General features: G+C 36.7%; 1 protein-coding gene and 2 long non-coding RNA genes across 3 annotated transcripts; 1 reads left to right on the top strand and 2 right to left on the bottom strand.

The window, feature by feature from the left end:
* Window positions 1–7,066: 7,066 nt before the first annotated feature.
* LOC120862212 lies at window positions 7,067–11,120 on the bottom strand. Its single transcript, XR_005720715.1, has 2 exons — window positions 11,010–11,120; window positions 7,067–7,298 (listed from the first exon to the last, which is right to left on the bottom strand). It is a non-coding gene; the product is annotated as an uncharacterized LOC120862212 (long non-coding RNA).
* A 1,366-nt stretch (window positions 11,121–12,486) lies between these two features.
* LOC120862232 lies at window positions 12,487–15,975 on the bottom strand. Its single transcript, XR_005720719.1, has 3 exons — window positions 15,802–15,975; window positions 13,691–13,754; window positions 12,487–12,507 (listed from the first exon to the last, which is right to left on the bottom strand). It is a non-coding gene; the product is annotated as an uncharacterized LOC120862232 (long non-coding RNA).
* Window positions 15,976–47,628: 31,653 nt separating this feature from the next.
* Window positions 47,629–55,053, top strand: CSN2 (casein beta). The gene is made up of 7 exons (XM_040237323.1): window positions 47,629–47,664; window positions 49,667–49,729; window positions 50,416–50,442; window positions 50,555–50,581; window positions 53,056–53,079; window positions 53,173–53,214; window positions 54,523–55,053. Exons 2-7 carry the CDS (start codon window positions 49,679–49,681, stop codon window positions 55,051–55,053), a joined length of 702 nt encoding a protein of 233 aa, XP_040093257.1. The 5' UTR covers window positions 47,629–47,664; window positions 49,667–49,678.
* The last annotated feature ends 17,036 nt before the right edge of the window (window positions 55,054–72,089 follow it).

The following is a 72,089-nucleotide window of genomic DNA, read 5'->3' as shown; positions in this document are numbered from 1 at the left end:
CTTGAGAGTCCCTTGGGCTGCAAGGAGATCCAACCAGTCAATTTTAAAGGAAATCAGGCCTGAATATTCATTGGAAGGACTGATTGTGAAGCTGAAACTCCAATACTTTGGGCACCTGAAGCAAAGAACTGACTCATTGGAAAAGACCCTGATGCTGGGAAAGATTGAAGATGGGAGGAGAAGGGGACAACAGAGAAGGAGATGGTTGGATGGCGTTACTGACTCAATGATATGAGTTTGAATAAACTCTGGGAGTTGGTGATGGACAGGGAGGCCTGGTGTGCTGCAGTCCATGGGGTCTCAAAGAGCTGGACACGACTGAGCAACTGAACTGAACTGAACTGAACATGTCTTAACATAGCTTCATCCTACAGGTTTCACACAAGAGGAGTAGAAATCATAACCAAAACGAAATCACATTTTAACAACATGCATTTTAAAAAATAACGTCTCACTTTATCTGTTCTTAATTGTTGCCAGCAAATTATTTTCACCTATGGAGCTACTTCATCAAATCATTTTTTCTTCCACAGTGGAGGTGATCTGACTTAAACCAACTTTGTCATTCCAACAACTACCCTTAATATCTGGAGTGGCATGGAGTTCAGTAAATTCTTAATTTTGCAGACAGAATTCATTGCATTCAGCAGCCACCCTTTGATTCTTAGTTGTAACTGCTAATTTCAAAGAGACTGGAAATCATATAACTGTGCTTTTTAATATTTTTGAATTCTAGAAAAGCTTTTATGAGTGGCCAGTTACTACTGTGAGTATCCATCTTCTTTCTTCTCCTTTTCTAAGACTTTATTTTTGTGGTTGTTTCTTTCTCTTAAATATCTTAACTTGTTTTGTTTGCACTTGTTTATTCCCTCGGTCTACAATGATCTTTGTGTGTGTGTGTGTGAGTCGTGTCTGACTCTGCGACCCCGTGGACTGTAGCTCACCAGACTCCTCTGTCCAAGGGATTCCCCAGGCAAGAGTACTGGAGTGGGTTGCCATTTCCTTTTCCAACTATGACCTTTAGTTATCACTTATTTTTCAGATACCATCTCTTCATTCTCTGCTTCCAATAAATCACACTAACCATTGCTTTTTCACAATGATGGCTAAGCTCTTGGAAAGATGTCCTATTTATGACTTCTTCTTCCAAATGTTTTTAATGCACTGCTTTTGTAAGTCAGTTCATCCTCTCTTGCATGGATAAAGATTTGTAGTTTATCTTGAATTTCTAAATTAAAATCTAGTCTTTATCTGTCAGTTTCAAAATACATTTTCTACAACAGTTTTACATTTGAAAAAAATAATAGATGTATCAGGCAACTTAACTGCCTCAATACTTTTCTCTGGCTTCTTATCCTGGGTAAGGTAATATTGACAATCCATAACATGTAATTCAAGGGCATTCAAATGTCATACAGCAGACATTTGTCATTCCATTTTTCACTACTCTTTGTCTCATTTGCAATTTTCCTGAAAGCACCATGGAGTTTCATGTGTTTTTGATTTCCATTTTTCCTCTGCTCAAGAATGTTCCTCCCTCATATTTTCACAGACAGTGCATTTAATATTCCTTATGTTTAGTTTTAGATCATGTTCGAATTTGACTATAGCTACAAAATTGCCTGCAAATATTATAAAATACAACCCTTAGAGTGTTTATGTAAATGTATTTTCCCTTTAAAAAATAAGTATAGTATATTTAACAAGTAATTATTGATTGCCTAATGTGTGTCAGGAACTCTTTTATCCAAATAGAATTGGGCCATGAAGAAAAAGAAATCTCAGTCTTCATGGAAGATACACTATACGTTAACTGGCAGGTAAGATAAAACATGATAAGTCATAAATCATTGGTCTGATGAAGAAAAGAAGAAAGTAGAATTAGAGGAATTAGAGGAAAGGGATAGGAAATTTTTCTAGAAATGAGATATTCAATGTTAATGTGCTAGGAAATGTCTTCCTGACAAGAAAGTAAAAACTTGAAGGAAGTAAATAAGTCAGTGTTATTGACAGCTATGAGAATAGTACTCTAATCTAGATCATGAGATGGAAGCATGCCTGCAATACTAAAATAATAATACTGTTAATAATGATATTAAGGCAAATAGGACAATGTTGTTTAAATTGAGATCTTTCTTGGAACTGAGAGCAGAGAAATCAAAAGAACCTGATTATGCAGGATTTTAAAGGCATTTTGAGAAGTTTAAAGGACTTCTGCTCTGGAAGTCAGCTTCTGGGGCTGATTGCATATCAGGGACTGAGTTTATCCTGCTTGTTAAATAACTCAGAAAAAAATAGCATTTATAAGAATAAAAGTATATCTACTACCCTCTAAATGGAAAAAGAACAATGTCTAATACCAAATCAAAATTATCAAGCATGGGCCAAAAAAGGAAGAAATAACTCACAATGAAGAGGAAAATCAATGAATAGAAATAAACTCAGATACAACAGAAATAATAGAATTAGAAAAAAATTATATAAATACTTAGTGAAACTATATTTTATACATTCAAGTAGAGGAAAGCATGAGCTTGCTTGAAAAATATTGTTTTGACTAGAAAAATACACTGAATGTAATTAATAACATGTTTTAGGGAAAAAAGACGAAGGAACTTGAAAGAATACTGAATATAAAAGATTAGGAATCTTGAAAATATCCAAAATAAAACTGTACAAAATCACGAGGAAAAAAATAAGAATGAAAAGAAACAGTGCTTCAGTGAGCTGGTTCAATGAGAATCTCAAAAGGAACCCATATGTTTTGTATAGTACATATATAATACATATATAATTGTGCTGAAGGTGAGGAAGGTAAGGAAGAAAAACTATTTGAATAAATCAATGAACAAATAGTGTCCAAATGTTAGGAAACTTGCAACTCATAGATCAAGAGGACAACAAATTATGACTTCAAAGCATCAGAAAGACCACATCAAACACGTTATAAGCAAATGATTTCCTAGCCATTTCTTTCTCTTGACAGCGGTACATGAATTATGGGATTTTAGTTCAGTGACAGGGATGGAACTTGTCCTCAAACCCAGCCTCAGTAGTGAAAGCATGCACCCTGGACCTCCAGGGAATTCTTCTACTAGTCTTAAAAAGAAAGTATCTAGAGAAAAAAGTATATGTGTTATACAGGGCCACAAGCACACGAATGATAACTGATTTCTCAAAATAAGCCAGGAAAGGGTGGTGGAATATTTTAAGTACTGAAAAGAAAATACCTGTCAAACAAATTCTATGAATGAAAATATAATTCTAAAATGGAGGCCCAAAAAAACCTTTTTCAGATCACAAACCTGAGCAAATTTATGATCATTATGCTAGCCTTAGAAGTAACATTTAATGAAAGTCATTCAGGCAGAAGTAAAGTAATAACCCATGGGAATCTTTAGCTCCTTAATAGAAGAACATTGAAAATGGTAAATATGGGGATGAATAGGAAATGCTTCAATTATCTATGTTTGAAAACTCTTAAAAGGTAAATATTTAAAAAATAAAAGTAATAATATATATGGTGTGTGTTTTAATAAAAGTAAGGTTAAAGTATATGACAACATCACTACAAACCACTGAAGGAGGAAAATTGAAGGCTAATACCTAAGATTCCTTATTAATACGGCTGTTAAAAAAAGAAAATAAATGTGATTGAGACTGTAGAAAAGGGAGCTCTGGGGTATTGTAGAAACGTATGTTGGTGCAACCCCTAAGGAAGATATTATGGAATTACCTCAAAAAATTAAAAATAAAGCTAACATCTGATTCAATAATCCCACTTCTCAGTAATTATCTGAAATAATTTAAATCAAGGTGTCCAAGTTAGATGTGCCCTTTCATGTTCTTCACATCATTGTTTACAATAGCCAAGACATAGAAATAATTTGAATGTGGATTGACACATGAATGGAGAGAGTAAATGTATTATGCACATGAAATAGACATTATTATATTTAAAATAAATATATCTATTTTTATAGATGTTATAAATATAGACATTATTATATTTAGAATTAAAGGGGGCTTCCCTGGTAGCTCAGCTGGTAAAGAATCTGCTTGCAATGCAGGAGACCTGGGTTTAATCCCGGGGATGGAAGGATGCCCTGGAGAGGGGCATCGCAACCCACTCAAGTTTTCTTGCCTGGAGAATCCCCATGGACAGAGGAGCCTGGAGAGCTATAGTCCATGGGTTCACGAAGAGTTGGGCACGACTGAGCCACTAAGAACAGCGGCACTAAAAAGGGACAATTAGTCATTTGAGACATTATGGATAGATCTAAAGGATACTGTGCTAACTGAAATAAGTCAGACATGGAAAGACTGATATTGTACGATCTCATTTATTGGTAAAATTTAAAATCACCACGCTTAGAGAAGCATGAGTAGAACTGTGGCTGTGTTTGCCAGGGACAGAAGGTACAAAGTTTTAGCCATGAATGATAGATTCTGAAGACCTACTATACAGCTACTAACAGTGGAAACAGTGTCAGACTTTATTTTTTGGGGCTCCAAAATCACTGCAGATGGTGACTGTAGTCATGAAATTAAAAGATGCTTACTCCTTGGAAGAAAAGTTATGACCAACCTAGATAGCATATCCAAAAGCAGAGACATTACTTTGCCGACTAAGGTCCGTCTAGTCAAGGCTATGGTTTTTCCTGTGGTCATGTATGGATGTGAAAGTTGGACTGTGGAGAAGGTTGAGCGTCAAAGAATTGCTGCTTCTGAACTGTGGTGTTGGAGAAGACTCTTGAGAGTCCCTTGGACTGCAAGGAGATCCAACCAGTCCATTCTGAAGGAGATCAGCCCTGGGATTTCTTAGGAAGGAATGATGCTAAAGCTGAAACTCCAGTACTTTGGCCACCTCATGCGAAGAGTTGACTCATTGGAAAAAACTCTGATGCTGGGAGAGATTGGGGGCAGGAGGAGAAGGGGACGACAGAGGATGAGATGACTGGATGGCATCGCTGACTTGATGGACATGAGTTTGAGTGAACTCCGGGAGTTGGTGATGGACAGGGAGGCCTGGCGTGCTGCGATTCATGGGGTGGCAAAGAGTCGGACATGACTGAGTGACTGAACTGAACTTTATAGCTTAGTGCCTATAGATAGCAGTACTGGATGTTTCAAATTCATATAGGAATCCCAGGCAACTCGGTGGTAAAGAATTCTCTTGCCAGTGTGTGAGATGCAGGAGACACAGGAGATGCAGGTTTGAGTCCTGGGTTGAGAAGAAACCCTGGAGGAGGGCATGTCAACTTGCTTCAGTACTCTTGCCTGGAAAATCCCATGGACATAGGAGCCTGTGGGTTACAGTCCATGGGGTTGCAAAGGGTAGGACACAACAGAGCTACTGAGCATAAATTTATGTATATAATCTATATATATATTAATATTAGGGTTAGAACTTACCAGATATATATTTGTCATACATAAAATGTGAAGATCAGTGGAAACAAACTCAAGGATTTTGTTATGCATTGAATCTGAACAACTAAGCAGTGAAATGAACTGAAATGGGGGAGGGGCACAACAAAAAGTTGCGTATTGGAGTTGTTAATAATCAGGCATTTTTCACACAGTAGAGTGTGTAAGTGGAGAATGAAAGGGCAGTTGAGGAGGGAGCACACACACAAATAACTCAGTATCTACTTCCTTCCCTCACGCTCTGATTCTTTCATCAGCATCTGAGCCTGAGGACTCTCCTTTTGTGTTCTGCGAATATCTTTGATCCAACACTAGGCCTCTCTGTTGTGTGCAAGCCTCTGGAAACTGACTGTTATCTCTCAGTTTGGGTGATCTCAGGAAGTGTAAACTTGTTTCCATGTATTTTAGTGAATGAAATTTACTATCACCTAAAATTATGACACAGCTTAATTTATAGAGTTTTAGCTGCTTATATTTATAAGCAACACATAGTTGACATTTTCTTCCAAGCTGCATGCTAAAATGAGTATTTCAGAAATAGATGCACAGATAGAACACAAACTTATGGTGAGGGAAAAGGAAGGGGGTGTAAAAATCAGGAAGTTGGGATTAACATAGATACTCTACTATATGTAACAGACAAACAATAAGGATTTACTCTATAGCACAGGGAATGCTACTCAATATTTTATAATAAACTGTTTGGAAAAAGAATCAGAAAAAGAATGAATAAAGAATGAATATATGACTATACATATATTCATTCAACATGTATACATAATACTGAATCACTGTGCTATACACCTGAAACTAACTGGATATTGTAAATCAATTGTACTTCAATAAAAGAAGGAATCAATTTCTTCAATAAGTACAATTAAAGTGAAAGGCAAGATATTGATTTCTATTTAGATGATTTCATGCCAACAGCATGGATTGAAATTTTTTTAATACAGAATATTTCAAAATTAAAATAACACTGCAAGGAGATCAAAGCAGTCAATCCTAAAGGAAATCAGTCCTGAATATTCATTGGAAGGACTGATGCTGAAGCTGAAACTCCAATCCTTTGGCCATCTGATGCGAAGATCTGACTCATTGGAAAAGACCCTGATGGGGGAAAGATTGAAGGTAGGAGGAGAAGGGGATAACAGAGAATGAGATGGTCGGATGGCATCACTGACTCAATGGACATGAGTTTGAACAAGGTCTAGGAGTTGGTGATGGACAGGAAGGCCTGGTGTGTTGCAGTTAGTTCATGGGGTTGCAAAGAGTCGGACACGACTGAGTGACTGAACTGAACTAGCTTCTTAACCAAACATGAATGTTGTAGTGAGAAGACAGAAACCCAGCAGTAGAAGTTGAATTTGTGAAAACAGATACATAGATTGAAGTTATACATTTACAAACTAAGAAATGCCAAGGGTGGATAATAAATGTCAGAATTAGAGAAACCACAAAGACAATTATGCTCTACATCCATCAAAACTCTCAAATATGCTGTGAAGACATAAATTGTTGTAAATTTAGCCACCAACTTTGTTACTTTGTTATTACAGTCCAAGAAAATAAATAAAATGGGATATCCAGTATTTGCTTGATAGATCAGTTTATTACTACGGTAATTTTTTAAAATTTTTTGAAATACTTTAACATAGAGAATAAAGTAGAACACAATCGATTAGTTCAGAGAATATCACTACTACTGTTTAGAAATATTAATATGATCTCAGGAGTGTGTTTTGCATGTAACGCTACTTATTTGCATCTTCTTTTTTGTTTTTTTTTTCTTTGAAAGCCAGAATATGGACACAGCAGGAGGGCAAGAACCTTCCTGAGTACAAAGCAAATACATCTTCTCACCAAGCCTGTAGATAAAGAGAAAACATTCTTTTTATTAACTTTGAACTACAGATAAAATCATGGCTAATAACAATATTCTTACTTGTTTTCAAATTATATCCATATACATTCCTTTGTGTCTGACCAAGTGTTCACAACTGCCCATTTGTTACCACTCCTTTGTGTCCTCCATATGTTACTCAGACTTCTCTCCTCCCCTGGTGCCCTGATCTCTGCTTACTCTTAGGCCTGGACAATCACTAAAAAGTGGAACGTGGTCTATAGGGTCGCACAGAGTCGGACATGACTGAAGCGACTTAGCAGCAGCAGCAGCAGCAGTAGCTCCCTTAACAGCTTATTTTGAGATTCGGCTGACCACAGTAGACACTTTTTTCTGTCAAACTCTACTAGACATTTCACCCATCGAGACCAACTTCCCTTAAGTCTCTGCTAGTCTCTGCTTAATCTTTTTTTACCCTATAAAGGGAAAACTTTTCTGATTGCTTTTGAAATCCTTGCAGAGTTCTGTGATTTGTGCATTCTCTATATAGTAGTGCTTTATTCTGAATAAAGTGTCTTCTTATTTTGGATTTGTCTTGATTTGACTTGATCAATGATTCTTGACCCCAAATGGTACCCATGTAAATTCATTTATATATAAAAGATTCAGTAAAATCATTCCAAAATGGTTCTATAATTGGACTCTAAATTAAATCACTATTGTCACTACCACTCTTTCTTAGTTCAAGCTCTTATTGCTCACAATTATTTTGATAATTTCCTAATGAACTTTATTTTCTGTCTATACTCCCTCTCAACTTGCCAAACTCCCCATATATAATATGTCTATATAAGCCATCCATTCTTATCACTCCTTTATCACATGATATTTTTGCTGATGATTATTTCTATTTATGGCCAGATTAAATCAGATCTGGGCTGGTTGAAGCACAAGCTGGATTCAAGATTGCCGGGAGAAATATCAATAACCTCAGATATGCAGATGACATCAACCTTATGGCAGAAAGTGAAGAACTAAAGAGCCTCTTGATGAAAGTGAAAGAGGAGAGTGAAAAAGTTGGCTTAAAGCTAAACATTCAGAAAACAAAGATCATGGCATCTGGGCCCATCATTTCATGGCAAATTGATGGAGGAACAGTGGAAACAGTGGCTGACTTTATTTTTCTGGGCTCCAAGATCACTGCAGATGGTGATTGCAGCCATGAAATTAAAAGACGCTTACTCCTTGGAAGAAAAGTTATGACAAACCTAGACAACATATTGAATACCAGAGACATTACTTTGCTGACTAAGGTCCATCTGGTCAAGGCTATGGTTTTTCCAGTAGTTGTGTATGGATGTGAGAGTTGGACTATAAAGAAAGTTGAGTGCTGAAGAATTGATGCTTTTGAACTGTGGTATTGGAGAAGACTCTTGAGAGTCCCTTGGACTGCAGGGAGACCCAACCAGTCCATCCTAAAAGAAATCAGTCCTGGGTGTTCATTGGAAGGACTAATGTTGAAACTGAAACTCCAGTATTTGGCCACCTGATGTAAAGAGCTGACTCATTTTAAAAGACCCCAATGCTGGGAAAGATTGAAGACAGGAGGAGAAGGGAATAACAGAGAATGAGATGGTCGGATGGCATCACTGACTCAATGGGCATGATTTTGAGTAAACTCCAGGAGTTGGTGATGGACAGGGAGGTCTTGCATGCTGCTGTCCATGGGGTTGCAAAAAGTCGGACATGACTGAACGACTGGACTGAAGCTGTCTAGTGCAGGGACTCTGGCTTAATGTGTTTTATATCCTTAGTGGCTATCTCAGTGAATGCCTATGGGTGGTCTAAAAATATCTGTTGAATGAATGAATGCAAATCTCATTTGGATCCTTTCCTAAAACAGTAACAGAGGGACAGAATTTTCAATTGTTCTTGTTCAAAAGTTAAAAGAACTCCTATATTTCCATGTCTTCAAGTCTCATTTTCTTTTTTATTTATTTATTTATTTATTTTTAATTTTTACTTTACAATTCTGTATTGGTTTTGGCATAGATTGACATGATTCAAGTCTCATTTTCACTTTCATTTTTCCTGATACTTTATCAAATGACTATTGATAAATTCAGAGAATTATTTCTATCATCTTTTTTTTCCCTGCACCTCTCACATAAGAAAAACTGTGTCAGTTTGAATTTTAGTCCTCTTGGACTTTTAATGTGAATGCTATTCTTGTTCAAATTGAACATAGCCAAAGTATCTCCTTTACCATCTCCTACATTAACAGACCAAACGTATTCATAAAGCAAAATTCCCTGGAGGAAACAGCAACAACCAAGAAACGGACAAATAACATTAGCATCATGTGTCTTTACTGAACGTCATATTTCCTGAGATTGTTTATTTGCTAATCAAATTCTGAGCACTTTCTTCCATTTCTTTTTTTCTCCTTCCCTGGCTTGGTCATCCATTCAATGCATCATGAAATCTGATTGCCATTTCTTATGGCTTCTTTATCATATTTCTTTCAAGTCTTTCTTTTCCCAACAAATTTTAGTCCCCTGCCCCTCCACTTATAAACAGAGTCCATATTTTATCCATGTTTTTTCTGTCAAATGAAATTTTCATTAATATTATATCTTTCCTTGATCAAAAATCTTCCATGATTGCTTTATACATGGGAGGGCAAGTTCAGATTGTTTGTTCTGTTATTAATGGTACTGCTGCTGCTGCTGCTGCTGTCGCTTCAGTCGTGTCCGACTCTGTGCAACCCCATAGAAGGCAGCCCACCAGGCTCCCCCGTCCCTGGGATTCTCCAGGCAAGAACACTGGAGTGGGTTGCCATTTCCTTCTCCAATGCATGAAAGTGAAAAGTGAAAGTGAAGTCGCTCAGTCGTGTCCGACTCTTCGCGACCCCATGGACTGCAGCCTACCAGGCTCCTCCATCCATGGGATTCTCTAGGCAAGAGTACTGGAGTGGGTTGCCATTGCCTTCTCCCATTAATGACTTTAGAATGAATTACTAATAAGCTCCAATCTGGTGCCTTTGCAGTTGTTCCAAAGTTTAATTGAGAAGGAAAAGTTTTAAACAATATGTTGATGCAGATTTAGTGGCAGAGCAACCTGTAGTCACATTTCTATAAAATTCTGTTCAAGGAATTTTGCATATCATCTTTTAAAAGGCTCACTAGTTCTATGAGGTAATTATTACTATGCTACTATTGAGTCTGATGCAAAAGTGAACTTTAGAAAAGATTATTTCATACGATTTTGGGGACCAGGATACAAACGCAGGTGTCCCCATACCCAGTGCTCAGTCTTTGAGCCACAGGACAGATGTTTTCTTTGGAAGCATTTGGATAAATAATTGGGCTCCCCTGGTGGCTCAGATGGTAAAAAATCCACCTGCAATGTGGGAGACCTGGGTTCAATCCCTGGGTAGGGAAAATCCTCTGGAGGAGGGCATGGCAACTCACTCCAGTATTCTTGCCTGGAGAATCCCCATGGACAGGGAGCCTGGTGGGCCATGGACAGAGGAATCAATGAGGTTGCAAACAGTCGGACACGACTGAGTGACTAAGCACAGCACAGATAAATAAGTACAGTTTAAGAGAGCTACACCAGGCTGCACTTCTTAAACTGGGGCTGCTTTTGTTTTTATGACTTGCTCTTGACTTTTGTTTTAATTGTCACCCTTCATAATTCTGGAGAATATGAAATGTCACTAGACTTGTCTTACCTTTGTGTTCATGTCCTGTGATTACTGAGCAGCTAGTACCCGACTTAATCTTGATATGGGTATGGATTCAGAGGCGGGTATAGATAATTAGGAATATATCTACCGTACTGGATTGGGTAAAATCTCTGCATACATCAAAAGGGAGGAGAAAATTGCATAGAGTTAAGATAATATAGGGCAAATAATTCATAATAATATCTATTAACAACATATCATAAATGTGGTAGTTCCTTCTATATCATCTGTTGGATTATTTTTCAAACTTTTAGTTAGAGTTTTACTTTTTGTATAAGAAAAATATTTTTTAAATAGTAAAATAATATAGGATTTTTTTTTCTTGATGTTTGTTGATGACTCTGTTGTTTTATCATACCCAGAGCCATTGATTATGGCTGACCTCCCCAAAATGATTTAAAATCTTTTTTATGATATTAGCTGTAAACTGATTTGATCACCCTTCTAGGGAGTAGGCATTTACTAATTTCAAATTGCTGGAATTGTTGCTGATCACTGTTGTATTATAATGAGCTTACTGCCTCTTAAAACCCCTAATTCTGTAATATTCACTTCTGTTAATCCAAATAGTCTTCATCCAACCTTCTGATTTTAAATCATTTTTGGGAGGTCAGCCACAATCAATGGCTCTGGGTATGATAAAACAACAGAATCATCAACAAACAGCAAGAAAAAAATCCTATATTATTTTACTATTTTAAAAATATTTTTCTTATACAAAAAGTAAAACTCTAACCAAAAGTTTGAAAAATAATCCAACAGATGATATAGAAGGAACTACCACATCCAACCTTTGATGTCATTTTAAGATCATCTACTTGTTAAGTTAGTATACATTTTTGAGACTTATAACATTGATAAAACATGTCCAAAAAGTATGAGAAATCAGGGATACATTTCATGGAGCAAAATGTTAAATGAATAAAATGATCTCTCTCATCATATGGTCAATTTAACTTTACCTTATGACTTTATCACCCACTATAAGAATCAGAAATTTGAAAGCTACCATTATAGCCTCTATGCTCCTCTGATTGTATATTATGCTCAAAAGATTATGATTCTTTAGGCAAAGTCAAATTACTCACCAGACCAACCTATCTGAGTTTTAAGAAAGTGATTGGTTACATTAGGTTAGCATTATGAGTTTCCATCTAAATGCTACTAATATTAAGGGGTTCAGGACTTTCCTTAGTATATTATCAAGAAATAAATGTATAAATAAATAAATTACAAATGCATAAACAAGGACTGCATTCACTGTATAAATATATTTCAGAGATGAATGTGGGTCTTTCTTTTACAATTAATACTAGGGAATAAAATATGTTTGTGCTATACCATTTTCTTAGGGGAATACTTACGTTATATCTAGACCCGCGTTCCTGGTAAAATAAAGAACAAATTAAAGTTTTAATACATGTTTAATTATCACCTTTTCCAGTGAATGAAAGTGCCTTACCTCTTCGGATGAATCAGCTTTCTGGGGGAAAAAAGAAAAGAAGAAAAAGTTGGCACATTTATTTTTAAACTTTTAATTTATTATGGGGTAAAGTAGTTAACATATTTTAATTTTAAAAGTCTAGATTGAGTGCAAAAATGCACTTAGCTGCCACAATTAAACAAAATAGAGGCAAAGTCTTAGATGACTGATAGAGGCAACCTGTAATTTTTTTTTTTTTTTTTGCTGTTTTCATTGTTGTTTATACTTGGTTGTTGTTTACTTACATCTTTAAAATGAATTCGCTGCCATGTTAATTTGATACATTCAAATAATTCACTGTGGTTTAAATTTCTTTTGGGTGTGAAATTGAGAAAAATCCATTACTTTGAATAGGACAGTGAATTTGAATAGTTTATTTTTGTTTTTGCTCAAGAAAAACATTTTTTATGTGGATATGTTTAAGTAACTCAAAAGCCACTGATATTCAAATATTAGTATGCTGGTAGAGCCTGATATTATATTTTTCTCTGTTCTTCTAAAAGTTTTATTTTTCCACAACTATCATTTTATAGAAAATAACATGATTTACAGTGATATCATAACCAATTTGTTTTTGAAACCCTTACTAGAATTTGTTCAATATCTTGTGGTATTGTAACTTCTTATGTAATTTCTCAGTAACTGGACATAATGAATATGAAGTGAAGGGACAATTACTTTTAACAGGAGTAAAAAATTTAAGGAAAATTGAAAAAGGAGGAAGACAATGATAGAAGGAGGAAGAGAAGGTAGAGGAGGGGGAGGAAGTGGAAAGCAATTTAGAGAAGTGAAGTTTTACCTAATGACATGTGGGAGTGAATGACAGTACAAGCTGAGAATTCATGGCATTTGTCAGAGCTACAGCTTTTAATATTTAAGTGCCTTTTACCAGCTCTCTAGTCTCCTATTATGAGATCTTTAAAAAATGTTATTTTTACATTATACTAATTATACTTAAATTCTGTGTGTGTTACGCACATGCATGTCTTTTCAAGATATATTCTAATTCCTCATGAATTTATGAAGCTTAATTCAAGGAAAATGTTCCTATAAAACATTGAAAAATTTTTAAAGCCATGTTCAGGTAAATGCACATATAGGTCAGAACACAAGAAATAGGAAATACTTTTAGGATACTTCCTAAGAGCTTAAGTTCAAAATTTCCTGGTATATCAATACTTACAATCATGGCACCCATGAGAGCCATAATAAAGGCAAAGAAAAAGATCTTCATGTCTGGTAGAGTCCTGTGAAAGCATATGTGAAAAATCAGTAACCCATCCACTGCTGTATTTAAAAATCAAACATGTATTGATCGAGCTATGCTCCACAGTCTTGTGAAACTGAGTAGAAATGCAAAGACAATTGAATCATATTGCCTGACATCACGGAATGTAGAGACAAGTAGGCATCTTGATAAGCAAAAAGAAGTACTGTGATGTTAAGTACTAAAGCACTGTAAACACACAGCAAGTGAGCGTCTTAGACCTAGAGAATGGAGATATTGAAGAAAATAAAATGGTAAGACTTGGACTTCCCCCATGGTCCAGTGGTTTAGAATCTGCCTGCCAATTCAGGGGTAATGGGCTTGACCCCTGGTCCAGGAGAATTCCACAAACTGCAGGGGAAATAAGCCCATTAGCCACAGATACTGACCTTGTGCCGTAGATTCCATGCTCTGCAACAGGAGAAGCCACTTCAAAGAGAAACAACTCCAGAATTAGAGAATAGGCCCTGCTCCCCACAACCATAGAATGCCAGGGTGCAGCAAGGGAAACCCAGCACAGCCAAAAATTTTTTAAAAAGAAAAAAAAAAATGGTAAGACTTGTGTTACCTTATATGGGGTTAATGAATAAGTAAAAACAAATCTTTGTGGCCTATACAAAGAAGAAAAAAACGAAAGAGAATGAGAATAAATAGTTCATCTTGTAATAGGACAGAAAAAGGAGTCAGGCTGACCATTTAGACTTCTGTGAAATGATAGGGAACTTACATAATGATGGTATGGATCGTAAGTAAGGTGGAATTTAAGATGCATTTAGAAGGTAGAATGACAAGCTACAGGGATTGGTTTTGAATCAGAATTAGTGAAAATGAGTCAGGTTTCTGGCTTGAAAACTGTAGATGATATAATCTTGGTATTAGAAAATTAATGATGCTGGGGAGAGAAAAATAAAATAAAAATGTTTTAGGAAAAAATTCTAGTTATTTTGAAATTGAACTAATAAAATGATTTAATCTTCAAATAACCTTATTGAACACAATTAAACTTAACTGGGAAACTTTAATATGTTTTTATAACTTTTTATCTGCAATGAACACAGTACTGTTGCTGTTGAAAAGAGTTAATGTAGATTATTTCTAAATTACTAATATTAAATTTAAAAAATTCCTTATATATAAGGTGAATAATGAGTAAATTTAAAAATAATTTTTAGTCATTAGTTTGATAGAACATCACAGCAACATCTTTAAGGAAAGAAACTATCAGGATAAATAACTATAAATCTCTCATATATAAATTAGAATTTGTAACTGATGATATTTCTATTTTCCTGTGTTTGCTGATTGTGTCTCATTTATTTAAGCCCTGAAAAGACAAACTATAAAAATTATATATTTCTTGGTTGGGTTTTTCAATCAGTGAAGTTATGACACAAAAAACATGCATTTTTAGTGCTGTTTATCCCTGAATTTTATAGAATGTAGATAATTGAGAGAAATGACAGAAACTGATCTTGAGAGATGGATAGACAGAATAATCTAAGGACTTAAAAAAAATGCTTCTTAAAATATGCAATGATAAAGTTTGTGTAGGTTCAGAAAAACAGAATATATGTTGATAATGAGAAAGCAATGGGAAAAAAGTAACCTTGAAAAAGACTACTTAAATTTAATAAATGCTTATTTTTCCAAAAATAGACTTGATGCTACTTGAGATACTTTTTCTGTAAAACAAGCTACACCGTAGGCTAACGGTAAATGTGTTAACAAAAAGATCATATATTTAGTCAAGAAGAAATAGGCTTCTAAGATGCATCAGAGACAGGGAAGATGGAGCTCTTGTCTTCCATTTTCCACCTCAATCACCTTGTGCAACAATTGCTGTCAGTTCAGAGGCACTGAAATCCTGAAATCACTTTTAGATCCCAACAGAGGGTTATCATTTCTTTAAAATTATTTCTTTATGAGAAGCTATCAACAAATAACATATAATTAATACAGTATTTCAACTCATTCTACTGAGCAAAAGGTTAGAATAAGACATCATATTAGATTATATATGAACATACCTTTCACCCAAGATGAGACTCAGGAGTCAGAGAAGCTGAAATTCTGAAGCTTGAAGAGAGGATGCCCTTCGCTGGAGAACTGTTGTATTTAAACACACTTGATATTTTCCATTTGTCATTCTAAATCATGTCAGTTGTCAAATCATATCATAGAACAGAAGATAATGCCCAAAACCTGTCTTCAGAAATATCAAGAATAAAGTTAATAGGGTGACTTTACAATAGATGATTGTGAAGCAGAAGGACCAGGAAACAAATGAATCCATCAAAAGTAAATCCTAGTACCAATCTAGGCCATATGAATAAAATAAAGGAAAAAATATGATAGAGAAAAGCAAGTTAGAAACAAAATTAAATGGTAAAAATATTTCTGTAAAACACTAACCACTCACATTATTTCAACAAATGCATTTTTGAGATGGAGAAAATCTATGCCAAAAATACTTGAAGGAAAGATATGACAAACCTAGACAGAATATTAAAAAGCAGAGACATAAGTTTGCCAACAAAGGTCCATCTAGTCAAGGCTATGGTTTTTCCAGTGGTCATGTATGGATGTGAGAGTTGGACTGTGAAGAAAGCTGAACGCTGAAGAATTGATGCTTTTGAACTGTGGTGTTGGAGAAGACTCTTGAGAGTCCCTTGGACTGCAAGGAGATCCAACCAGTCCATCCTGAAGGAGATCAGCCCTGAGTGTTCATTGGAAGGACTGATGTTGAAGCTGAAACTCCAATACTTAGGCCACCTGATGCAAAGAGCTGACTCATTTGAAAAGACCCTGATGCTGAGAAAGATTGAAGCCAGGAGGAGAAGGGGACAACAGAGAAGGAGATGGCTGGATGGCATCACTGACTCTATGGACATGGATTTGGGTGTATTCTGGGAGTTGGTGATGGACAAGGAGGACTGGCGTGCTGTGATTCATGGGGTCACAAAGAGTCAGACACAACTGAGCGGCTGAACTAGAGTTGAACTGTAAAGAAAGCTGAGTGCGGAAGAATTGATGCTTTTGAACTGTGGTGTTGGAGAAGACTCTTGAGAGTCCCTTGGACTGCAAGGAGATCTAACCAGTCTATTCAAAAAGAGATCAATCCTGGGTGTTTTTTTGAAGGAATGATGCTAAAGCTGAAACTCCAGTACTTTGGCCACCTCGTGCGAAGAGTTGACTCATTGGAAAAAACTCTAATGCTGGGAGGGATTGGGGGCAGGAGGAGAAGGGGATGACAGAGGATGAGATGGCTGGATGGCATCACCGACTCGATGGACTTGAGTTTGGGTGAACTCTGGGAGTTGGTGATGGAGAGGGAAGCCTGGTGTGCTGCAGTTCATGGGGTCACAAAGAGTCAGACACAATTGACCAACTGAACTGAACTGAACTGAAGATATGGTGCTATCATAATACATTCAAGTCATTTATTTTAAATGTTTCCTACAAATCATTAAGTTGTTCTTTTATCTTATTACATTATGTTCCAATCAAATGTTAAATATTAGAAAAATTTGATAATCCTTTGTATATTGCCTGATAAAATTATGTTTTTTGTCAAAACCATGTGATCAGAGAAACTCAGTAGTATATATTTCATATAGTGATTAGATGCATATGTTCAGAATTAAATTTACTTCCTTGAATCTTTAGGGGATCATGTTTCTCAGTGGAAGTCATGAGTTGACATGATTATACTAGGTAGAAGAAAATACTTAGATCTGCCTCAGTCCCTCAGGAAATTAATACAAAATTTACCTCTTTGCTATCTGTTGGCTAATTTAATATAGTCAGAATGGGAAATCAGAAAATCATGTAAATTTTAAATACATTTTATGTCTTATTTCACGACTACTCAGTGTATGTTATAGGAGACCATCAGAATCAGCATCTTCAGAGATATTCTTGGAAATTCAACTTCATTAGCTCTCATCAGATATCTTGAATCAGGATGTTGGAAGAGCACTAGGAATCCAATTTTCACACTGTCTCCAGGCTATTCTTTTTGTACCATGAAGTTGAAGAATCCAGGTAAGTACACTGATAAAGACATTGTTCATCTATTGAAATGACCCTACCAGTAGGTCATAGTTTTGGTGTTTGTAGGAAAAATTTGTGCTATACGTAAATAATATCATTATAAATTATTTTTATTCTCTGGACAGTGCTTTGACATTATGCACGATGTGTTAAGGCAATGAAAGAATTAAAGTCAAATTCAAGTTCCATATTGTTTACTCTTTTCCACGATCTTTTTGTCTTGCAGATACATGGTTGCTTCTCAAATGCAAAATAAATTTAATTTTGTAGGTATATTTTGAAGGGGGAAAAGATGTATAGGGTTCAGAAACCCTTCAAGTTAGCCTGATTTTTAAAAATAAGTCTTGCTTTATCCATTTTGGAGATTAAAGTGATTTTCTTCCTTCCATTCCCTATTCTTTCTCATTCTTCCTCACTGAGTTTCTTCCCTCCACATTTTTCTTTATTGATTCACTTAAGCAATGGTCCTAGACACAATTCTAGTAGATCTAAAATATTCACAGTGTAAGAGAACTAATGTTCCAGAGGCCCTCCAAAAAATCAACAGCAAGAAGCACAAACTGCCTGGAAATAATAATTGATAGATGCTCATATTCATATTTAAAATATACAGTTAAACTTAACACACCCATATTTTAGTTTGGGGCAACAAAAGGCAAACATTATTGCACTCATGATTATCTCCTTCAACATGATAGAAAGTGTGGGGATTAGATTAAAAGCAGGAAATTAGAATTGTGGACTCTAAACAAGGAGTAGATCTGTTATTATGGTTTCATCCTCTAGGAACAGTGGGTCATTGTGGAAAATTGATGGATCAGAGGATGTCTAGATATTTCAAATTAAGAGCACAGATGTTTTGTCTACACTAACCAAGCAACATACTGTTTTAAAATGTCAAGGTCATTCATTTTCAAAGGAAAAATCAACAAAGAGCTACCGCTGTACCACTGGTGTGACATTTAATTGATGACATCAGAAAGCAACCTGTGAGTGAGTATTTGTAGTGATATTGTTGCTGGAATGTCCTTATCCGTCTTTTCCTGTCTTCTAGTTTTTCTTCCTCTATCACCTCCTGCTCATCCTCCTTCATTTGCCCTTCATTGAAACCACAGGCTTCGGTTTATGACAAAATCTGTGAATTTATTAACTAAAAGAATAACTTTATTATATTCCTGTGCAAAGTACTTAAAAGAAACAATATTGCAAAGGACAATGAAGAACAACATGTAACTGACTCGGTTCAGTTCAGTTCAGTTGCTCAGTCTTGTCCGATTCTTTGTGATCCGATGAATCGCAGCACACCAGGCCTCCCTGTCCATCATGAACTCCCGGAGTTTACTCAAACTCATGTCCATTGAGTCGGTGATGCCATCCAGCCATCTCATCCTCTGTTGTCCCCTTCGCCTCCTGCCCACAATCCCTCCCAGCATCAGAGCCTTTTCCAATGAGTCAACTCTTCGCATGAGGTGGCCAATCAATGTATTGGAGTTTCAGCTTCAGCATCAGTCCTTCCAATGAACACCCAGGCCTGGTCTCCTTTAGAATGGACTGGTTAGATCTCCTTGCAGTCCAAGGGACTCTCAAGAGTCTTCTCCAACACCACAGTTCAAAAGCATCAATGCTTCAGTGCTCAGCTTTGTTCATAGTCCAACTCACACATCCATACATGACTACTGGAAAAACCATAGCCTTGACTAGACAGACTTTGTTGGCAAAGTAATGTCTCTGCTTTTGAATATGCTATCTAGGTTGGTCACAACTTTCCTTCCAAGCAGCAAGCATCTTTTAATTTCATGGTTGCAGTCACTATCTGCAGTGATTTTGGAGCCCAGAAAAATAAAGTCAGCCACTATTTCCACTGTTTCCTCATCTATCTGCCATGAAGTGATGGGACTGGATGCGATGATCTTAGTTTCCTGAATGTTGAGCTTTCAAGCCAACTTTTTCACTCTCCTCTTTCACTTTCATCAAGAGGCTTTTTAGTTCTTCACTTTCTGCCATAAGGGTGGTGTCATCTGCATATCTGAGGTTATTGATATTCTCCAAGCAATCTTGATTTCAGCTTGTGATTCATCCAGCCCAGTGTTTTTCATGATGTACTCTGCATAGAAGTTAAATAAGCAGGGTGAAAATATCCAGCCTTGACGTACTCCTTTTCATATTTGGAACCAGTCTGTTGTTCCATGTCCAGTTCTAACTGTTGCTTCCTGACCTGCACACAGATTTCTCAAGAGGCAGGTCAGGTGGTCTGGTACTCCCATCTCTTGAAGAATTTTCACAGTTGATTGTGATCCACACAGTCAAAGGCTTTGGCTCAGTCATGCTGCAGTTCAATGGTTTGTAAAGAGTAGGACAGGACCTTGTGACTGAACAACAATTACCAGGCATTTCTTTCTGATAGATCAACTTCCCTTAAACGTCTCTACTTTACTTTGCTTATTTTGTTTTACCCAATCAAAAGAAGAGTTTTCTGCTTGCTTTTGATTGAAATCCTTGCAGATTTCTCATTCCCTATATTGAAATGCTTTATTCTGATTAAAGTCTCTCCTAATCTAAGTTTGGGCTTCCCTTGGTAGCTCACGTGGTAAAGAATTTGCTTGCAATTCAGGAGACCCTGGTTTGATTCCTGAATTGGGAAGATCCACTGGAGAAGGGATAGGGTACTCACTCCAGTATTCTTGGAGAAGGGAACAGGTACTGGCCTGGAGAATCCATGGACAGAGGAGCCTGGTGGGCTGTAGTTCATGGGGTCACAAAGAGTTGGACAGAACTGAGCAACTAATACATTCACTTTATCCAAGTTTGGATTTGTCTTTATTTGACATGATAAATGATTTTTGACCAAAATACCATGCCTATTTAACTTCCTCTCTGTATAAAATGTTTAGTAAAATAATTCTAAAATAGTTATATAATGAGACTTTTGCTGCTGTCAGTACTACTCTTTCCTAGTTCAAGCTCTTATTTCTCACAATTATTTTAATAGTGTTCCAATGGACTTTATTTTCTGTCTATACTCCTCTCAGTTGACCTGGCCAAACTCTACCTTATATAATATACCTATATAAGCCATCCAATCTTATCACTCCTTTATCACATGATAGTTTAGTTGATGATTAATTGCTTTTACAGCCATATTTAAAGCCATTCACTAAGTTGTTTGGGTTTCCCTGTGGCTCAGATGATAAAGAATCTGCCTGCAGTGTGAGAGTCAGAAAGATTCCCTGAAGAAGGAAATTTTATGGACAGATAAGCCTGGTGGGGTACAGCCCATGGGTCACAAAGACTTGCTCACAACTGAGCAACTAACACCTTCACTTTCACTTTTTCACTAAGCTGTGTAGTGCAGAGACTCTGGCTTAATGTTTTTTATATCTCCATTAGCTATCTAACGTCATGCGTATGTTTGGTCAAGAAATATCTGTTGAATGAATGAATATAAGCTTCCGTTGGATCCTTCTTACCTAAAATAGTAACACTGTTCAATTGTTCTCTTCTAAAATTTAAGAGAACTTCTATATTCTCATGGCTTCAGTCTCTATAATTAGAGAAACCAATTATGGTTGAAGCTGATATTATTTTTCCTGGTACTTCACAGATTTAAAAAATATTGAAAATCATTTGGAGAATTAATTTTATCATCTTTTTTTCCCCTTGCACTTCTCACAGGAGAATCAAAGGTTCAGTTCAGTTCAGTTCAGTCACTCAGTCATGTCCGACTCTTTGCAACCTTATGAATCACAGCACGCCAGGCCTCCCTGTCCATCACCAACTCCCAGAGTTCACTCAGACTCACGTCCATCGAGTCAGTGATGCCATCCAGCCATCTTATCTTCTGTCGTCCCCTTCTCCTCCTGCCCCCAATCCCTCCCAGCATCAGAGTCTTTTCCAATGAGTCAACTCTTCGTATGAGGTGGCCAAAGTACTGTAGTTTCAGCTTTAGCATCATTCCTTCCAAAGAAATCCCCGGGCTGATCTCCTTCAGAATGGACTGGTTGGATCTCCTTGCAGTCCAAGGGACTCTCAAGAGTCTTCTCCAACACCACAGTTCAAAAGCATCAGTTGCATTTTAGCTCACTTGGACTTTCAGTGTGAATACTATTCTCTTTCAGACTGAACACAGCCAACGTGTCTCCTTTAGCATCTCCTACATAAACAGGCCAAACAAAATCATAAACCATTATTCCCTGGAAGAAACAACAACAATCAAGAAACAGATGTTAATGTTATATGTCTTTTCCAAAAGTCATAGGTCCTAGCACATTTATTTGCTAATCAAAGCCTGATAACTTTGCTCCATTTCTTTTTCCTCCTTCTGTGATTTTTTCATTCATTCAATCTATCACCAAACCTGATTGCCTTTTCTTAGGGCCTCTTTTTCAAATTTCTTTTAAGTTTTTCTCTTCCTGACAGATTTCAGTCCCCCTGACTCTCCACTTAAAAACAGGCTCTATATTTTATCCATGTTTACTTCTGTCAAGTAATATTTTAAATATATCTTTCCTTGATGAAAAACCTTCAGTGATTACCTCATGCCTCAGAAATCAAGTTCAAATTCTCTGTCCTGTTAAAGGCACCAAGAAATTCAATTTGAATAAATATTCTCCATGCTTATAAAATAATTGGAAGTGTTTTGCAATTCCAGTTTGCTTGTTAGAATAAACCAAGTGTAGAAATGAAATGAACTGATTAAAATGTTTCTGTAGAAAATCAGCTACCTTATTTCATCAAATGCATGCTTAGGATGGGTCAAGCCTATACAAAAAATGAAACCATCTTTCAAAATTTTATCATTGTCTAATTTTGAGATAACTGGCATAATAAAACGAGTTATTTATTTCAAATGTGTGATCTCTAAATTAAACTATACTTATGTTATTGATTTTAAGATATTTTGACTTAAAATATTCAAAAATTTGCAAAAGTTTGGTAATTTTTATAATATTATTGATAAAGTAACTCTTATTTTTACAGTCAAATGACCATGGAGCTTACTACTATATTTTTCATATAAAAACTGGATGAATTTGTTAAAATTTAATTTATTAATGCTTACTTTGTATATTTAGGGTCTCATGTTCCTCAGTGGAAGACATGTGTTACCATGATTTTACTAAACAAAAGAAAAATATGTATCACTAACTCTTTAGGCAGATTTGTTTAAAGATATAGCTCTTTGCATGGGTTGGATAATCAAATATGCTCAAAACTGGATTTCATAAAAACTTCTGTAATGTTTAAATTATACCAAGATGGTGCAGTGGTAAAGAATCTGCGTGCTAATACAGGAGATAAAAGAGATGGGGATTCGACCCCTGGGTTGTGAAGATCCCTTGGAGTGGATCTTTCCCCTGGGAAATGGCAACCTAGTCCAGTATTCTTGCCTAAAAAATTCTATGGACCGAGGAGCCTGGTGGGTTACAGTCCATGGTATTGCAAAGAGTCTGACATGACAGAGCAACTGAGCAGTCCTTTTTAACTCAAAGTGTGATGTATAGGACCATCAAGATGAGTATCACCTAAGAGCTTACCAGAAATACAAATTCACAGGCTCTGTTTCCAAACATGCTGAATCAGAATCTTGGACAAATAGAAGGACTCTCACTTTAACAGTATTTCCAGGGGGTTCTTTGTGTACCATAAACTCTAGGAAGCCATATAGTAGATTCATAAATCTAGGTCTTTAGGTTTGACACATAAATAGGACTTAAGATTTTATTTTGTTTCAGGTGTTTTAAGGAAATATTTACAGGTGAATCTTCTGTCCTTATCTTTGAACAGCCCCATCGGATGTTACTGCTGTTCTTGGGTAGTTCTTGGGTAGTCTACAAAACAATATAAATGCTGCAATAAGCAAATAAGAATGTAATTCAAATTTAATTTATATCTTATTCTTTTTATTGATTTCAAGCATTAGAGATTTATAATTTTTCCACAAATGCAAAGCAAAAGCAATCTTTATATATTCTCAAAAGAAAGTAGTGTTCACAAACTGTAAGAAGTCTTACTTTAAAAAAAATCCTTGCTTTATTCTTTTTGAAAATATTGCCTGATTTTCTTGCTTCATTCTTTGCTTCTTTCATTCTCCCTACCTTACTCACTTAATTCCTTCCCTCCTCCATTGCCTCATTTATTGCTCACTGATTCACTGAATTTCCATTCATAGGCACTATTTTAACAGAACTATGGCCTTCATAATCTAGTGAGCAAAATGTGAATTAATGTTCCAAAAGCCCTACAGAACAGCAAGAGCAATAAACACAAAGCATTACAGTCAAAAAAGAGGCAGGTGCTAATATATGCATTTAAACCTACAATTAAACTTAACTCACCTGGATTTCAGATTGGGATGCCAAAATGTAGCCATTATTCCACCCATAATTTTCTGCTTCAACACAATAGGAAGTTGAGGATTATGTATGACAGTAGGAAATAAGAGAAGACTAAATAAAGAATAGCCCTCTTATGTAATGATAATCATTCAGTCGTGTCTGACTCTTTGCCACTCCATGAACTGTAGCCCTTCAGGCTTCTCTGATCATGGGATTTTTCAGGCAAGAATACTGGAGAGGATTCCCTTTCCCTTCTCCGGGGATCTTCCTGACCCAGGGATCGAAACTGGGTCTTCTGCATTGCAGGCAGATTCTTTACCATCTGAGCCACCAGGGAAGTGCTTAATCCTCCAGGAACTGTAGGTAATTTTGGAAGACTCATGGACCAGATCATGTCCTGATATTTTATTATTAAGATAAACACATATTATGTGCTCTATAACCAACCACACTGCTTGAAAATGGCAGGGTATTTCATTTGAAAGGGAACAAGTCGGTAAACGATGGCTGCTGTATCACAGGTTTGACATTAAACTGGTATCATAAGAATGCCACTTGTGAATGGATATTTTATGGTGATATTATCATTAGATTTTCTTCTGCTTCTTTAGTTTTTCTTCTTCTTCATGTTTGAAATTGGATTTTCCAGCCGGATCCATTCAGATAAAGGAAGTAACAAATTGTATCTAAAATTTATAGTTGTGTAAATGCACATATATTCTGCTTTTCAGAGAAGGTATTTACAGATTAATTACTTAGAGCTAATGTTTATAGCATATATATGTAAATACTCATTTACATATGTGTATATCACCTCTGACTATACTGTTAGTGTATGCTATTACCCAAATGGGGCTTTCTTGGTGGCTCAGATGGTAAAGAATCTGCCTGCAATGAAGGAGACCCGGATTTCATCCCTGGGTTGGGAAGATTCCCTGGAGAACGGAAAGGCAACCCACTTCAGTACTCTTGCCTGGTGAATTCCAAGGACAGAGGAGCCTGGTGGGCTACAGTCCAGGGGGTTGTAAAGAGTCTGACATGACCGAGCAAGTAACACTTTTACCATATTAGTACCTGAGTAGAGTATCTAATATTTCTATTAAACTAGTAACTAAGTAATTACAAATTATCTCACTTTTGCAATATATTACAAAAAAGATTTACCATTATATATCTAACAAAAACTAGTTGCTATTTTTAACATATGTTGATGGGACATTATTAATTATTCTAATTTTTCCTAGTTTAGTTCAGTTCAGTTCAGTTCAGTTCAGTCGCTCAGTCGTGTCCGACTCTTTGCGACCCCATGAATCGCAGCACGCCAGGCCTCCCTGTCCATCACCAACTCCCGGAGTTCACTCAGACTCACGTCCATCGAGTCAGTGATGCCATCCAGCCATCTCATCCTCTGTCATCCCCTTCTCCTCCTGCCCTCAATCCCTCCCAGCATCAAAGTCTTTTCCAATGAGTCAACTATTCGCAAGAGGTGGCCAAAGTACTGTAGTTTCAGCTTTAGCATCATTCCTTCCAAAGAAATCCCAGGGTTGATCTCCTTCAGAATGGACTTGTTGAAGCATCAGAAAATTCTACAATGTCTACAATGAGAATAAATGGATCTAATTGAAATCGTGACTCATTCGAAGAATTCTGCTAGCAAAATAGTTTTCAACAAACTACAAGTGACTTCAAACATAATTTTAAAAAGATATCACTCAAAAAAGAACAATGTTATTCTTTCCCTCCAGATTGCTTCTTAATAGCCTTATAAAGATTATAGCTTTCTGCTTGACAATTCCTACTGAAATTTCTACTACTGAAATTTCTTCTACTGAAATTATCCTACAAGAAACATGATGAAGATATGTTTCTAAGCAGAGAACAAAATGGCAAATCTGGAAATCTGACATTATAAAAGGAAAACTGTCATTAGTAAAGGCAAAAATACAGTGAAGTCAGGAAATCAACGAATTAGAGATCTAGTTGGAAGTTTAAAAGACAAAGGGAGTCAAATCATCTATATTCACAGTAAGCAGATAAGTAAATTTGGAATTGGAATGAAAACTGCCCTTTTTCCAGTCCTGTGGCCACTTCTGAGCTTTCCAGATTCGCTGACATATTGATTGCAGCACTTTAGCAGAATCATCTTTAGGATCTGAAATAGCTCAGCAGGAATGTCATCATCACCACTAGATTTGTTCATAGTAATGCTTCCTAAGGCCCACTTGACTTCAAACTCCAGGATATATGGCTCTGGATGAGCAATCATACCATCGTTGTTATCCAGATTAAGACCCATTTTAATAGTTCTGTGCATTCTTGCCATCTCTTCTTAGTTTCTTCTGCTTCTGTTAAGTCTTTACTGTTTCTGTCCTTTATCGTGTCCTTCCTTGTGTGAAATGTTCCCTTGTATCTCCAATTTTCTTGAGAGATCTCTGGTCTTTCCCATTCTATTATTCTCTATTATTCTTTGCATTGCTCATTTAAAAAGGCCTTCTTATCTCTCCTTGCCATTCTCTGGAACTCTGCATTCAGTTGGGTATATCTCTCTCTCTTTTTCCTTGCCTTTTGCTTCTCTTCTTTTCTCAGCTAGCTGTAAAATCTCAGACAACTCCTTTTCCTTCTTGAATTTCTTTTTCTTTGGGATGCTTTTGGTCATTGCCTCCTGTATGATGTTATTAACTTCCATCCATAGTTCTTCACACACTCTGTCTACTAGATCTAATCCCTTGAATCTATTCATCATCTCTAGTGTATAATTATAGGGCATTTGATTTAGGTCATACCTAAATGGCTTAGTGATTTTCCTTACTTTCTTCAATTTAAGACTGAATTTTGCAATAAGGAGCTCATGATCTGAGCCACAGTCAACTCCAAGCTTTGCTTTTGCTAACTGTAGAAAGCTTCTCCATCTTTGATTGCAAAGACTATGATCCATATGATTTCAGTTATTGACCATCTGGTGATGTCCATGTTTAGAGTTGTCTCTTGGGTTGTTGGAAAAGGGTGTTTGCTATGACCTGGTGCTCTTTTGGCAAAACTCTGTTAACTTTTGCTCTGCCTCTTTTTGTACTTCAAGGCCAAACTTGCCTGTAATTTTGGATATCTGTTGACTTCCTACTTTTGCATTCTAAACCACAATGATGAAAAAAACATCATTTTGGTGTTTGTTCTAGAAGGTGCTGTAGGTCTTCATAGAACCAGTCAGCTTCAGCTTCTTTGGAATCTGTGGTTGGATTACTGTGGCATAAGGTTGGATTATTGTGGCATAGGGTTGGATTACTGTGACGTTGAATGGTTTGCCTTGGAAATGAACTGAATTCTGCCATCTTTGAGATTGCACACAAGTACTGCATTTTGGGCTATCTGTTGACTATTTGAGCTACTCTGTTTCTTCTAAGGGATTCTTGCCCACAGTAGTAGATATAATGGTTATCTGAGTTAAATTTGCCCATTGTCTATTTTAGTTCACTCATTTCTAAGATTTCGATGTCCACTCTTGCCATCTTCTGCTTAACCATCTCTAATTTACCTTGATTCATTGACCTAACATTCCAGGTTCCTATGCAATATTGTTCTTAAAAAATAAAACTTTACTTTCACCACCAAACAGTTCACAGCTGAGTGTCCTTTCTGCTTTGGCCCAGCTGCTTCATTCTTTCTGGAGCTATTAGTAATTGCCCTCTGCTTTTCTCAAGTAGCATATAGGACTCCTTACATTCTGGGGGCTCATCTTTCAGCTTCATACCTTTTTGCCTTTTCATACTGTTCATGGGGTTCTCGTGGCAAAGAATACTGGAATCATTTGCCATTCCCTTTTCCAGTGGGCCACCTTTTGTCAGAACTCTCCACTATGACCCATCCATCTTGGGTTGTCCTGCATAGCATGGCTCATAGTTAAGTTAAACTAGCCCTTTTGCACAATAAGGCTGTGACCCATAAAGGGGATCTAGTAGGAAGTTTAAATAACAAATGGAGTCAAATTATCAAAATCCACAATAAGTTAAGGGATACAGAAAACAAAACAAGAAAAAAAAAATGTAAAACAGAGTGTCAAAGACAAGAATGTGGAATAAGGTTGAAAACACAATGTGGTTAAAATGCATTTGAACATAAAAGATCATCAACTTAAAAATCATGTATATATATATATATATATATACATATATATATGCAAGTTGTTATATATAAGCATCATGATAACAGCAAACCAAAAATATATAATATATGTACCATAAAAGGAAAAAGAATACAATAGTAACACTGAAAATAGTCATTACATTATAAGGGAAGCAAGCAAAAGAAGACAAAAGGAATTTTAAAATACTACAATTATAACTCAAAAATGTTTATCAAATGGAAACAAGTACATACCTATTAATACTTCAAATACAAATAGAATAAATGCTCCCCTCAAAAGACATGGAGTTGATGAATCAATACAAAAACAAGATACACATAGAGCTATCTGCATGAGTTCCATTTCAGACTTAAATACACATTCATAATAAAAGTGAGGTGATGTAAAAGGTATCCCATGTAAATGAAATGATCAGAAACCTGAGGTCATAATATTTATATAAGACAAAATAGACTTTATAAGAAATACTCTTAACAAGAGACAAAGGAGGCCATTGAACAATGATAAAGGGATCAATCCAATAAGAATATGCTATTATGTTGTATTTCTTTATGGCAACTGCTGTTAATTAGACATCAGCGCAGTCATTTTGTAATGTATAGAAATATATATCACTATGCTGTGCAGCTGAAACTAAACCGTGATATAGTTAAACATCAGTAGGAAATTAAAAAAAAAAGGTAGACCCTGTAGGGAAATGCATCAAAATACTGATAATGTTTATTTTGGGGTGTTGGGACATATATGTGACATATATGTAGGTCATTTTACTTTATGATTTTATGTACTTCAAGTTGTTTGCAATGAGTTAATATTGATAGTAAAATTAGGGAAAACACAATACATGTAATAAAACAATTAAAACTAAAAATGGAAACACCAAAATAGCACAAAAGAAGAAAAGTAGAACTCTCAATGAAGAGAAAAATCAAGACATAGAAATAGACTCAGAAGTGAGGCAAAGGATTGAATTAGAAAACAAATACATTAAAATATTTACCTTAATTGTATTTCATATGATAAGTAGAAGAAGGCATGAGTATGCTTGAGAAATACAAGGTCCAAAATGAAACATACACTGAATGCAATTACAGCATGATTAGGAAAAGAGATGAGGGAATAGACAGACTTATGGAAACAGGGACAACAAAGATGAAAAAAGGACAGTGCAAAAAAGCAGTGCATCAAGGAGGAGGGGACAACAAATAAACAGTTTTAATGGTGAAAGAGTGAAAATTGTCCAAATATTAGGAAAACTATAAACCATAGATCAATAAGCTCAACAAATGATGGTAAGAGCATGAAAAAAAATAGTTCATTATAACCAAATTGTTTGCAAGCAGCCTTAAAGAAAACATTAAAAAGAAAGCATGAAAAAGACATTACGTATAGAGCAGCAAAGATATGAATGACAACTGACTTGATTTTGCCAAATATACTAACTAGAAGGGATTAGCAGCACTTTCTTTTACTCAAAAGAAAGTATCTGTCAAAAAATTCTATAACCAATGAATATATGTTAGTACCTCTAAAAGGAAGATAAAATAACTTTTTTTCAGATTCACAAAACTGAATAACTTAGTGACTAACTGATCTGCCTTACTGGAAATTCAAGAAAGTCCTTTGGGCAGAAGTAAACTGATATTAGGCAGAAATCTGTATCTATTCAAGGGAAGCACATTGAAAATGGTAAATAGGTAAAAATGAAATGTCTCAACTCATGTTTTAAAACTCTCCAAAAGTAAAATATTTTAAAAAACAAACCTAATATTAATACACTGTATGGTGGGGATTTCAATGTGCACCCAATTAAAATACAAGATAAGAACAACACGAAGGGCAGGAGGGCCAAAGTTTCTTGTTGTAAGATTCCCTATCATGGTGGTTATTGCTTAAAAAGAAAAAAAAAAAAAAAAGCAGAAAGCAGAAGAAGGCAAGTGCTCTTGAGGCTGTGGAGAAAAGGAAGCCCTGGTGTACTCTGGAAATGTAATTCTTGTAACCCCTGGGGAAAATACAGGGGTGTCTCAAAAAATCAAAATTAGAGCCACTGTCTAATTCATTCATCCTATATCTGGGTTTTTATCTGGAGGACAGGAATAAGTATCTCAAAGTGACACCTGTACCCTCATATTCTCTGGCATGTTTATATTAGCCAAGATGTGGAAACAACTTAAATCTGACTTCACGGAAGAATGGATAGAAAATATGAGGTGTATAGACACAGTGGAATGCATTACTCAGCTTTAAAAAGAAAGAAATCTGTCATCCACAGCGTGGATGGACCTGAAATTTTTATGCTAAGAGAAATAAGCCAGACACAGAAAGGCAAACATTTTATGGTATCCCTTATGTGTAGAATCTAAACTTGTCAAACTCACAGAAATATAGAATAAAACTATGGTGCCCTGGACTGGGGAGAAGTGGAATATAAGAATGTAATGGTCAGAAGATACAAAGTTTCAGTCCTGCAAGATAAATAAGTCCTGAATACCTACTGAATAATACCTAGAAGACAATGCTGTATTTTATCTTTAAGATTTGCTAAGAGGGATCTTTGCATGAAATATTCCCTTGGTATCTCTAATTTTCTTGAAGAAATCTCTAGTCTTTCCCACTCTATTGTTTTCCTCTATTTCTTTGCATGAATCACTCATGAAGGCTTTTTTATCTCTCCTTGCTATTCTTTGGAACTCTGCATTCAGATGCTTATATCTTTCCTTTTCTCCTTTGTTTTTTGCCTCTCTTCTTTTCACAGCTATTTGTAAGCCCTCCCCAGACAGCCATTTTGCTTTTTTGCATTTCTTTTCCATGGGGATGGTCTTGATCCCTGTCTCCTATGTCACACATTCCATAGTTCATCAGGCACTCTATCTATCAGATCTAGTCCCTTAAATCTATTTCTCACTTCCATTGTATAATCGGGATTTGATTTAGGTCATACCTGAATGGTCTAGTGGTTTTCCCTACTTTCTTGCTATGGTTTTTCCTGTGGTCATGTATGGATGTGAGAGTTGGACTGTGAAGAAGGCTGAGTGCTGAAGAATTGATGCTTTTGAACTGTGGTGTTGCAGAAGACTCTTGAGAGTCCCTTGGACTGCAAGGAGATCCAACCAGTCCATTCTGAAGGAGATCAGCCCTGGGATTTCTTTGGAAGGAATGAAGCTAAAGCTGAAACTCCAGTACTTTGGCCACTTCATGCGAAGAGTTGACTCACTGGAAAAGACTCTGATGCTGGGAGGGATTGGGGGCAGGAGGAGAAGGGGACAACAGAGGATGAGATGGCTGGATGGCATCACTGACTCGATGGACGTGAGTCTGAGTGAACTCCGGGAGTTGGTGATGGACAAGGAGGCCTGGCGTGCTGCGATTCATGGGGTCGCAAAGAGTCAGACACGACTGAGCGAATGAACTGAACTGAACTGAACTGAACTGAAGAGGGATCTATTGTGTGTTCTTACCACCCACAATCACATAAAATAATAATAATCAAATAATAATAAAGGATGTGGGTGGAAATATTTCTTGATGATGGATATGTATATGGAGTTGATGGAGGTGATGCCTTCATGGATATATACTTACCCTCAAACTCTTACTCAGTTAAGTGATTTTGGTACTTTGCTATCACAGTGCTTGGACATAATACAACAGGATACCTAGTATATGCTTGATAGATCAATTTATTAAGCATGTATGGTAGGTTTAAAAATTTTTTCAAAATATTTGAACAGAGACAAGAAAGTAGAAACCAATTATATAGTTCAGAGAATATCACTATTATGTTTTAAAATATTGATATTTGATTCCAAGTGTGTGTTTTGCAACTATTTGACTGAATTGTTTCTCTTTGTTTTATTCATTTGAAAGATGGGTTTTCAACACAACAGAAAGAGTAGGAAAAATCATGGTGAAAAATCTGTGGATAAAGAGAAAACACTATATTAAATTTGAACTACAGATAAAGTCATTAATAATACCATTATGCTTTTTTATCTTTGAGTTATATTAACGTATACTCATTTGTACCTGACCAAGTGTTCACAATTGCCCATTTGTTATCCCCTCCCTTCCTGCCTTCCAAGGTGCCCTGATGTCTGCTTGCTCCCAGCTGTGGAAAGGCACTAAATGGTGGAATATGTCCTCTTATCAAATTATCATGAGTGTCAGCTGACCAGAGTGGACACTTTTTCTGTCAGACCTGGCTGATCACTTCCTTCCGGCTACCCAATTTCCCCTAAAAGTTTCTGCCAACCTTTACATTTCTCACTTTACCCTAGAAAGAAAGTATTTTTCTGTTTTCTATCTATTCTATTCAATCCCTTTGCCCTTCTGCTTAAACATGACTTATACACCTCATCCAAAGATATCGTTCCCAAATAATATTTTTAATACATCCTTCCTTTTTCAAATGTCTTTTGTTATAATCTATACCTAGGGAGTCAAGTAAATGTCTTTGTCCTGTCATTAATGGCAAGAAGGAATTCAATCTGAGTGAAAGTCAATGGGATAGCAGCCAATGAAATGAAGCTCAGCCATAAAAAGGAACAAGTTATGTCATTTTCAGAGATACGGATGGACCTATAGACTGTTGTACAGAGTAAAGTAAGTCAGAAAGAGAAAAACAAATATCATTTATGAATGTATATATGTGGAATTTAGAAAAATGATACAGATTATATTATTTGCAAAGCATAAATAGAGGCACAGACATATAGCACATATGTATGGATAACAAGGGAGAAAGTAGGGGAAGGATGAATTGAAGGATTGGAGCTGATGGGTACCCTGCTATGTGTAGAGCTTCCCTGATGGCTGAGTAAGTAAAGAATCTGCTTGCAATGCAGGAGACACAGGAGGCATGGGTCCAATCCCTGGATCGAGAAGATCCCCTGGAGAAGGAAATGGCAACTACTCCAGTATTCTCAGAGGAACCGCCGGCTACCGTCCAATGAGTCACAAAGAGTTGGACATGATGAATGATTAAGCATAATTAATATACCATGTGTAAAATAAACAGCCAATGAGAATCTGCTGTATAACACAGGGAAGTCTACTCTGTGCCCTGTGATGATCTAAATGGGAGAGAAGTCCAAAAAAGAGTGTATGTATATATACATATGGATTATTCACTTTGCTGTAAAGCAGAAACTGACACAGCAGTGTAAAAAAGCTATACTCCCCCCAAAAAAGAATTATTATAATACCTATTTTTTCCATGGGAAAATTAAAGTTTAGAAAAGATTAGGAAAAGTTCAAGGTTGTGAAATTGTCAGGAACAGCATACAACCACAAGGTGTTCTGGTCACCATAGCCCACTTCTTTACCATCCTAGATAGATGTTTACTTTTTGAAATATTTAGATAAGTACATACAATTTAGAAGACCTACGCTAGGCAGCATTTCTCAAATGGGCTTCTTCTGGTTTGATGTCTTATGTTTTTCTTTGTTTTTAACTGTCATCATTGATACTTTTGGAGAATATTAAATGTTATTAGACCTGGCTTACCTCTCTAATCATGTCCTATAGTTACTAAGCAGCATTTTAAGGAAATGGATAAGCAGGAGGATAATTTAGTGGATATTGTTGATATGACTGGTATTGTTGAAAATATCCTCTCTGTATACAAACAAAAGGAAGGAGGAAATTATAGAGAATGAGACAATGACAGTGCAAATAATTTATAATAATTTCCATGAAAAACAGGTTATTAATGTTTGTAGGACCTTATATATTATCTATACAATTGTTTTTTCAAACTTTTAGATAGGTTTCACCTTTTTTAAAAAAGAATAACGGTTTTAAAAGTACTAAAAGAACAATAATTCATTTATATTTTTACTGTTTATCAACAATTTTGTTGTCTCATAATATACATGGATCCATTGAGTATAGCCAACCACTCACAAATGGTTTAATATTACTTATATTACTACCTTCAAATTTCTACTTTGCTCATTCTTAAATCCAGGGAGGAGGAATTTACTAGCTCCAGTTTAGGTGGACTTGCTACATCTCATTCTTTATTTATAAATGAGATACTGTCTCTTGAAACTCCTACATTCTTAATACTCACTTTTGTTAATGTATTCCATCTCTCCTTCTGCATCTTTTTTTTTTTTTGAAGCTATTTGAATTTATCTACTTACTGTATTAGTAAGAATTCTGGAGACCTATCAAACTGATATGACATGTCAAAATAATATGAGACACCAGTTATACACTTCATTAAGAAAAATGTTAAATAGATGAAATTGTCTCTCTTCTTTAACTTGTCAACTAACATACATTAAGGAATTCATTACCTTCCAAAAGAATCAGAAAATGGTAACTGACCACATAATATATGTTCTTTAGCAGCCTCTATGATCCTTTAGGTGTATATTGTACTTAGTATAATAAAAATTTCAATATTCTTCAGAGGAAAGCAATTATTTACTAAACAGAAATAACTTTTCTTAGAAAATAACTGGCTTTATCAGGGTGGCATTATAGGTTTCTATGTAAACAGTAATAATACACAAGTCTTTTGGGTCTTTACCTAGTGTATCATAAAAAGATAATTCAATGTATACTTAAGCTAATCATTGTATAGATATATTTCAGAGATAAGTATGTATTCTCTTATAGAATAAATACTCCTAGTAGAAAATATTCTATGCTATACCACATTATCAGAGGAATACATACATGATGTTTTTTCCATTTCCAATGACATTTCTGTTAAGGTAAAGAACAGATTAACATTTAAATACATGTTTTATTTTCAAATATTCCAGTGAAGGAAAGTGTCTTACCTCTTCAGATGAATCAGCTCTCTGGGAAAAAAGAAAAGAAGGAAATAGTTAACATTTTAATTTCTCAGTTATAAATTGAGTGTAAACATATATTTAGCTGCCACAATTCTGATTAAACAAAGACGTAAAGTTTTGGATAATTGATACACTAAAAAAATTTTTTTTGTTAGTTGAACAACATCTTTAATATGAGAAGAAATATGAAGAGAAAACTTTTACTACTATTAATTTGCTACATTCAAGTAGCGATTCACTCTGGAACAATTTCTTTTTTGTTGAAAGAGACAAATGTATCACTGTGAATTGGAGAATAAAAATAAAAATTAAGGTTTAGATTTGCTCAAGTCAAATGTTTTTTATGCAGATATGTTCAAGTAGCTTAAAAGCTACTTACATTGTATATTAGTTATGCTAATAGGGTCTGATATAAAGTTTTTTTCTGTTTCCTTCTTACTTTAAAATTTTTTCTACTTCTATTATTTTATAAAAAATAATCTGTTACTGTGCTATAAATAACCAATTTGTTTTTGAAAGATCCATGACAACTTATTGGCTTAACAGAAGTCCTCTTTTTTCTTGAAGAGTATCATAGTAACTAGACATAAAGAATATCAAAGTGAAAGTTACCACTGCTTTCACAGAAGGAGAAACAAATTTAGAGGAAGATGAGAGCAATTCAGAGAGGTCAGTTTTGCCTAGTGACCCAAAGCAGTTAATAACACTACAGGGAAGCCCTGACATTTCGTAGATTTCGAGTTTTCAGTATTTAAATGTCTTTATTAGCACCTCAGACTCACATTTTTATGAGGTTATTTAAAAAAATTAATTTTCACCCTAAGATTATTACACTTTTATGTCTCTGTGTGTTTAGTGTTTGTGTATGGAAGTGACACTATACATGTGTATATTAAAGATATATTCTAAATCCTTAATGAATTTATGTAGTACAATTCAAGGAAAATATTCATTTAAAAACATTAAAATTTCTAAAGCATTGTTCAGGTAAGTGCACGTGCATGCATCCTAGGTCACTTCAGTCATTTCTGACTCTTTGTGACCCTATGGACTGTAACCTGCCAGGCTCCTCCATCCGTGGGATTCTCTAGGCAAGAATACTGAAGTGTGTTGTCATGCCCTCTTCCAGGGGATCTTCCTGACTCAGGGATTGAACCCATGTCTCTGATGTCTCCTGAACTGGCACATATAGATAGACCAAAACACATGAAACAAGACACTGGCTAATTTTGAAAACATATTTTTCAAAATTCCCAGTATACTTACAATCATGGTTAGGATGAGAGCCATAATAAAGACAAGATAAAGATCTTCATATTTGGTGGAGTCCTGTGAAAGCATATGTGAAAAATCAGTAGCACATTCACTCTTTCATTTACACACCAAACATTTCATTTACACATCACACTATGTTCCAAAGCCTAGTGAAACAGACTAGAAATGCAAGGACAATTGAAACACATAAACACATTTCTTGACATCATGGAACTTAGAAACCAGTAGAGATCTTGATAAATAAAGGTAAGTGTTTTGATTTGGAAATACTAAAGTGCTATGAGGGCTTCCCTGGTGGCTCAGAAGGTAAAGCGTCTGGCTACAATGCGGGAGACCCAGGTTCGATCCCTGGGTCAGGAAGATCCTCTGGAGAAGGAAATGGCAACCCACTCCAGTATTCTTGCCTAGAAAATCCCATGGATGGAGGAGCCTGGTAGGCTACAGTCCATGGGGTCGCAGAGAGTCAGACACGACTGAGAGACTTCACTTAAAGTGCTATAAACACACAGAAAATGAACATCTTAAATAGACCAAGAGAATGGAGATATTTAAGAAAGTAAAAGCATAAGTTGTGTTACATAATATACAGCAAGTGGGTAAGTGAAGTGTGGGTGATCTGCAGAGAAACAAAAATGAGAGAGCATGAAAGTGAATAGTTCAGTCTGCAAGAAGGACAAAAAAAGTGTCAGGCTGACCATTTAGATTGCTGTTATATATATATAATTATAAGAGAGGTTTAGGAGGTAGAATGACAAGCACCAATCTACCTCCTAAACCTCTCTTAAACTCTGCCTTAATTATGATCCCAAATATCATTTACTGAAATTGTTTCTATTTGCAAAATTATCAATAAATAGCACACAGTTTATATATGGTTTCCAATTAATTTTAGCAATCAAAAAATTGCAAATGACATTATACTATATTATACATGAGTATGTTAACTTTTTCCCAAAAATGAGACTCACCAGTCATGAAAGCTGAGATTCTGATGCTTCAGGAGATGTTCTTTGCTAGAAAACTGCTGTGTTTAAATACCTTGAAATCCTTCATTTGTTTTTATAATTACATCAGTGATGAGATCTTATTATAGAACTGAAAATACTTCCTAAAGTCTGTCCCCATAGACACTAAAAATAAACTTAACAGGGTGATTTTACAAAAGAAATTTGTGAAGCGAGTGGCCAGGAAACCAGTGGACCCATTAAATGTTAATCCCCGTTAGTCTAGACAAGTGTGAATAAGACAAAGGCAAAGTGTGTTAGCATAAGTCAAGTGTAGAAATAAATGGAATGGCAAAAATGTTTCTGTAAAACACCATCTAGCCTATTTCAACAGATGTGTGCCCAAGTTGAAATAAGTATATACCAAAAATAAAATCATCTAATTAAAACTTTATGTGCTTTCTAATAAATGGTGATAATGATATGGAGTTAAGTGTGTTTCCTACAAATTACTAAATTGTACTTTTTTTCTATTGACTTAGAATATTTTGTCAAGTCAAATACTTGTAAAAATTGGTAATCCTATGGGGTATTGTTTGATAAAATTATTAATTTTAAAGTCAAATGACCATAAAGCTCAGTACTTTCTATCTCTCATAGTAAGTAGATGCATATATCTTCAATGAATTTACTTCCTTTGAGTCTTAGGGGTGCATTTATCCTTAGTGGAAAATAAGCATATTAATTAATATCCTCATGTTTTTTTTTTTAGTTGCTCAGCCATGTCCAACTCTTTGGGACCCCATGGACTGTAGCCTGCCAGGTTCCTCTGTTCATGGAATTCTCCAGGCAAGAATACTGAAGTGGGTTGCCATTCCCTTCTCTAAGGGATCTACATGACTTGGGGATTGAACCTGGGTCTCCAGCATTGCAGGCAAATTGTTTACCACGTAAGCCACCATACTGTTATCCAAAATGTGGCACGTGGGATGATCAGAATCAGCATTACCAGAGAGTTTGTTGGAAATGCGAATTCATTAGTTTTCTTTACAGAAATATTGAAACAGAATCTTGGAGATGTTTTGGAAATATCATTTTAACAATATCTCCAGGTGATTGTGTATCTTAAAGTTTGAGAAACCACATAATAGACTAATGTATGTCTGTCTCTTCTCTGGACCCTTTAAGGTTTAGCTTTATGTCAGGAATTGAGGTTTATAACAGGAATTAAGATTTAGCTCTATATCACAGGAAATATTTATTACGTGAGTTTTCTATGTTATATTTGATCATCCCCACTAGACATTAGTGTTATATTCTAGGTAACATATAAGGTGGGCCTCCCTGGTGGTTCAGTAGTAAAGAATCTGCCTGCAGCTCAGGAGACCTGGCTTTGATCCCTGGGTCAGGAAGATCCCCTGGAGGAGGACATGGCAACCTACTCCAGTACTCATGCCTAGAGAATCCCATAGTTAGAGGAGCCTGGCAGAGGGCAGTCTTGCACAGAGTCAGACATGACTGAAGTGATTCAGCAGCAGCAGTAACAGCATATAAAATGATACAAATCCTTTTGTAAGGTAAATAAAGCATTAAAATCCAATTCAATTTGAACAATTCTCTCTCTATTTCATTGTTTTCTATTCCTCAGGTATATATGAGGTCTCTTCTCAAATGCAAAAAAACAAATCCAGTCTCTAGTATATTCTCAATAGAAAAAAGATATATAGGTTAGGAATCACTGATAAGTCTGATCTTTAAAATAAGTCCTTCTTTATTCATTTTGGATTGTCAAGTGACTTTCTTTTTATCTTCCTTTATTCGTTCTCTCTCCTTCCCTTACTGCTTACTCCCCACTTCTCCATTTATGTCTTTTTTATTCTTTTAATTTATGTTCCTCCTGGAGAATCCCAGGGACGGGGGAGCCTGGTGGGCTGCTGTCTACGGGGTCACACAGAGTAGGACACGACTGAAGTGACTTAGCAGCAGCAGCAGCAGCAGCAGGCACTATTCTAGTTGAATTATGACACTCATAGCCTAGAGAACAAAAAGTAAACTAATATTCTAAAGGCCCTACCAAACAACAACAGCAACAAACACAGACTTCAGTTTATAAAAATTGATAGATGGCAAAACACATTTAAAGTTTACAATTAAATTTGACTCATCTGCCTGGTGCCAGCATGAGGAACTCTGCCCATGGCAAAGGTCATGAGGAAGGAGGCTTCGGCATATGCAAAGGCGGGATCAAGCCTCAGGAAACCCCCTGTTCCCAAGCATCTACCCCCCAAACCAGAGTCTGCCTACTTTACTGTTTTATGCTCTCACCTACACCTCTGACTTTACGGAGGGCTCTCCCCCATCACCTCTCTTGGAGAAGGAGTTAACCTACAGCTCCAGTTAATAAAAATTCCTGGGCGTGACAAGAGTATTTCAACTTACCCACTCCTCTGAAGGTTATCTAGCCTGCCTGTACAGGTTCATCCGGCCACATGTGATTGTTTACAGCCTCCCAACTGTGAGAGGCATGAGATGTTTTAGACTTACTAAAGGCAGATTCTTTTAGGAAGTTAGAAATTATTAGTATAGTGGGTTGATTAGGAATTATATTGATGAAGGGTTTTTCATTTTTTGAGCCAATATTTGCTGCTAAATCTCCATATTCCCTGCCCTTATAATGAATATAACTAGCATATGGGAGAAATAAGTATTAACCTTTGATATTAATCATGTTAAACCTTAGGCTAAGTAAATTCCTTTTCTTGATTATAACCCCCTACACCCTCACCCTATAGGAATGCAACTTTATCTGGTACCTTCGGAGGGTGGTGCTTGGTTTAAGAAAAAATCACCCCTGGAAAAAATAAGTTTTCTGGTTGACTGACCGTTATCAGAAAGGGTCATAACATGTCAGCAGGCCTCATGGCCAGAAGATGATGTAAAACCCCTAAGACCTTTGTATACTTTTATATGAAGCACCTGATTTTGATAAAGGTCAAGTCTGCTGACCCCATGTGACTCTGTATTCATCCCTATGTATAACAAAAAGTATATAAGCAAACCTAAAAATAAAGAAATCGGATCAGTTTCCGGAAAGATTGATTCCCCAGTGTTGTTCTTTCTTGTTCTCCATTTTTCTGACTGAATTCCCATCTGGAGCATGGGTGCTCGCCAAGCGTGCTAATTTTGCCCTGGCTTTTAAGTTCCATGTGAGAGGGAGCCCAAGGCGGGGCACCCTCCGATATTCAAGTGGGCGCTGGTGGCCTGTGTAGGTGGTGCAAGCTTCTTGTCTCAAAGCTTTATTGGTATCCCACATAAACCAAGTTATTCAGCCTCTTTTTCTCCACTAATTTTCCTACTACACTATTTCTTTCTAATCTCCCTCTATATCTTTAATTAAGCAATTAATTCCTAGGTCCACCGGGGCTGGACCCTGGCACTCATCCATATTTTAGTTTGTGACACCAAAATGGAGGCTTTATTCCACTCATCATTTTCTGCTTTGATATGGTAGGAAGTGTGGGCCATGTGTATGACAGTAGGAGCTCAGAATACTGGACTCTAAACCCAGGAATAGCCCTCATGTGTTACTTATGGCTTCAACCTCCAGGAATGGTAGGCTATTTCAGAAGATTGAGGAACCAGAATATGCCTGGATACTTTATAAGTGAGAGAGACAGACATATATTCTCTATAACCAACCACCATATTGTTTGAAAATGCCAAGGTCTTTTATTTACAGGAAAAAAATTGAGTAAGAGATGCTGCTGTATCACAGGTGTGACATTAAATTAGGGGCATAAGAATGTGACCTGTGAATGGGTATTTATGGTGATATTTATGCTGAAATTCCCTCTCCTTCTCTTACTTCTCCTTTTGTTCTTATTCTTTCCCCTCTTCCTCCTCCTTCATTCTCCTCCTATTTCTATATTTCTCCTACACTAAAGCATGGCCTAGAGAAGGCAATGGCACCCCACTCCAGTACTCTTGCCTGGAAAATCCCATGGACAGAGGAGCCTGGTAGGCTGCAGTCCATGGGGTCTCGAAGAGTCAGACACGACTGAGTGACTTCACTTTCACTTTTCACTTTCCTGCATTGGAGAAGGAAATGGCAACCCACTCCAGTGTTCTTGCCTGGAGAATCCCAGGGATGGCGGAGCCTGGTGGGCTGCCGTCTACGGGGTCACATAGAGTCGGACACGACTGAAGTGACTTAGCAGCAGCAGCAGCACAGTTTGTTACAATTTTTTAAAAACAGTTTATTTAGCTAAAAAATAAACTAAAAAAAATTTGTGTGTATATTCCTGTGTGGATTGTTGAAATGAAAAGTACTGCAGCTGACAAATACAGAACAACATATGATGACCTACCAGGTAACACAAACCTTCTGGGTATTGGAAATATACAAAGAAATAATCTCCTATTCTTGCCTTTAAGCAGGTTACCTTATGTTTTTGACTGAGTGTTTGTGTTGCTCTAAATTCATATGTTGAAACCTTACCCTGCAATCTGTTCTATTTGGAGTTGAGCATTCTGAGAGGTACTGAGATTTGCATACTAATTTGCTTCAGCGGTGTCCAACCCTTTGCATCCCTATAGACTGTAGCAATGCCAGGCTCCTCTGTCCATGGGATTCTCTAGGCAAGAATATTGGAATGGGTTGCCATTCCCTTCTCCAAGGGATCTTCCCAACCCAGGGATCGAACCAGCGTCTTTATGTCTTTTGCTTTGGCAGTCAGGTCCCTGACCACTAGCGCTACCACTGAGGTTTAGGTGAGGTCATAGTGTGGAAAACCTATAATGGATTAATGCCCATATTAGAAGAAGTAGAGACTCCAGGGCTTTTTCTCTCCACCATCTGAAGATACAGGAGGAAGACATCTGTCTGCAAGCCAGTAAGAAGGCCTGTACAATAGAATCCAACTATGCTGTCCCCTGGTTTTGGACTTCCCAGCATCTAGAACACAATAAATAAATGTCTGTTGGGTAACACATTCTATAGTTCAATTATCCCTCTATAACGTCAGGTGATTGGTTCTAGGGTAACATGGCCAGGAAAAACCTCACAGAAAAAGTAAGTAGAGACATAAGTGTAGAGTGGGGAAAGAATCTCAGACTAAGGAACAACCAATGGGAAGCTCTCAGATGTCATCTCATCTGTTCTCCTCAGTGAATAGCAAGAGGCCAGCGGACAGAGGAGGAGTCAGAGGGAGAATATATAGAACAAAGAAACACCTGGTGGTGTAAGGTATTTAGGTCATTTCAATGAGTTTTGGATTTTAATCTGAGAGTAAGAGGAAATCAATGGAAGGCATAAGTAGAGGTGCTGTTGCTTTGAATGTTAAGTAACAGTCTAAGAAAGTTGGGATGGATATGTAAGGTGACTGCTGAACTTCATTTTATAGTGAGAATAATTGTCATGTTGAGTATTATTTTTCTCAGCTACATTCACAGAGGCAGAAGGTAGAATTTGGATTAATCTGTGATATGATCTAGGTAAGACAGTATAGTAAACTCAGAGACAAGTAGGGGATTTGGGTATATGTATAAAAAGTGAACTAGTGATTTCCTTGAAATTTAAGGTGGAAAAGAGGGATATACAGACATTTGAATTTAAAGGCATTGAAGAACTGACTGGGTCCTAGATTCTGATGATATCAAATAATGTTTTGCTTCAGATATAAAAAGGGGTTATTAAGTAGATAAGAAATGGTATGGAGAGTAGGAAGGATGAGATTATGGAGTGGGGAAATTACTTTCATGACAAAGTATAGTTATATGTCCTTTCACATTTATTATCTGATTACAAGCAGGAATCAAAACATCTACACATTTTTTCATTGTGTGACCTTTCAAGTCTTCTAGCACAGTCATTATAAATGTGAGATGAGTCTGCAACCCCCTGCCTCAGGTAACATTGGGAAATTTCTTGAGACATTTTTGATTCTAAAAGCTGTGCAGTTGGTGCTACTACCATCTTCGTGGTAGAGGCCAGGGATGCTGCTAAACATCCTACAACACATTAAGAAAACCCCCACAACAAAGAATTCTTCTGCCCAAAATATCAATAATATGACGGTTGAAAAATACTGGTCTAGCATGTAGTATGTGCTCAATAGCAAGGAGAGATAAGAAAGCCTTTCTCAGTGATTAATACAAAGAAATAGAGGAAAACAGTAGAATGGGAAAGACTAGAGAGCTCAAATTAGAGCTATCAAGGGAACATTTCATGCAAAGATGGGCACAATAAAGGACAGAAATTATACGGAGGAGTTGGTGATGGACAGGGAGGCCTGGCGTGCTGCAATTCATGGGGTCGCAAAGAGTTGGACATGACTGAGCGACTGAATTGACTAAACTGAACTGAACAAAGCAGAAGATATTAAGAAGAGGTGGTAAGAATATACAGAAGAACAATATAAAAAAGATCTTCTGACCCAGATAACCATGATGATGTGATCACTCACCTAGAGCCAGACACCCTGGAATGCAAAGTCAAGTGGGCCTTAGAAAGCATCACTATGAACAAAGCTAGTGGAGGTGATGGAATTCCAGTTGAGCTATTTCAAATCTTAAAAGATGATGCTGTGAAAGTGCTGCACTCAATATGCCAGCAAATTTGGAAAACTCAGCAGTAGCCACAGGACTGGAAAAGGTCAGTTTTCATTCCAATTCCAAAGAAAGGCAATGACAAAGAATGTTCAAACGCCCACATGATTGCACTCATCTCACATGCTAGCAAAATAACTCTCAAAATTCTCCAAGCCAGGCTTCAACAGTACATGGACCATGAACTTCCAGATGTTCAAGCTGGATTTAGAAAGGCAGAAGAACCAGAGATCAAATTGCCAACATCCATTGGATCATCAAAAAAGCACGAGAGTTCCAGAAAAACATCTGCTTTATTGACTACACTAAAGCCTTTGATTGTGTGGATCACAGCAAACTGTGGAAAATTCTTCAAGAGATGGGAATACCAGACCACTTTACCTGCCTCCTGAGAAATCTGTATGCAGGTCCAGAAGCAGCTGTTAGAACTGGACATGGAACAACAGACTGGTTCCAAATTGGGAAAGGAGTACATCAAGGAATATTCATTAGAAGGATTGATGCTGAAGCTGAAACTCCTATACTTTGGCCACCTAATGTGAAGATCTGACTCATTGAAAAAGACCCCAATGCTGGGAAAGATAGAAGGCAGGAGAAGGGGATGACAGAGGATGAGATGGTTGGATGGAATCACCGACTCAATGGACATGAGTTTGAGTAAGCTCCAGGGGTTGGTCGTGGACAGGAAAGCCTGGCGTGCTGCAGTCCACGAGGTCACAAAGATTCGGACATGACTGAGTGACTGAACTGATACTGGTGTGCTCAACAAATGTATCTTGAACTTGTGTGAAGTTCTATGGTCATATGTAAAGGAAGAATAATCAGGATTAGCTGTGTGTCCTATGAATCAGGGTTCTGGGTTTTATGCGTTCATAGTATCTGCTGGTTCATAGAACATTTTTCTTATTCTCTGGTTCTTGATTTAATTTATAAACTAATCTTAATAGTTATACTTCACATAGATAGGAAATTATTATATTTGGATAATCTCATGGAAAGGATTAAATACTCCATCTATATGAGTAATGCTGAACTATCTACTCCTACCTAATAATTTGTCAGAATTCACTAATTCTATGTTATAGTGTTTCTAAATCTGAATCATTATATGAATCCTCAGTATTTTATTTTCCTCCCTCTATATTTTGGAATTTATTAAACAGTGCTTCAAATAATTTTTAGGAAACTGAAGTTTTTAGTAATAGCTCTATCTCTAAATAGCTTTAGTATCTTGAAAAAGTAATACAAATTCTCAAATCCTTAATTTCCTCTTCTCTAAAATATCTTTAAAATATTCTATGAATGATATCTCTTAATATTTATTTTTTTGGCCATCCAACACAGCTTATGGGATCTTAGTTCCCCAGTGAGGGATTATACCCATGCCAACTGCAGTGAAAGTACAAAATCCTAAACTGGACTCACCAGGGATTTCCCAAATCTCCTCTAGTTCTTATTTCTGAATATTTTTGGTCCCTTTATTGTACTCTTCATCCAGCTTTTCTATTGATTTCTTTCTTGAGGATATTATTTACATGGTTTCAGCTAGAATATATCCAAATCTCAGGACTGCATATTTCAGATTCATTGGCCAATATGGGAAAAAAACCTTTGGCTGAACAAATCATGCTTATAAAAAATAGTACTAGAGCATGTTACTTTTTGACTATATCTTGCTCCTCATCCAGGGTTATCTAATAAAATTTCCCCATATGAAATTCTTTTGCTTTATAAAAATGGAAACTCTTAGGTAACATTGCAAAGATTCGAGTTGCCCATATGGCACTTTGCTTCTTACTGGTCATTGTGTTCTGAGGCTTACCTGGACAGTGGTACCTGAGGTCATCTTAAATTGCTGGCTTTTTAATTTTCCCTTGGACAAGCTTCTTTCTTTAGTATATTGTTAAGGACTTCCTTGATCAAGATTTTACCTACTTTTCTGGTCCAATCGAATCCATAACTCTATCAATTAATATAATTCAAAATTGGTGAGAGACAGTCATAAGGAAATGCTGTGTTTATTGCATAATATGTAAAGCATCTTCCTGAGAAAATAAAAGGGAAATGTTGAATGGGAAGGATATGCTTTCTTTTGTATTCCTTTTCTCAGAAATCACACTTTTTTGCCTGTGGCCTTGGCCACCAAAAGCTAACAAATAAAGGCATATGAAGTAGCCAAGGCCTTTTCTAGTTATATCTATAACACTGAGTTCATTTCATCATTTATTTTCCTGACTTCCTCCTGGGTCCATATGAGCAGTCTTAGAATGAATATTAGCTGAATAATCCAAATACATAGTAGATGTTGATTTGGGTTTTCTAAGCAATACAAGACTTGTATGACAGTAAGATGTATTACCATCTAACACACATCTCAGCATGATATAAATGCAAGGTATATTGTGAAGAAAAATTATTAATTATGTCAAAGTGCTTACTTTAGAAGATCATCTATCTGTCCCAAAGTCGTGAATATATATATTGAAGGTAATGAATAGATGAAACAAACCTTGTAAAAATGAGTAGTGTGAAATACAACTACATTTATGAACATCTATCACTAAAGAGGCAAAGAAACTTGAAGATTGCTTTTGTAAATGGGCTCCTATTAATAAAACGTACTTGAGGTCTGGCTCAGACTCTATTGTAGTACTTAGGGTAAGACCCTCCTCCTGTCTGGGCTTTCATTTTCTTTCTTCCTTCCCTCATTTGCCCTTCCATGAATACTAGCTGATAAACATTGACTATAAAAGATATGAGGCCAAACTTGAGCTGTCCCATTTTAATAAATTTGTATAAATAATATTTGTTCTACAGAAGTATTCTCTAAATAAATGTTACTTTCTGTCTTAAAATCCCTCAACAAATCCCCCCTATCTAGAGAATAAGATTGACATTCCCTGGAGTCACAGCATGCTTTGTCTGCCATTATCTGACCCCTTTCTCTTTCTCTCTTCTCACCTCCATCTACTCCTTTTTCCTTGCAAATCATGACCCAGATTCACTGTTTGATTTGGTTTGCATGTGTGTGTGCTGAGTTGTGTCTGACTCTTGTCAACCCCATGAATGATAGTTCATCAGGCTCTACTGTCCATGAAATTTTCCAGTCAAGAATACTGGAGTGGATTGCATTTCCTACTCCATTTGATTAATTTAGTGACTTAAAAAATTTTTTTTTCCCCATATTCGGGAGCCTATTCTTTCCTTTTAGTCTATGCTCTCTTCGCTCTTCAAGTCTAAGCTATCATCATGTGCTTGTTAGCTTGTTACTTTCTCCATTATAGCATAAACACTAACAACTATTCAGGTTAGCATGAAATTGTGTTCTTTGTGTGGCCTGTATATTTCTGTTGTGTATTAGAATTTACCCCAAAATCTCAAAGACCCACTGAATACTAAAGAGACCTCATTGTGGTTACAATAATTTGGGGACTGGGCCAAAACTTCTGTGCGTCCCAGCCAAGATCTGTAGCTACTGGACAATTTCATTTCCTTTATCAGATTGTGAATTATTCCCTTTAAAATGCTCCCCAGAATTTCTGGGGGCAGAAAAATAGGAAGAATTCATTTTCTAATCATGCAGATTTCTAGGAATTCAAATCCACTATTGGTTTTATTTCAAACCACAAAATTAGCATGCCATTAAATACTATATATAAACAGCCACAAAATCAGATCATTATCCATTCAGCTTCTCCTTCACTTCTTCTCCTCTACTTTGGAAGAAAGGTAAGAATCTCAGATATAATTTCAGTGTATCTGCTACTCATCTTTATTTCAGAGTAGGTTAAAATGTAGAAAGAACATAATTGCTTAAAATAGATCTTAAAAATAAGGGTGTTTAAGATAAGGTTTACAATATTTTCAGCAAATATGTTAAAAAATAGAAGTGACTATAAAGATTTGATAAAAATTATAGTGACTGCAAATGTTTTAGGAATATAATAAGATGTAGTAACAGTGGTTGCTATTTTCTTTAGCACAAGACTAGTTAACAGGCTGTATTAAAAGATCTTTTCTTGAATTAAATATTTTCTATTTGATTAAACTTACCTCAACCATAAAGGCAAGCATATTTAATTTATATATGGGGATTTGAATAATTATTACTGAAGAAGCTCTACCAATAAAAAGTTTATAGAGCTAGCATATTTAGTCAAGAGATAAAGAGGGTTGTTAGGATACATATGCTATTTGAAAGGTATTCATAAAAGAAGAGTATATTTATCAAAATTGCTCAGAACATCCAAATTTCAAGTTTATCATTTATTTTACAATATTTCAAAAATATTAAAATAGATACATGAAATACAGAAGTAAATTAAAGAGAAAGTATTTTACTTGGTAAAAAAAATTCTAGGTTGGACAGAGAGTACCAGGAAACAAAAACAATGAAAAATGTGAACTGACAGACATTATAGCTCAAAGTATAGTAGTCAGTAATGAAATGGCTTAAAAATTGGTATATAAAATGCTAGTTATAAAATAAACAAAATGCAATAGTATCCTTCCTACATGTAATGAACTCTGAGTATTATACTCTCTTTTGAAGTCTTGACAATAAAAATTTATTTAGAAGTTTATAGACATCTTGAATAAAGTAAAACAAATTAAGAATTAGCATCCATGAGAAAAATATAGAAAAATTTTCTTAATTTAGTTTGAAAATCTGGGATTGAAGATGTGTGTCAAGAGATGTTGGTGGCAAGAACTTTTTTTTTTCAAGAACTTATAAAAATGCAACAAAACAAACCATTTAATACATTTTGGTCAAAAACAATAATGTATTTTATTTTATGCTCCAAGGAGAAGTAGTCTAAAGTGGGGACTGGGCCAGAGAAACTGACACCGTGGTAAATCACCAAGAGATAAGTACACAGTTCTATGTAGAGAAAATAAGCAGAGTGTATGATCTCTGAAATTATGTGGGACAAAGGAGAGATGACATTGGGCATGTGGGGATGAAGACTGAGTAGAGAAGAAACAATCTAGTCAGTCCAAGAAAACATCTGGATCAGTGGAACAAATAAAAGAAATGCTAAAATGAAACAGAAGTCTTACTGGAAATAAAAGATATGAATAAGACAAAAATTCATGAAAATCACTTGGTTTAGTAGAGAAAAGATAAAAATAAAGTATGACCTTCTTCATATACATTGTTTGATCAGATGCCCCTCAATAAAACTGAGTCTCCAACAGAACTGAAACTTTAATATTTTGTTCGCTGCTCTAATCCCAGAATCTAAGCAATATCTGGCAATAAAAATTAATAAATAAATATTTTAAAATAAGTGAATCAACCACTTAATTTTTCTGTAAATATTTGTAACTTCTTTTCTGTCTTTCCGAAAAAACACTCATAAGTACTGTGAATGAGATGAAAAAGAGTGAAGTAGGATATAGGCTGTTAGCAGAAAACATCTGAATGGCTGACAGTGAAACATTAACTTGAAATGTAAGATTAATGAGTAATAGTAAATTTTAACCTTGGCCATATGATAAAATGTTTATTAATATTTTTCTGAAATACAGGGCTTTTTGTTTTTGCCATGAGGTTTGCAGGATCTTGGTTCCCTGACCAGGGATCAAAGCTGCGCTCCCCTGGAAGCCTGCAGTCTTGGACATTTGTATTATACACTATCTTTGGTTTCTTTTAAAGGGAAGTAATTTTACTTAAATAAGAAAATAGATTGACAAGTAATATACTGTTTCCTCATCTTCCCATTCACAGGAATTGAGAGCTATGAAGGTCCTCATCCTTGCCTGCCTGGTGGCTCTGGCCCTTGCAGGAGAGGTAAATACAGAAAAAAATTGTTGAAATAAATAAGACTAGTACTGTCTGCCTATGTGTAGAAAATCGCATTACCAACATCGTAAATGTATAAATAATACGCAATCTCAGATTTTTTTTTTTTAATGCTAAAAAGTCATTTACATTCATCCACTATCTCAACAGTATCCTATAGGACCACAACTCTGGGTCAAGTGCTTTCTATAGTATTGTACCATCTGTACCATAAATCCCTAAAGAAAAAGGAAAATAAACCAATAAGCAACGGACCAACAAGAAGGAACACAGATAAGAACAAAAAATGAGTAATATTGCACAAATACAATTGCATGCATATACAATCTAGATGAATATATCTTATTCCAGTGATGAAATATTTGTATCTCGTATGGTAGGGTGCTAGGTTTACCTGTGTCTGTTCAACACAGGATGATACTCCAGAGGATGACGTATCAGACAACAATAATACATATGTTCATAATTATAATAAAAAGTGTTCAGTAAAAATTAAAATAACTCCTTTTCTGTTATCCATAAAAACTCATTAAGATAAAACAAAAATATACCAAAGAAAGATTTGTGAAATAGATAGCTCTGAATAAAGCAAGTAAAAATTAGGTAGGAAAAATATTTAATAATGAGTTGACCGTGGGAACTAAAGTGTTTCTATTTTTTTCTCTTCTCTTTAGCAGGAAGAACTCAATGTAGTTGGTGAGGTAAGATATTTTTATACAAAGAAAAAAATTAGTTTAACTGTAAAATAGTAACAGTCTCTGATGATCTAACAGAAGACTCAGCTAATTGTCAATTTTTATTTTTCCTTTATAGACTGTGGAAAGCGTTTCAAGCAGTGAGGTAAGATAATCTTCATTCAGAGGCAATTTTCCAGATTTAGAGCAATGAAACACTGTATTATCTTTTTGTGTTACATTAATGGCAACCCACTCCAGTGCTCTTGCCTGGAAAATCCCATGGACGGAGGAGCCTAGTGGGCTGCAGTCCATGGGGTCGCTAAGAGTCGGACACGACTGAGTGGCTTCACTTTCACTTTTTACTTTCATGCATTGGAGAAGGAAATGGCAACCCACTCCAATGTTCTTGCCTGGAGAATCCCAGGGACAGGGGAGCCTTGTGGGCGGCTGTCTATGGGGTCTCACAGTGTTGGATACGACTGAAGCGACAGCAGCAGCAGCAGGAGCAGGGCAGTTAAGGCTTCTCTAATAGCTCAGTTGGTAAAGAATATGCCTGCAATGCAGAAGACCCTGGTTCGATTCCTGAAGATCTGCAGGAGAAGGGATAGGCTACCCACTCCAGTGTTCTTTAAGCTAATGTGGCTACGTACTGACTGGTAACTATTGTCAATTTCCACTGTATATATTTTAAAGGAATAAATGTGTAGAAGGTTTAATATTCTAGTAATTTCTAAATGGGTTTGTTATTGGAAATTGTGTCACTGTGCCCTGCTTTTTTTCTTAAATGAACTGTACAGTCCTCTTTTCTGTCTTGAACTCTCTATGTTAACCTCCTTCCATGCTTTGGCATTTATTGAGCACTTTCTGTTTCAGACTTTGACTAGGAACTGCAGTACGAACTGGAAAGAGGGATGCCCTTTGTAAAGTGTGGGCAGACATGCAAATGGACATATTTTATTATTATACCAGCAATCTAGTAAATAAGAGGCAGTGAGAATGAGCATAGGCCTAAATCTGCCTGGTGGAGTGAGGTAGATATTAACCCTACGCCACTCTTTTTGGGTCTGTCATCAGCTGCTGGTTAAATAGTGCATCAATATACTTTGTCTCTTCACAAAGGACATAAGATCCTTATGCTGCTGCTGCTGCTGCTGCTGCTAAGTCGCTTCAGTTGTTTCCGACTCTGTGCGACCCCATAAGGCTCCCCCGTCCCTGGGATTCTCCAGGCAAGAACACTGGAGTGGATTGCCATTTCCTTCTCCAATGCATGAAAGTGAAAAGTGAAAGTGAAGTTGCTCAGTCATGTCTGACTCCTAGCTACCCCATGGACTGCAGCCTACCAGGCTCCTCTGTCCATGGGATTTTCCAGGCAAGAGTACTGGAGTGGGGTGCCATTGCCTTCTCTGAAGATCCTTATAGGAGGGTATGTATTTCTTATCATTCATTAGAAGCCTAAACATAACCAGGGAACTAAGAATGATTATTGCAGCCATTAAAAGACGCTTACTCCTTGGAAGAAAAGTTATGGCCAACCTAGATGTCATATTCAAAAGCAGAGACATTACTTTGCCGACAAAGGTCTGTCTAGTCAAGGCTATGGTTTTTCCAGTAGTCATGTATGGATGTGAGAGTTGGACTGTGAAGAAGGCTGAGCGCCGAAGAATTGATGCTTTTGCACTGTGGTGTTGGAGAAGACTCTTGAGAGTCCCTTGGACTGCAAGGAGATCCAACCAGTCCATTCTAAAGGAGATCAACCCTGGGATTTCTTTGGAAGGAATGATGCTAAAGCTGAAACTCCAGTACTTTGGCCACCTCACGCAAAGAGTTGACTCATTGAAAAAGACTTTGTTGCTGGGAGGGCTTGGGGACAGGAGGAGAAGGGGACGACCAAGGCTGAGATGGCTGGATGGCATCACTGACTCGATGGACGTGAGTCTGAGTGAACTCTAGGAGTTGGTGATGGACAAGGAGGCCTGGCGTGCTGCGATTCATGGGGTCGCAAAGAGTCGGACACGACTGAGCGACTGAAGTGAAATGAACTGAACTGAAGAATGATTAAGAAGTGCATTAGTGGTTATTATTATATATTTTCAATGACTATTATTCTTTTAGAACCAGATGAAAATATTAGAGATCATTTGTTTTCCTAAGGAGAGAACAGGGTGATTGAGGGACATGCATGCATGCAAAGTTGCTTTAGCCCTTTCCAACTCTGTATGACCCTATGGACTGTAACCTGCCAGGTTCCTCTATCTGTGGGATTCTCCAGGCAAGAATACTGGAGTGGTTTGTCATCTCCTCCTCCAGGGCCTAGGAATTGAACCTGCATCTCTTATGTCTCCTGCATTGGCAGGCAGGTTCTTTACCACTAGCACCACCTGGGAAGCCCGATTAGCATGTTAAATGCCTCTTTGGGTACTATGCTCTCTAATCCTCTTTTTCTTGACTGCATCATCTTCTTTTTATACAACAGCCTTATTCAGAATAGTGGAACATAAACTTTCAGCCATAAAATAATGATATCATCAAATGAGCTGTCCATATTAACCTATTAAATGTCTTCATTTTCTGATATATGTTGACAAATATGAATTTTTCTTTAAAGCTAAACCTGATTTTATTTTTATTTTTCCAAAGGAATCTATTACACACATCAATAAGGTAAAACCCTCATATTTAAATGTACATTTTTTAAAATTTCATGTTTGATTTTTATAAACAGCATTTCTTTATGTGTGATTTTTTTTTTACCAGAAAATTGAGAAGTTTCAAAGTGAGGAACAGCAGCAAACAGAGGTAATTTGTTCACTATGAGTATATTTTGAGAAGTATTATGAAACATAACACATAAAAAGATTTATAATAATTATGTTCAGTCTAAGAATGGTAATATAAATATCAGTGTAAGAAATGAAAACTTTGACAAAATGAAAATATTTTAAAGATATAAACACATTTTTAAACACATAATCAAATTTCAGAGTATAGAATAAATACCTAAGAATAACTATTGATGTATTCATTTTACTAATGGTATACCTGGTTTTAATAACTGCATATTAGTAGGAACAATTCCAGACTAGGGACTGTGATCCCCTTATTCTAATGATAGATATGCTGATGAAAGACAGTAGGGTGACAGTGTGGCACTAATCCTCATTTGATCATTTATCAGCTGTATAACCTTGGCTTCATGTTTCTCTGTACATCATTTTCTTCACCTGTAAATTGAGAATATTCATAATTACCCAGATTTGATGAACTGGCACACAGTGAATATTCAATGGTTTTATATTATATTTGATAGCTTTTATACTCACATTTATGAATGTGTAGAGTTCTAAAAAGTATTTCCATTATCCAGATGAGAGAAGTGAGGTACAGAACAATTGAGTATACAAATGTGTGACCATACCACATAGTTATTAAATAGCAGAACTTACTTAAAAATAAGGATTTGGGGACAGCATAAAATTCTTTCATTATATTACTCTTGTGGTAACATATTTATCTAATTGTGATATTTAAGCTTTCCTGTTTTAGAATCGAAGATTGATTGTTTGGCACTTAGGCCAAATATTTTCTAAATCAAAATGAATTTACAACTTGATGCCTTTAAAGACTCAAGATTACCACCTTCTACCAAGAGAAGTAGTGCTAGAAGTTGGCCATTGTTAAGGAACTCCTTGAATTAAAAAAACACATATTAAGACTTAGTTTTCATTAAAACAAAAATAAACCTCAGAGTAACTTTTTAAGTCTTTTTAAAATAGATCTTTCTTTGTTATATGAAATCAGTTTGTACTATTATCCAAAGTATGTAGCTACCACTCTGCAGGCAACTCAGGAAGAGGTGGAATAAGTGTTGAAATCTCCAAACCCTCTGATTTCACCTGTGAAGGAAGTTGGGTTAATGAGAAATCCTTCAGCGAGCATTTTACTCATTAGTCTTCATATGACCCCAAACAATTTCTTAACCAAACCAAATGGAAGATTTTCTTTCTCTCTCTTCACTGAATTATGTTTTAAAAAGAGGAGGATAATTCATAATGAATAACAATTATAACTGGATTATGGACTCAAAGTTTTTTTCCTTCTTTCCAGGATGAACTCCAGGATAAAATCCACCCCTTTGCCCAGACACAGTCTCTAGTCTATCCCTTCACTGGGCCCATCCCTAACAGCCTCCCACAAAACATCCCGCCTCTTACTCAAACCCCTGTGGTGGTGCCGCCTTTCCTTCAGCCTGAAATAATGGGAGTCCCCAAAGTGAAGGAGACTATGGTTCCTAAGCACAAAGAAATGCCCTTCCCTAAATATCCAGTTGAGCCCTTTACTGAAAGCCAGAGCCTGACTCTCACTGATATTGAAAAGCTACACCTTCCTCTGCCTCTGCTCCAGTCTTGGATGCACCAGCCTCCCCAGCCTCTTCCTCCAACCGTCATGTTTCCTCCTCAGTCCGTGCTGTCCCTTTCTCAGCCCAAAGTTCTGCCTGTTCCCCAGAAAGCAGTGCCCAAGAGAGATATGCCCATCCAGGCCTTTCTGCTGTACCAGGAGCCTGTACTCGGTCCTGTCCGGGGACCCTTCCCTATTATTGTAAGTCTAAATTTACTAACTGTGCTGTTTAACTTCTGATGTTTGTATGATATTCGAGTAATTAAGAGCCCTACACAAAAATGAATAATGAATGTTTCCAAAATAAGCATAGCTGAGGTTAATGATTCTCAGCATTAGTTATAAATAGAATAAGCTAGAGAACCTTCACCTCCCCTCCACCACCAGATCTCAATGTCTAGGCTTACCCATGGAGATTCTGATGTAACTGTTTCTTCTATGTAGAAGAAAATTATTGGGAAGAAATAATATCATGGACTATGACTATGATTTAATTGGTCTGTTGAGAACGTAGATGAAGGGGATTAAGGTACAATAAAGCCAGAATTGAATTTGATAATCTCATTTGGCTAAGAATAACAAACCTAAGAAGGTTTGCTATTTTCTACAGTTTTGAAGTTTTCCTTATGCACAATTATTTCACCACATGACTCATTTCACATCTTGTTTTTGATACATGAGCATATGAAGGCAAAATACTGAGATGCTTATTTCAATACTCAGGGAAAATTTTCTTGCCAAAAGGCAAGAATTGTATAATTCATTCACTTATTTTATTTTATTTTTCTAATTTTTAAGGTCTAAGAGGATTTCAAAGTGAATGCCCCCTCCTCAGTTTTGGTAAGCTTTAGGAGATTGGAGGCAGACTGATCATTTTTATAGTTAATATCTTTTGCATTTCATTTTCCTGGATAAGCCCCAATAGTAGCAATTTCTATCAGTATACCAGCTTAAAGATTAATTTTAAATTTATTTTCAGTGATTGACTATTTACTGACCTGAAATTATGTATCTGTTGTATTTCAAATAATGCAAAACTGTATATATATGGTGTTGACAGATTTGATTGGTTTCTTTCAATTGCCTATATCCTTATTGTTGATTGTCATCATTTATAGGAAAACTGAAAATAATTTCTTATACTTTTATGTAAACCTGTTAGAGCTTATTTTAAAGATCAACTGCATTCACACTTCTAATCTAGTTATTATGAGCTTCAATTGTTTTATCTCACTTAAAATTTATATATTGTCTTTTAATTCATGAGTCAAAATACAATCTCACAGTCCAGATATGGGACTTAAAAGGGGGATAGAATATAGTTGTGGAGAAGGCAATGGCACCCCACTCCAGTACTCCTGCCTGGAAAATCCCATGGATGGAGGAGCCTGGTAGGCTGCAGTCCATGGGGTCGCTAACAGTTGGACAGGACTGAGCGACTTCACTTTCACTTTTTACTTTCACACATTGGAGAAGGAAATGGCAACCCACTCCAGTGTTCTTGCCTGGAGAATCCCAGTGATGGGGGAGACTGGTAGGCTGCCGTCTATGGGGTCGCACAGAGTCAGACACGACTGAAGCGACTTAGTAGTAGTAGAATATAGTTTTGATATTCTTAAAGATACACATCCTTTTGTGATCATGATTCAGCAGACATTTTAATAAAATGATTCCAAGTGAGCTGATATTTGGTCCTAGAGGAATTTTTATAATCTTTAAGATAAGGCACAGCATGGTGTTTTTGTAATAAGATTTCTTTTATGAAAAAGTCACACCAAAATTGCAAATGGGGTGAGATGAAGAGTTATAACATATAACTAAATGTATATTTGTTCTCTATTCCACAGAATTGACTGCGACTGGAAATATGGCAACTTTTCAATCCTTGCATCATGCTACTAAGATAATTTTTAAATGAGTATACATGGAACAAAAAATGAAACTTTATTCCTTTATTTATTTTATGCTTTTTCATCTTAATTTGAATTTGAGTCATAAACTATATATTTTCAAAATTTTAGTTCAACATTAGCATAAAAGTTCAATTTTAACTTGGAAATATCATGACCATATCAAAATATGTATAAAAATAATTTCTGGAATTGTGATTATTATTTCATTAAGAATCTATTTCCTAACCAGTCATTTCAATAAATTAATCCTTAGGCATATTTAAGTTTTCTTGTCTTTATTACATTTTTAAAAATGAAATTGGTCTCTTTATTGTTAACTTAAATTTATCTTTGATGATAAAAATAACTGTGGAAAATTAAAATTGAATTGAATTCTTTGAATTGAATACCAAAGGATATCAAAAAGTAGAGGGAAAAGATAGGGTGAACCTATGCTGCATATGTCCTTAGAAAGTCTTGGTTTATACCTGTTACCTAAGTTAAACAATTATACTTGTTCTTTCACTCTCGAAAGTACCCAGCATCGGATGTTAAATTTTATAGTCATCCTAGACAAAAAAAAAAAACCAAAAAACCTCAAATGTGATATCTGAATCACAGCTCTGCAATGTGGTAGCTAAGTGGTGCTATGTAAGTTAGTCTCTAAGAGATTCCATTTCTACATTTATAAACAGTCAATTTATGGTGTTTTATTGAAGTTTTAATGTGAAAGTGCACTGTATGGTGCATGATAGGTGTTCCTGGTTGAATCTCATTTCTGACGTCACTGACACCAGTGCAGCAAGGGCTAGTGTTACAATCAGAAGGAGCTGAGTTGTGTAATTTTAGCCATTAATGCCCAAGAGACTAGAACTTATACAAAGCTCTAATATCCATTGTCTCTGTCTGTGGAGTAATTATTTCATTGCCATGAATTATCTGTCTGTCATATCCTGCATTTTTATACATGATTCAGTTCCCTTCAGTTCACACAATGACTGGTCTAATTTCATCTTTCCTGCATCTTCCACATTTTCCTCACTTCAGGATTAAGTGAAGCCATACTTAAGCACAATATTTCTTATCTTTAAAGAAAAATTCCATCTTTGAGAGTTGTTGTTCAGTCACTAGGTCATGTCCAACTCTTTGTGACCCCATGGACTGCAGCATGCCAGGCTTCCCTGTCCTTTGCTCTCTCCTGGAGTTTGCTCAAACTCATGTAGATTGAGTCGGTGATGGTATCCAACTATCTCATCATCCGTTGGGCCCTTCTCCTCCTGCCCTCAATCTTTACCAGCATCAGAGTCTTTCTCAGCTTCTTTAGGTTATTATATAACAACTATCATAAAAAGAGTATCCAAATTGCCGTGTCCATTATTTCACATGTTATTCTCTCTTTAACCTGCTCCAATCCCAATTTTATCCCTATGGGAACTGCTTTATTGAAGATCACCAACAGCTTTTATTTTACTAATCTGTTTGTTTTACCCAACCTCTCAGTTAGTGCTATGAGGTAGAGTTGACTATTTCTTCATTTTGAAGTGTTATGCTTCATTTGATATCCTAAAGCTGATAAGGCTTGGTTTTTCTCTTAACTCACTAGGCACTTCTTTGAAGTCTCTCTTCTGGCATTTTCTCCTTTTCCAAAATGTTAACAGTTGGAGTACTCTAGATTTTAGCCTTACTTTGGTTGATGTTGTTCAGTTCCATTCTCAGCCTCAGAGCTTCCAATTGTATGTCTCCAAACTTACTTGTTTCCTAAACTCCAAACTCATGCACTCAACTGCATTCTTGACCTCCACACTGAGTTATCTAATTAATGTCCCAAACCTGGCATGACCAAGCATAAATTTTTGTCTGAATCCAGTCCCCAACTTGCTCAAAATTTAATTAAGCATAATTCAGTTACAAAGGCAGCTGATATTGTAGGCAATAGACCTGAATGGGAACTTCACAAAAGAAGTTATCTTAATTGTCAACAAAAACATGAAAAGTACTCTACATCATCAATCTTCAGAAAAATGCAAATTCAAGGTGCCTAATAATATCATGATACAACCATCAGAATGACTGAAATGAAAAGAATTGTAATACAGTTCAGTTCAGTTCAGTTCAGTTCAGTTCAGTCACTCAGTAGTCTTCTACTCTTTGCAACCCCATGAACTGCAGCATGCCAGGCCTTCCTGTCCATCACCAACTCCCAGAGTTTACCCAGACTCATGTCTATTGAGTTGGTGATGCCATCCAACCATCTCATCCTCTGTCGTCCCCTTCTCCTCCTGCCCTCAATCTTTCCCAGCATCAAAGTCTTTTCCAGTGAGTCAGCTCTTCTGATCAGGTGGCCAAAGTGTTGGAGTTTCAGCTTCAACATCAGTCCTTCCAAAGAACACCCAGGACTGATCTCCTTGAGGATGGACTGGTTGGATCTCCTTTCAGTCCAAGAGACTCTCAAGAGTCTTCTCCAACACCACAGTTCAAAAGCATCAATTCTTCAGCACTCAGCTTTCCTTATACTCCATGTCGCACATCCACACATGACTATTGGAAAAACCATAGCCTTGACTAGGTGGACCTTTGTTGACAAAGTAATGTCTCTGCTTTTTAATATGTTGTCTAGATTGGTCATAACTTTCCTTCCAAGGAGTAATTGTCTTTTAATTTCATGGCTGCAGTCGCCATCTGCAGTGATTTTGGAGCCCCAAAATATAAAGTCAGCCACTGTTTCCACTGTTTCCCAATCTATTTCCCATGAAGTATTGGGACTGGTTGCCACGATCTTAGTTTTCTGAATGTTGAGCTTTAAGCCAGCGTTTTCACTCTCCTCTTTCACTTCCATCAAGAGGCTCTTTAGTTCCTCTTCACTTTCTGCCATTAGGGTGGTGTCATCTGCATATCTGAGGTTATTGGTATTTCTCCCGGCAATTTTGATTCCAGCCTGCACTTCTTCCAGCCCAGCCTTTCTCATGATGTACTCTGCATAGATGTTAAATAAGCAGAGTGACAATACAGACTTGACATACTCTTTTTCCTATTTGGAACCAGTCTGTTGTTCCATGTCCAGTTCTAACTGTTGCTTCCTGACCTGTATACAGGTTTCTCAAGAGGCAAGTCAGGTCATCTGGTATTCTCATCTGTTTCAGAATTTTCCACAGTTTATTGTGATCCACATAGTCAAAGGCTTTGGCATAGCCAATACAGCAGAAATAGATGTTTTTCTGAAACTCTCTTACTTTTTCCATGATCCAGTGGATGTTGGCAATTTGATCTCTGGTTCCTCTGCCTTTTCTAAAACCAGCTTTAACATCTGGAAGTTCACGGTTCACGTAATACAAAATGTAATACAAAATGTCTGCAAAAACAAAGGAATGATAAGTAATGCTAAAAAATGTTAATATTTACAGAAATTTTTATAGTAGTAAAGAATTCACCTGCAATACAGGAGACCCGGGTTAGATCCCTGGGTTGGAAGACCTCCTGGAGAAGGAAATGGCTACCCAATCTAGTATTCTTGTCTGGAGAAGGCAAGAATGGACAGAGAAGCCCAGCGGGCTATGGTCCATCGGGTCACAGAGAGTCGGAAGTGACCTTGCACACAGCAAGCACGTGCATGCGCGCGCGCGCGCACACACACACACACACACACACACACATGCTCTAAAACATTTACCCAAGCTTCTTAGCCATGTTATTGTTGATGTTCCAAATTAAAATCAACAGAAGTGTGAATTAATAGTATTTTGTATAAATAAATTGTAGTATGCAATGCAATGAGATATTATAATTAATGTGAATGAGTTACTGTCACAGAAAACAACATGGATGAATTTTTTATAAATAATATTGAGTGATAGTCAATGTATTGCCCCCCATCATTAGATAATTTAGAATCAATGAGTAGTTAATATCTGATGAGGTAAACTAGACTACTGGTTATCTAAGAGAAGGAAGAACTTGACAGGGAATGCGAGAAAGTTCTCTCAGGTACTAGTGCTATTATTCCCCTTAGCCTGGAATATGAATATTTTGTGGTAATTTTTTTAATGTGGTGATGTTTAGTTGCTAAATCATGTCTAACTCTTGTGACCCCAGTTACTATAGCCCTCCAGTCTTCATTCATGGGATTTTCCAGGCAAGAATTCTGGAGTGGGTTGCCATTTCCCTCTCTAGGGGATCTTCCCTACTTCCCAAGCTAGGGGTAGAGCCAGTGTCTTTAATGTCTTCTGCACCGGCAGGTGGGTTCTTTACCACTAGTGCCACCTGGGGAGCACTCAGTATGTGGCGTGGTGGCAGTGGTTTAGTTGCTAATCCATGTCCGACTCTTGCGACCCCAAGGCTGTAGCCTGCCAGGCTCCTCTGTCCATGGGATTTTACAGACACGAATACTGGAGTGGGTTACCATTTCCTTCTCCAGGGGATCTCCCCTACCCAGGGATCAAACCCAGGCCTCCTGCATTGTAGGTAGATTCTTTACCAACTGAGCTGCGGGGGAAGCACAGTATGTGGCCTACTACTTTCTTCCTCTTTTCTGTGGTTGGGCCTTCACCAACGCAGAATCACTTCTTTGCTTTTGAGCTTGAATGTAATTACATACAAGAGTATAAAAAATGGTTTCCTAAGAAGCTATGGAATAATTGGTTTTTGCTACTGTTAAATGTGGAGTTTTAGCCCCCACTGAGGTAGAATCTTTTAACTGAGAAGCAGGAGATGAGAGAGAACTTGCACATAACTTCTCCCTTTTATTCTCTGTATATTACTCAGAGGTGGACATTGCACAATAATCACCTTCCATTTTTGATAGCTAAGAGAATTCAGAGGACCCAAACAGGTTTTACTAACTGGACAGCTTTATTACAAGCAGAAGACAAAGTACAATAACAGGAGAAGGATATGCATAGAAAGAGGTACTGAGATCTCAGAGACAAATTTTATTTATTCTTCTACTGCTTGGTTGTTGTTGTTTAGTTACTCAGTTGAGTCCAACTCTGTGACCCCATGGATTGCAGCATGCCAGGCAGCCCTGTCCTTCACTATCTCCCAGAACTTGATCAGACTCCTGTCCATTCAGTCAGTGATGCCCTCCACCCATCTCATCCTCTGTCATCCACTTCTCTTCCTGGCTTCAATTTTTCCCAGCATCAGGGTCTTTTCTAGTGAGTTGGCTCTTCGCATTAGGTGGCCAAAGTATTGAAACTTCAATTTCATCATTAGTCCTTCCAATGAATATTCAGGACTGATCTCCTTTAGGATGGACTGGTTGGATCTCCTTGCAGTCCAAGGGACTCTCAAGAGTCTTCTCCAACACCACAATTCAAAAGCATCAATTCTTTGGTGCTCAGATTTCTTTATAGTTCAACTCACATCCATACATGACTACTGGAAAAACCATAGGTTTGACTAAACAGAACTTAGTCAGCAAAGCAACGTCTCTGCTTTTTAATATGTTTTCTAGTTTGGTAATAGCTTCTCTTCCAAGGAGCAAGCATCTTTTAATCATGGCTGTAGTCACAATCTGCAGTGATTTTGGAGCCCAAGAAGATAAAGTCTCTCACTGTTTCCATTGTTTCCCCATTTATTTGCCATGAAATGATGGGACAGGATGCCATGATCTTGGTTTTGAATGTTGGGTTTTAAGCTAGCTTTTTCACTCTCCTCTTTCACTTTCATCAAGAGGCTCTTTAGTTCTTCTTAGTTTTCTGCCATAAGTGTGGTGTCATCTTTGTATCTCAGTTTATTGATATTTCTCCCAGAAATCTTGATTCCAGCTTGTGATTCATCCAGCCTGGCATTTTGTATTATGTACTATGCATATAAGTTAAATAAGCAGGGTGACAATATACAGCCTTGACATACTCCTTTCCTGATTTGGAACCAGTCTGTTTGTCCATGTCTGGTTCTAACTGTTGCTTCTGAGCAGCAAACAGATTTCTCAGGAAGCAGGTAAGGTGGTCTGGTATTCTTCTCTTGAAGAATTTTCCAGTTTGTTGTGATCCGCAAAGTTAAAGACAAAGGCAAAAATCCAGTTGTACACTTGCAATTTTTGGTTGCATAAATTAATAAATCTCTTCCTTGTTGGCTCTGATGGTAATGCAGGAAACCTGGGTTCAGTACCTGGATTGGGAAGATCCTCTGGAGAATGGCTATCCACTCCAGTATTCCTACCTGGAGAATTCCATGAACAAAGGAGCCTGGTGGGCTATAGTACACGAGGTCACAGAGAGTTGAACACAACTGAGCGACTCACACTTTCACTTTTTGTCTTGCATTAATTTGTGATAAGGTTTATTTGTGTCATTTGGAACCATAAGATTCTTGACAGAATACAGCCACGTTTCCATACCTCATCAGTTCAGTTCAGTTCAGTCGCTCAATCATGTGCGACTCTTTGTGACCCCATGAATCGCAGCACGCCAGACGTCCCTGTCCATCACCAACTCCCATAGTTCACTTAAACTCATGTCCATCGAGTCAGTGATGCCATCCAGCCATCTCATCCTCTCATAGTTCTGTGTTAATTAAACTTTCGTGACTCATGGCCATAAAGCTTATATTAAAAAAAAAAAATCCAAGGTCTAATTTTTGAATTATAAAATTAATGTTTAGTTCAGCACTTCAAAACAAAATACCACATTCCAAATGGCTTAAGCAACAGAAACTTATTTTTCACAGTTCTAAAGACTGGCAGTCCATGCATGGTCAAGGTGCCAGCAGATCCTGCAAATAATGAAGGCTCTCTTTCTGGCCTTTTTACTGTATCCTCACGTGAGAGAGAAACGATTATCTCTCTCATATCTTTTCTTTTAATGGAACTAACCCCACTCATAATTATTCCACTCTTATGACCTAATTGCCTCCAAAGTTGCCACCTCCAAATGCCATCACACTGGGTATTAGAGCTTCAATATATGAATTGGGGGTACATAAATATTTAATCTATAGTAATTAACATGACCTGATTCACAAACTGGGTAGGTCTTGTGAAATTTATGAAAGTAGAATCTCAACTACTGAAAGTGAAATACGTTGGAAATATGGAAAATTTAGAGAAACTTCAGATCCCAAATGCTCTTGAAAGTCTCCCTGTAACTCTTTTTCATGGTAAAATTATGATTTCTTTGTTTACAACAGCTAATTGTGACCTTAATTTCCAACCTCTCATTTTGCTTCATTGTAACCAAGATTAAACCGTGATATGACCTGGAAGAAGAAATCGGAAACCCTGGAAAGTTCTTAACTTAATGCACAGCCTAGTAAATAGACTAGTATCTTAAGGGATGGATTTGGCCAATAAAAAGAAGGGGGCTATGTGTGTGTGTGTATTAATCGCTCAGTCGTGCCCGACTCTTTGCGACCCCATGGGCTGCAATCCACCAGGTTCCTCTGTCCATGAGATTTTCCAGGCAAAGATATTGGAGTGGGTTGCCATTTCCGTCTCCAGGGGATCTTCCCAACCCAGGGACTGAACCCGGGTCTCCTGCACTTCAGGCAAATTCTTTACCGACTGAGCTACAAGGGAAAAGAAAAAAAAACAGGTTTTTTTTTCCCATTTTAGACTATGTTAAAAAAGTTAGGAGATCTTACACACCAACCAGCACTTCTAGTTTCTTCTAGAGTCGCAATATTTGGTCACACGTGACTTGTGCATTCCTTTCTACGTGCAACAATGGAATGGAAAGAGTAACAGAAGAGGAATGCATATATTTGTCAGTTCGTTCTCAGAAAGATTTTCACAATCGTTTCTTTTACTCATTTGTATTATTTGTGAAGTTCTAGAGGTCAGTTTGGTAACCACAATCAAAATGGAAACATTTAAGCATCTGTAAAAAGCTATACTTAGTACCAATGGTCCATCAATTCCCTGTGTCTATAGTAAAAGCGTCAATGCCTCTCCTTTAAACTTTTCCATGAAGGATAAACTCTTACAAAAATATTTACTGTCTAACTACAGTTGACTGAAAACTCTAGTTGGAGGTGCAAATTATTGAAATTGCATTTCCTACCTCGGGGAAAATGGAATGAGACTAGTGTCACCAAACTTAGTGATAACTAGTAAACTCCAAAGCAAGGTGATAATTAAAAATTTCAGAGATATAGTGAATGGAGCAATTATTTCATGAGAAATGGTCAAACCAGATGTGATCTCTGTGTGAGGCTAATTATTATATCCTTAGGAAAATTTAATGGTTGTGTTATCGTGCTGGTTTTTGATGTAGCAATACAAAAATTTTCTAGTGAACATAATTTTCTTAACAAAACTCTGGCTCAAGCTGCTATCAGAGTGAGTAATGATTCACCCCACCTGCAATTTACAAACAAGAATCAATTTATGGAGCTATATTCCTGGAATGAAAGGAACATCAAAATTCTATAGGAAAGATCATACTATAATATCATATTTCCAACTCTGGTACTTGCCTTCAGATTATGAATTTGAACCATTTACCTAGATAAAAGGAACTATGTGACCTTATTACAGACACTGAGATCCATGCTTTGTCTTATCACTCATTAGTTGGATGGAGAAATGTCCTGATAATCTATTGTTCATGTTGAGATTTCTTTGAATCGAGTAATAATTTGTGTTGCTACCCGAGTTTGCCTCCTTTCAAGACTAGTGATATTCTAAATCATTTATGACAAGTCCCACATTGAAGGTCAGGAATGGTGGTGGTAAGGAGATACCCCTCATTCAAGGTAAGGAGCAGCGGCTGTGCTTTGCTGGAGCAGCCGTGAAGAGATACCCCATGCCCAAGGTAAGAGAAACCCAAGTAAGATGGTAGGTGTTGCAAGAGGGCATCAGAGGGCAGACACACTGAAATCATCCTCACAGAAAACTAGTCAATGTAATCACACTAGGACCACAGACTTGTCTAACTCAATGAAACCAAGCCATGCCTGCGGGGCAACCCAAGACGGGTGGGTCATGGTGGAGAGGTCTGACAGAATGTGGTACACTGGAGAAGGGAATGGCAAGCCACTTCAGTATTCTTGCCTTGAGAACCCCATGAACAGTATGAAAAGGCAAAACGATAGGATACCAAAAGAGGAACTCCCCAGGTCATTAGGTGCCCAATATGCTACTGGAGATCAGTGGAGAAGTAACTCCAGAAAGAATGAAGGGATGGAGCCAAAACAAAAACAATACCCAGCTGTGGATGTGACTGGTGATAGAAGCAAGATCCGATGCTGTAAAGAGCAATATTGCATAGGAACCTGGAATGTCAGGTCCATGAATCAAGGCAAATTGGAAGTGGTCAAACAAGAGATGGCAAGAGTGAACGTCGACATTCTAGGAATCAGTGAACTAAAATGGACTGGAATGGGGGAATTTAACTCAGATGACCATTATATCTACTACTGCGGGCAGGAATCCCCCGGAAGAAATGGAGTAGCCATCATGGTCAACAAAAGAGTCCAAAATGCAGTACTTGGATGTAATCTCAAAAATGACAGAATGATCTCTGTTCGTCTCCAAGGCAAACCATTCAATATCACAGTTATCCAAGTCTATGCCCCAACCAGTAATGCTGAAGAAGCTGAAGTTGAACGGTTTTATGAAGACCTACAAGACCTTTTAGAACTAACACCCAAAAAAGATGTCCTTTTCATTATAGGGGACTGGAATGCAAAAGTAGGAAGTCAAGAAACACCTGGAGTAACAGGCAAATTTGGCCTTGGAATGCAGAATGAAGCAGGGCAAAGGCTAATAGAGTTTTGCCAAGAAAACGCACTGGTCATAGCAAACACCCTCTTCCAACATCACAAGAGAAGACTCTACACATGGACAGCACCAGATGGTCAACACCAAAATCAGATTGATTATATTCTTTGCAGCCAAAGATGGAGAACCTGTATACAGTCAACAAAAACAAGACCAGGAGCTGACTGTGGCTCAGATCATGAACTCCTTATTACCAAATTCAGACTTAAATTGAAGAAAGTAGGGAAAACTGCTAGACCATTCAGGTATGACCTAAATCCAATCCCTTATGATTATACAGTGGAAGTGAGAAATAGATTTAAGGGCCTAGATCTGATAGATAGAGTGCCTGATGAACTATGGAATGAGGTTCGTGACATTGTACAGGAGACAGGGATCAAGACCATCCTCATGGAAAAGAAATGCAAAAAAGCAAAATGGCTGTCTGGGGAGGCCTTACAAATAGCTGTGAAAAGAAGAGAGGTGAAAAGCAAAGGAGAAAAGGAAAGATATAAACATCTGAATGCAGAGTTCCAAAGAATAGCAAGAAGAGATAAGAAAGCCTTCCTCAGCAGTCAAGGCAAAGACATAGAGGAAAAGAACGGAATGGGAAAGACTAGAGATCTCTTCAAGAAAATTAGAGATACCAAGGGAACATTTCATGCAAAGATGGGCTCAATAAAGGACAGAAATGCTATGGACCTAACAGAAGCAGAAGATATTAAGAAGAAGTGGCAAGAATACACAGAAGAACTGTACAAAAAAGATCTTCACGACCCATATAATCATGATGATGTGATCACTAATCTAGAGCCAGACATCTTGGAATGTGAAGTCAAGTGGGCCTTAGAAAGCATCACTGCGAACAAAGCTAGTGGAGGTGATGGCATTCCAGTTGAGCTGTTTCAAATCCTGAAAGATGATGCTGTGAAAGTGCTGCACTCAATATGCCAGCAAATTTGGAAAACTCAGCAGTGGCCACAGGACTGGAAAAGGTCAGTTTTCATTCCAATCCCAAAGAAAGGCAATGCCAAAGAATGCTCAAACTACCGCACAATTGCACTCATCTCACATGCTAGTAAAGTAATGCTCAAAATTCTCCAAGCCAGGCTTCAGCAATACGTGAACCGTGAAATCCCTGATGTTCAAGCTGGTTTTAGAAAAGGCAGAGGAAGCAGAGATCAAATTTCCAACATCTGCTGGATCATGGAAAAAGCAAGAGAGTTCCAGAAAAACATCTATTTCTGCTTTATTGACTATGCCAAAGCCTTTGACTGTGTGGATCACAAGAAACTGTGGAAAATTCTGAAAGAGATGGGAATACCAGACCACCTGACCTGCCTCTTGAGAAACCTGTATGCAGGTCAGGAAGCAACAGTTAGAACTGGACATGGAACAACAGACTGGTTCCAAATAGGAAAAGGAGCACATCAAGGTTGTATATTGTCACCCTGCTTATTTAACTTATATGTAGAGTACATCATGAGAAACGCTGGACTGGAAGAAACACAAGCTGGAATCAAGACTGCTGGGAGAAATATCAATAACCTCAGATATGCAGATGACACCACCCTTATGGCAGAAAGTGAAGAGGAGCTAAAAAGCCTCTTGATGAAAGTGAAAGAGGAGAGCGAAAAAGTTGGCTTAAAGCTCAACATTCAGAAAATGAAGATCATGGCATCCGGTCCCATCACTTCATGGGAAATAGATGGGGAAACAGTGGAAACAGTGTCAGACTTTATTTTTGGGGGCTCCAAAATCACTGCAGATGGTGACTGCAGCCATGAAGTTAAAAGACGCTTACTCCTTGGAAGAAAAGTTATGACCAACCTAAGGTCCGTCTAGTCAAGGCTATGGTTTTTCCAGTGGTCATGTATGGATGTGAGAGTTGGACTGTGAAGAAGCCTGAGCATCGAAGAATTGATGCTTTTGAACTGTGGTATTGGAGAAGACTCTTGAGAGCCCCTTGGACTGCAAGGAGATCCAACCAGTCCATTCTGAAGGAGATCAACCCTGGGATTTCTTTGGAAGGAATGATGCTGAAGCTGAAACTCCAGTACTTTGGCCACCTCATGCGAAGAGTTGAGTCATTAGAAAAGACTCTGATGCTGGGAGGGATTGGGGGCAGGAGGAGAAATGGACGACCGAGGATGAGATGGCTGGATGGCATCACGGACTCGATGGACATGAGTCTGAGTGAACTCCAGGAAATGATGATTAACAGGGAGGCCTGGTGTGGTGCGATTCATGTGGTCGCAAAGAGTTGGACACAACTGAGTGACTGAACTGAACTGGACTATGATAAGTCATCAGTTCAGAGTGTAATGTTTGACTGGATATATTTCGACACTCCTCTAATCCCCATATTATTCCCCTGATTTATGGAATAAAGAGGTCAAAAAATGCTAAATAGAAGCCATCCTTGTGTCTCTTTCTATCATAAAATCATAATTTGCATTTATGGGGGAATTACAGCTGTTGAACACTAAAAGATGCAAAGACTAAAAGATAGTGAATTACATCATTATTCCACTTCCTCATTTGGCCTTTAAAATAGCTTCTTGGAGGATAACAATAGATTATTTCAAACTTAATGAGGTTATGGCCCCTATTACAGGTGGCATTTTTAATATGATACATGTCAGGCAAATTCCTGATATTTATTTCACAGCTAGTAAATTCATTTTTTTCCCCTTTGACTTAGCTAAAGAAAAAAAAAAATACCAGAAACAGTTTGCTCTCGTCTTAAAAACACAATTTTCTCTCTCACGGGACAGCTTTTAAGGACAAGTTTGCTCTAGTCTTGTACCACAGTTTAATCTACAGAAAACGTGACTTTTATCGTGCTACTGTTTACAAGACATTCATTAAATGGATGGCATTATCTATAGGATTCACAACATATGAAATTGTGTTTTGCTGATTCTTTGGGAACTGACATGATGACAGAAGCTGGGAGATACATTTTATGAAGACGTATGAATCTGCACCCTCCGTTAACTTCTGCCAGGTCCAGTATTCTGAATATATTGACAAACCTTCTCTAGATCGAATAACAGTTTGTTGCCCCTTGTACTTTCTAACATAGAGGAGGCAGGAGACCTAATACTAAGTGTATTTTTTTAAAAAAATTTCAAGGGAAAAATTATATGTTTCAATGTTATGTATACATATACACACAATCAATAAGAAACAGAAGAACTAATATAGATGGTCTAAGCTGTTGTATAAGAAACCTTGTTACCTGTGTTTTGTGAGCTGGGTCATACAAGGTTCTTAAAGAGTCATGACAGATTGGGTTGGTTGGGAATCCTAGAATAAAGCCAGGAAAGTAAATTTCACCTGGGGCTTTAAAGATATCAGAATAAGCAACTATTGTCATTTTGAGAAGTAATTCCTCATTAGAGATTTGGAGGACACTGAACAGCTCACGATGAATGCTCTGTTACTGTGTGTCCCGTGTTAACCTTTACAATGCTTATTTTGTAATCTACCTAGTTATAAACTCAAGTATAATCAAATGGATTGGGCTCCAACAAGTCCTGCATAATTAAACAGTATAACCAGGTTGTTCAAATTCCCAATGCACCCGCAACTACTACACTGCTGTTCTCTCTGCAGCCACATCCATGTTCACATGGAAAATATTCTATAAACAGTTGACTTCAAATGAAAGATCTTAGACTCAGTTTATAATCTACCAGCATCAGCTAGAAGTGAACATTTGAATTTTTTCATTAAAATGTGGTTGAAAGCGTCATAAGAATTTAGTGAAAACAAAATGTTATATACATACAAACTCACAAGGTTGTGTAAATTCCTCCCAATGGAATAATAGCCAAAAATAGGAATAGTGCCTTAAAATGTAATTTATTGAAAAGAAGAATCACAAAATCTCAGTTACTGCACACAATTATTTGAAATGATGGCACTTACAGGAGAAGTGATTCAAAGGTTTTTAAAACATTTTCCATATAGAAATTTAATGAAGACTTTAATTCCCTTTGACTCAGTGGCCTTTATACCAGCATGATACTACTGGAATTTAGGTAACAAGCTCTTAGGACAATTTCACTTAAGGATGTTACACAATCTAAAATACAGTAGAGAACTCAAGGAGAAAGAGTGCCTTCAGTTTGAGATTGCCCTATTCTAAAACAGCAGTTGAAGCCTAAAAGACATGTAGAGCATGGAATTTTCAATCCCATCTGTAAATCAAAAAAGAAATATGTGGTTAGTTATGCTGCATGTTTTGAAAGGAGAAGCTACTGTTACGATAAGATACACTTTAATAGTCATTTTCTCTTCATCTTAAGATGAAGTTCACAAAGTTATGTGTCTCCTGTTACTAACACATACCCACTGCTCCTGATTTTTAAGTTTTACAGGCAATTTATGACTAGGTTGCACTTTCTTTTGCAGTAACAGAAAATATGGCAAAATAACTCAAAGTAAAAACTTCTAAGTACGTCAGACTTTTATTTTCCTTCTTTTGATCTGTTGTAAGGGAAGTTTCCACCACTAGAAAGGGAACATACACACACACACACACACAACTACAAGCTCCTATATAGTAAATTGAGCTACTCAAAACACATCTATGGACATTTAAATCTGTTTTCTTCTTAATAGACAAACACTAGATTTAACTATGTGACTTTTTAAGTATTTCTATTTCATTGATCATAAAGAATAAGGTTCCTCTGTTGGGGTCACCAGAATTAGTAACACCCACACTCCTATACTTGTGTAGAAATTTCAATATAATAAATTATATTAATTAAAATTAGCTAGTTTTATTGTTACTTAAATTTGATATTATTATAATACAAAAAATATTGAAGCCAATTTAATTATTGATATTATCTAAGTGTAATGTGTCTAAATATAGCTAGACTACAGGACTAGCAAAACAACTTTATAGTCTATAAGTTGTACCTTTGTACTCAGTTCTCATATGAAAAGAGGATCAATGATTAGACAAGCAATTTCCAACTTACCAAAGACCATAATTGTGGAGTTCCTCAGAATTCACTTGACTCTTCTGAAGGAACAAAAATTGGTAAAATGTGAGTAAGGTAGTCAGTAATAAAATTTTGCTAAATCAAAAAATGAGCACTAGTTTTCCCAGCAGTATGCTTAATAGATTATTATATTTAATCACCTTCAAGGTTATAAAAACAAGCATCATTATATTATTTCAAGTAAGCAAAAAAAAAAAAAAAAAATCAGGATTTCAAGTTAGGACTTTAGGAATGCCAAAATCTGCAGTTTATCCCCCACACTGCATTCTAATGTATATCATGGGTATAATCAAAAGAAAGGCATTTAAAGATTAGCAAAAGTGCAAGGAGGATAAAGTTGAATTTCTACTTTGGAGAGAAAATTTTCCTCTTATTTTCATCAGAATGATTATCACTTATCAAATAGATAGCACTGCTCCACATGTTCCTGAGTAATGGATTAACATTAGCCATATATCAGAAAGTTATCATCAATTTTCCATTTCAGAAAATTCTAGTATAGGACACGAAGCATTTATGTGTCATGCTTATTCTAAATCTACTTTTATATCATGTTTTCTTCTATTTCCTTTGATAAGGCAGCAATATGCAGTCATTTAGATGAACTTACCACCACAGTGGCATAGTAGTCTTTCCACCGTTCTCAGAACCAATGGGATTAGG

Source organism: Oryx dammah, unplaced genomic scaffold (genome assembly GCF_014754425.2).
Source record: "Oryx dammah isolate SB20612 unplaced genomic scaffold, SCBI_Odam_1.1 HiC_scaffold_3, whole genome shotgun sequence".
Classification (NCBI taxonomy): Eukaryota; Metazoa; Chordata; class Mammalia; order Artiodactyla; family Bovidae; genus Oryx; species Oryx dammah.
This window is presented reverse-complemented; position numbering and strand designations above follow the sequence as displayed.

Coding starts and splice junctions, on each gene's coding strand:
- CSN2 (XM_040237323.1), top strand. CDS start 49,679: ATGAAGGTCCTCATCCTTGCCTGCCTGGTGGCTCTGGCCCTTGCAGGA. Junction 49,730..50,415: donor CTCTGGCCCTTGCAGGAGAG/GTAAATACAGAA, acceptor TCTTCTCTTTAG/CAGGAAGAACTCAATGTAGT. Junction 53,215..54,522: donor AGGAACAGCAGCAAACAGAG/GTAATTTGTTCA, acceptor CCTTCTTTCCAG/GATGAACTCCAGGATAAAAT.